The sequence below is a fragment of the Phaethon lepturus genome, unplaced genomic scaffold, assembly GCF_000687285.1.
Source record: "Phaethon lepturus isolate BGI_N335 unplaced genomic scaffold, ASM68728v1 scaffold16998, whole genome shotgun sequence".
Lineage (NCBI taxonomy): Eukaryota > Metazoa > Chordata > Aves > Phaethontiformes > Phaethontidae > Phaethon > Phaethon lepturus.
The window spans coordinates 860-72,948 of record NW_010555688.1 but is presented as its reverse complement, the minus strand read 5'-3'; the positions used below and the strand labels follow the sequence as shown (position 1 = coordinate 72,948).

At 40.2% G+C, this 72,089-nt stretch overlaps 1 protein-coding gene across 1 annotated transcript; it reads right to left on the bottom strand.

Moving 5' to 3' along the window:
- Nucleotides 1-32,419: 32,419 nt before the first annotated feature.
- FAM169B (family with sequence similarity 169, member B) lies at nucleotides 32,420-60,330 on the bottom strand (the record flags this gene model as incomplete). The annotated part of the gene is made up of 8 exons (XM_010292259.1): nucleotides 32,420-32,641; nucleotides 33,634-33,710; nucleotides 37,659-37,787; nucleotides 40,184-40,366; nucleotides 47,858-48,032; nucleotides 49,638-49,723; nucleotides 57,328-57,427; nucleotides 60,197-60,330. Coding segments are annotated over 8 exons (1,106 nt in total), but the record flags the coding sequence as incomplete, so codon positions are not given.
- Between the last annotated feature and the right edge of the window lie 11,759 nt (nucleotides 60,331-72,089).

The following is a 72,089-nucleotide window of genomic DNA, read 5'->3' as shown; positions in this document are numbered from 1 at the left end:
GTGTTGAGGAAACACTTCATGGCTACAAGAAATACCTATGGAGGTTTTATACTCCTTTTCAACACAGACTTTTATGAACAGGCTAGACATAGCCAGCATATATAAAAAAGCTTTTTTTTTTTGTTTTAATTTATGAGAACACATTAAAAAATGATCATTATTGGTAAAAATATTTCCTTATTTTATTTTTTTTCTACCTAAGGGCACAAAATTCTAATTTTCTGGAATAGTGATATCTCACCTGCTTCCAGACCTGCTCAGCAAAATACTGAAGTTACCCATTAGCCTTCAGCTTAGGTTTTCCTAACATTCAGCAGCTGCAAAACGCACCTTTCTCACATGCTACACACTTGATACTACAAACGCCCTCTCTTTTTGCCAGCATTGTGCACAAAGCAGACTAACATTCTGCTAGGAGACTTGCCAACCTTTTGCATGATACCATCTCTGTGATGCCGCAACAACAGATGACTATAGAAACAGCTTTCTCAGCCTCCTAACAATCTTACTGATTTGAAACCTCCTTTTTTTCCATAAGGTATGTTCAGCTGCATTTTTAAAGGAAGGAAGGAAGGAACAATGAAACTACTGTAATTCTTGCACTAGAGAGATTTCTACATCTCAAGTGGTTTTAGATGTACATTTCATGGTTGTTGGTATTGAGGATCATTCCTAATAAATTTATACAGGTGCCCACCACCTCCATTTCCACTGAGAAGGAAATCTAGCACTGAAGGTTATTTTTTTCTATTTCTAACACAATTGCACTACCAAGGCACTTAATTAAATGGGCACTCAAAGCCAACGTGTTCCCTCAGGGTAAGTCTAAATTGCAATGGGAAGGTATGACTGCCGCTTACGTAGGCATACCCAGCTGAGCTTCCACCTCATGAGTATCAGCAGCAACAGAGCTACACCTGAGCAGGCTTCGTTGCAGGCTGTATCACTGCACACATATTCAAACAACTGCATCACCTCTGTGTTTTTCACAGCAGCTAGATTAAAACTAGCTACAGCAGAATCAGGGCCAGCACTGGACTCATGAAATATTTGAGAAACAATGTATGGAGTCCCTTCCCCTTCCAATCACGCAGTGAATTTCTACCTAGCAATTTCAGAGCTGTTGTAGTTGTCCCTGTTGCTTGCCCCTAAAGCCAACAGTGTTTCCATGAGCTCATTTGCAGCTTTTAATAAGTATGCACTGTCATACCTTGCGTTTTTTTCTTGTCAGTTGTTTTCATGGGTGGTCACCTCTCCACAGCAGAGCCCAAGGGTTTATTCAATACCTTGCAAATTGATTCTTCATCATGAGCGGGTTCTGGCTGGATACTGCTGAAAGAGAAATAACCATATTTCCAGCGGCGAGATTGTGTTTATTCAATAAGCTGCATCTTCACAATATTCTGTTATTGGAAATCCAAGTATTTTAAGAAATTAACCTTTCGACAGAATTCTGACAAGGCAGGATGTTTTGCTGATAGATGAACAGTATCCTGACACACTTAAACAGATTAATATTTGTGAATTTTGACATAATTACTGATTTCCTCAACAGATTTAAAGTCTAAGTTTATCTTCATGTTAATCCAATTTCATGCCTAGAACAGAGCAAGCACAACAGAATGTCTTTCGTAACCTTCTGATATCATTAATTATTGCTACATTGGGAGTTACAGCATGGAACAAACAGGTTTTTAAATGGAAATCATTTGTCTCTCAGCAGGGAGACTCAACAGTTTTATTTCCTTCAACACCAAGCTGCATTCAAGTAATCTTGTTTCATGGTGATCCTCCCTCGACAACCTGCAAGTCAATGGTGAAATCCCATCTATTTTGTCCCTGGATTGGTCAAATATGCTGCCCATAAGGGGAAGTGTCTATTTCCTCTCGTAATTGTGGAGGAAGGGTTTTCTATATGTTAAGGCCACGCTTTCCCCAAGCTGTGGGCATTTGGTCAGGTTTCCTGGTGATTTTCCACAAAAGGAAATCCCCTAACTCATTAAAAAAAAAAATAGATTAATTGACCGGTTCAGTAACAAGCTGCCCCAGGACCCAATAAACTTTACAAAGGGTACATTCCAATTACAACTGGGCTCAGCATGAACCTGATAAGTAAGCCAGCATAATCTTTCTCCAGCATTAAGGATTTTTTTTCCTTTTTCCCCACTAATTTAACTCTTTCTCAGCAATTGTGAATTGACTAACAAGTTCTTTTCCTTTTCCCTGTGAATGTTAACCCTACTGAACAACTCCCGGCAACATGATCCAACAGGTTCAATAAAACCAACCACTGGTCTACAGTCACTTTCTTGGCAATGCTGTGGCCTTAGAAGAAGTGTTAGCTACAGCGCTGCCTTCTTCCACACTTTGCCTGGCATCATAAATTGAATCCGGATCTCAGACCAGGACAAGGAAGAGGGAAAGTGATCTCACAGCAGAAACATCTGGTGGAGCAACTGGAACCACTTGCCAGCAGAGTGCAACCACAAGCCTGTCTTCACTATGTGAGAGGGTTGGGAGCGATACACGGTCTTTTGGTAACAAGCGTTAAGTGCAACAGCAGGAGAAGGAAATAAAAGGCAGACAGCAAGTTAGGGAGACAAAACCAAAACTTACTGGCTACAAAACATTCGCTGTTTTATATTCTCATATGTTAGTCCACCATAGTTTTAGACAATATACACACATAAGAAAGAGCATCTGAGACTCAAGTACTCCTGACCCTTTTGCATCCATCCTTGTTCTAAAGCACTGTCTAGAAAAGCCTGGTGTTTGGTAACACACACGTCAGATGTGAGTAAACCTGGTTAGCCAAAAAGAAGAGCTCCTAGTTTTAGGTCTTTGCAGCAGTTCCCCACCTGAGGCACCAAGCTGCATGCAGATACAGAAGACCCTGTGCTTCAACTCTCTCTCCTCTTTGTCTATGAGGAATATTGTGGAAGCTCAGACTGAGCATGGAGTTGTCCTCAGGTACAACAGAAATCATTTGACCACTCTGGCAGCATCTGGATGTGGCTCAAACAATCATTAGGTGTCTTCTTCAGAGACAGGATACAAAGGTCAGGTGGAACTGTCCCGTGAACTGCATCTTCTCTGCAGAACCCCCAGCCTGACCCTGCTGCCTCACAGCCTGGCTTGGGTACCGAGCCCAAACTGTTCCCCAGACTGAACATTACTCATGCAAGACAACTTTTATTCACAGAAGCTTATTTAGAAAATGTTCAATGATCAGCTGACTAGTCACGTAAGGCAAATTTACACACCTGCCTGGTAACTACTGCTACTTTTAACACATAAAGATGCACAGAGATTTGTACAGAAGGCACTGAAACTGTTTGGACCTACCTCTACTTCTGCTGAGATTTAGAATATCATTTTCATACATTTATCATGTCTAGCCCGCACTGTATTTCTTATAGGAACAAGAATAGCTGTAATTATTGTTGTCAATCAAAGTTTCTCTGAAGCCCTCAGCTTTACTGTTTCAATAACTCATTTTTACCAGTGGCAAATGTCTTCAACAAACACTAGAGCCTAATTTGCAGATTGGTTCCCTTGTCATTTTCTGAGTCATCTCGGTGGAATGCTCTGAGGCAAGAGATTAGTTTTAGGACTGTTTTTCATCTTCCCTTTCTTTACATCTGAGGGCTGTTAAGAAGTTTGGTTTCAATAGCTCAGACATGTCCAAGGCGTGCTACAGGTATCGAAGGTGCAATGAAACACAAAGTTTATTCCAGTTCAGTACAGAAAGAATACCTGATAAGCTGTTCCAAAGTCAGCCTTAGCACATGCAGGTGCAGCTGTTATTGGTTTCACTGGAATTGCAGTTACTTAAAATGGGTGCTGGGTTTAGGCCCTTATGAGTAAACTCCTCAGCATCACATAGGGCTCAACTGTGATTGCACACCCACTGGTGTAAATCAGAAGTAATTCTACCACTGCTGCACAAACCTCAAGGTAAACATCAGCCTCCCAAAATAGCTAAGATGCCAAAAATAAACATGATACAATGCTGATGGATTTATAGGTAACTGACAGGTTTCCTCCTCAGATTATTAATCAGGTGTCACTGAGAAGCGCTAATATAATTAGAGATGAGATATGGATTAATAGGAAGAAAATATCATCACCTCACTCTTACAATAAAAAGGTCCGTACACTACACTTACTCGCAAACTGCACCATTCTTCTGGTAGCATGACATTTGCTAAAGCAAAAGCCTGTTGATAATTCTCTATAGTCCTATATAGCACTCTGCCGTGGCTGCTCTTCAAAAGGCCATATTTATCCCCTGGGAAATATAGCTGTATTAATATGACATTTTGTCACAAATTAATCTTAAACAGGGGTAATATTTTTGACACTGAGTTGAAACTGGAACTAAAAGGCAGTTCAGGTGGTTAAAGTGGCAATATCCTGTAGCAGACTTATATTCCCTGAGATAATAACTGTTATGGTGTAAGTACCAATGCACTGGGATGTACCAAGGGGGAGAACTGTGCAAGTCTGTCTTCATTTTAACAACAGACATACAGGATCATTGGCCTTCTAGTCTTTATTACAGCTGGTGGTATAGTAATGCCCACTGATCCCAAACATCAGAGCCTACGGTGCCAGGTGCGGTACAGAATAACAAACCTTGTGTTCAGAAAAAGCAGCCAAGACAGATAATTAGCACCTCATCTACTATCATGATGGGCTGCACTGTAGAAGAGCAGACAGACAGTTTAAAAAAGATTTTTTTTTTTTAAACTAATTTCTCAGTAAAGCGATTAAAAGTGGCCTGGTCTGGTTTTTAATTGAAGTCCCATGGCATGAGTCGGTTGTGACGAAAGGGATTCTCTGTGATGTGCTCTCTTTCCTGCTGTGGAAGTTCCCAGGCTTTGTACAGTTCATCAATGCCAGGCTAATTAACACAATGTAATCTCGCCACTTACACCCATTTCCCAATTCATTTGCACATAGCTTCCACTATTACAGAAATCAGGGTAAATTCGTAATACAGATTTCCACAGGAGCTGACCCTATTATACAAAGGATGTTGTTAACCTTTTCTATTCCATTCCTCCAAACTACATGTTGCTGATGATCACCAAAGATGGCTGGTGGTTTGGTGCACCCAAATATTACCATATGGGTACTTCAGTGTACATCTCAGCTGTTCTTCACCAATTGCATGTCATTCACCTTTAATGGGAGCATTTTCATTAAGACTAGTGTCTCCTCCCTAGATCTTTAACTCAGTTCCCACCTGAACCTAAAGGCTGCAGCCAGAGGCCATCCAGAAATATTTACGTTATACAAAAGACTGCAATACCTACACTTCTGATCCGTTTAATATCTATCTTTGAGATGTGATGTGAAGCCCCCTGACCACTAGCAGTCATTAAAGATGCTATGGCACTTTTTGCAAGAGCAGAGGGTATTATTAACTCCAGGATCCTGGCCATATTCCAGTTTGGATAATTACATTCCACGACACTAAATTTCCCCCTGCAGTTTCTGTTGGGGAACTTCTGTTCTTCACTTCCTCTTTTAACAACCAGAGCAGTGTCACTCGCACTGAATTGCCAACACGTTCCAGCCCCGAGCTCAGGTACGGCACTCAGCCCGTGGGTACACATTCTGCAAATGCTCTGGGACTTGTTAGTAAGGAGGTGCACCACATGTGACCTAGAAAACCATAAACACACAGCTCCAACCTCAGTGATAGTGCAGGTTGATCACAACACTCATGTGTTTCTAGATTTTATTTCTGGTAAATGCGATCAACAGGAAAGGTCTGGGTATCTATCAATGCGTGAAACTCCCCAGGCTGGACAAAGAGGTTTTGCTGGTGAGCATTTTATCAGCTGCTCAAGCAAGTGTAAGAATCAATCTGGCTGAGATCTAAAATTTAGGCCTTTCTACGCCTGACTAATTACTTGGCTGTATTGAGTGTCCATGACTTTTTAGGTAACAAATGGATCTTCTGGAAATAGATAGTAAGTACAAGCACCCTCAATTTCTGTATTGGGGAACACCAAAAAATACTGATGTGAGGGCAGGGTTTTTTCTTGAACAGGGAACCGTGTTTGTTTATCCAGCTTGCTCCTTCTGAGTACTATTAGCTAAGAATGAAATGCATCTGTAATGAAGCAATGAGGGGCCATAGGGGTACCATTTTCATGACCTAGAGAGAGAGGGGGGGAACAGAAAGAGACAATGTAAGAGTGGAAAGCACTTCTGTAACTTTGTTGAGAGAAGCAACCCACCACCTGTTGAGTTTTAAAGGTTTGTTTGACTGATTTTCATATGAAAAACATTCCCAGGAACTGCAAGTCTGAGATTCAGAAATTATGATGGCTGAATAGACCAATTCACTGAACTGTTAAAGAAACCTTGAAAATACTATTTCTGTGTTCATTTGAGAGCAAACAGACTAAATTCTCTTCTCTGAATTCCTCCAGCTTAGCATAAGAAAGATGATACGCTGGAGATTCTGTTGCTCCAGGCAACTGATGAGGAACCTCTTTGATGTGCTTTGATTAATGCTGGCTTCTTTAATTCAATGATATTTGGTTCCAGCTCCACTTTAAAAAAAAAAAAAAATTCCTTACTACCACAGGGAAAAACGTTAAGGACACTTGCTTGGAAAACACTTGGGCTTATGTTGAGAGTCCTTATTCAAGATCAGAAAGTTTTGTTGCCTGTATTGTTCTCGCTACTTTGGGCTGGTCACCTTGACTGCAAACCTGGACACCAGGTATACCCTCCTGGGGTAGCACTTCCCATCTTTTGGAATGACAGCAAAACAGGAGTGGAAGGGACTTCCAGAGATCATGTAGCTCCCTTTCCCTCCCAAACCACCTGAATGTTTCTAGCAGACATCTGTCTGTCTCTGTGATGGAGGTTTCATACTCCCCCGGAGTGATTTATTTTGGGATTTGACTATCCTACCCACTCACACCTTCAGACAAAGAGGTGCTCTCAGGAAACAGTAAGCCTCCAGAGAAATACAACCATTTCTCTAGTAAATTGTGGAAGTTGTATAAAATTATAGAAAGCAAATCACTTCATAAAATCATAGAAGCTTTGGGTTGGAAGGGACCTTTCAAGGTCAGTTAATCCAACCCCCCTGCAATGAGCAGGGACATCTTCAACTAGAGCAGGTTGCTCAGAGCCCCGTCCAACCTGACCTGGGATGTTTCCAGGGATGGGGCATCCACCACTTCAGTAATGTTTGATTAAAAAATGACAATGGATTATGTATCCAGCTCAGGTGGAAAGGGATTCAGTTAGAGTCGGAACAGCTGGAACCTACCAGGATACCCTGGCTATTGCACAGCTTTGGAATTTTATCATTGTTAATTTTGAGTCCAGCCGTTTTGGATTAATCAGACCAGATCACAATACCAAGCTGTCTTACTCTGATGTCCAGTTAACAGTAGAAGAAAGGGAGCCAGCAACCAGAAGGAAGAAAAGAGGACCACCTATCGTGTTTCATTCACAGGGCAGACATCCTCAAGCTCTCAGTCCAAGAAAACTCCCACTTGTTCCTGAACAAGCTGTTCAAAAGCAGCTTTTTCTGAATGGATCAGTACAGCTCATAGACTGTATTCTAGAATGAGCCAATGGCATTTTTATACTGCTCTAAGTTAATATTAGGCTACACTGCAACGTGTATATCGATAGTGGTTTAAGTTAAGATTTTTTTTATTTTTTTTTAAAGAAATGTGAATTCCCGTATGGTCTACTTCGGTAGCTTAAAGATTGTAGGAGGTCAAAAAAAAATAGGTCAGTGAAAATAACATTGCAACAAGAAATTAATTGCAAAGAACGTTTAATATGACAGGGGACTACATAAAATCCTATTATATTTCTTCACTACCCTACTCAGTAGTCTGTACTATTGCTATACTCAAAGGCCAGGGCAGTCTCCCAGGGTAAATTGCTACATTAGTTTGACATTTCTGGCTCCAATTAACCTTATATTTGAGCTATTTTCCGAGGGTTTTTAAAAAAAATCTGTGATAAGGTTATGTTTTTCTATTAGAGTTTCAATTGCTTAATGGCCTGTTCCTGATGCCAATCCCTCTTTAAACACAACCTAGGTAAGAAAATTAGGCCATAGTTTGACAATACATTGCCTTTGGCAGCAGAACCACCCTAGGGTATTCCAACGTCTCCCTCCTTGCCCCTGTCTTCACAGGACAACACACTATCCTCTCCTTTGCACCCACCTGACTAAGTAATGCTGCACTGCAATCCAGGAACTAATCGGGTTTCAAATGCTTGCCAAAAACTCTATCTTATCAAGTCTGGATTATGAAGGAATCAGAAGAACAGAGAGGATCTCTGATTTGAGGAGGAAAGCAGAATAACATCCCAGTCGTGAAGCTAAGGGCAATGCATCAAATCAGACCCTAGATGCCGCAGTTAGCCTGACCGTAAGTGTTACGTACGGACATCACGAGGGCAGGTGTGGAGAGGGTGCACAGCCAGGTGGAGGTCACTGAGCAGGACCCCACAGCACTGTTCCACTGAAGATAGGAAAGCCACCAAATTACAGCTGTGGTGGTTCTGGCCTGATTACCTTTTTGTTCATAGCAGCACAGAGACTTACAAAAATAAAACATGGTAGCTTCCACCACGAGACAGGTGGTGCCAGATCCTGCTCTCTTTTCTCGAGCTTTAAGGTGCAACTGCACTACGCTCCCGGTGTAGTACCATGCTACCGTGAGGAAGGAAGACTGTCATATTCCACTCATTCCTAGGCATGCCTTCACATTTGCATCCTAGGGGATCATGCAGGAATGGCATAAGTTGGATTAGAGAGGTCTTCCATGTGCAAAGTAACTTTGATCAAGAAGAAACAAGATTTATCTCCCAATTTATATATTAGAACAAAATAACAGAGAAACAAGCAATGCAAACAATTGTGTCAACAAGAGCAGGACTAAGGTCTTGCTTATACCTTAAGCATGGAGTATAAGTACATTCAGTCTGACACTACTTGCAGCTATTACTAGTGTTTTGAAAAGATACCTCCAATTTGGAAAATGCTGCCGAGAACATGAAAAATTTGTTGAGAATGAATGAACCCTTTCCACAGCTGCAGATCCAGCCAGATCAATATCTTCTGGGGAGAAATCAAAGAGAAACAAGAAGAAATTCAAAAAAGTTTTCTCTATGGCAACTTGTCCAAATAATGTTCAGTGAACAACACTACCAGTGAAATTAGCCTCCTCCCTCTCCACAGACAGAAACATATATTCATTATTTGAACTTCACCAGAAAGTAATTCCTGGGAATAAGTCTTGGTCTGTAATTTGCTGGCAAGCAGTTCGCTCCAAGTATGAAATTTTCAAAACATGAAATTCAAGCTATATGACCTACAGTTTGGCAGAAGAGTCAGTTTTAATGCTTTAATCATGATTCTGATATAAATGCTTACATTTATGAATGCAAATTCATTAGCTATGAGCATTTGCCAAAAAATATCTTTTTGAAACATTCACAATGTCAAGTCTGTTTATTTTAATGTTTCCGGAATAGAATTACTTAGGAAGTGAAATGTCTTAGATTTTATTTTTATTTTCATATTAATATATTTCAAATGGAAAGAATAATAGCTAGATTTTGCAGATCCACCCAGTTCCAGTATTCGGTGAGGGGTAATAATACTGCACAAAGCGTCATAGAGACAACTACAGAAGTGCGAGAGCTGAGATATGGTTGGCAAGGAAACCACAATTTACAATAGCCTGGATTTTCATATGCAGAACCTACCGCACTGTAATGTTAATTACGTACAGCAAGGCAACGCTCTGCTCCTGAGGTCCGGTCACTCCGTTGACTACCACATGAGCCAAACTAAGCAAATGTCATGTACTTCCCCACCACACAGAATTTCTCTGATAGACCCAATGGAAGCGAATGACGAAATTCTCCTTTATTTCAGTGGACGAAGTTCAGAACCTTGGGCCTTATTTTATTTATTTTAATCCATTCTTAATACCATTTACCATCCAAAACTAAATGGTATGGTAAAATACACATGATTCAATACAGTCCTCTACTTAAAACAAACAAAGAGATTTTGGAGATACGCAGTGAGAAAATAATCCCGGCTAAGATTTTCAAAAGACTGATATATAAATTAGGTAACTCGTTAAGTCATGGTATGGCCTTCAAAAGCACAGAAGCTTTGAAATCATGTAACAAAAATGAGGAGACTTACTTAGGTGCCTAAAGAAAGTTCAAGTTAGAAGTGAAGTTTTAGTAGCCATCAAAAAATCCCAACACTAAAATGATACTTCTGAACTACAAAAATCATTCACTTCAATCCTGAAATTCTGGTCAGTATCTTATTAAAATAAAGCATATATGGAAATCATTAAACCAGATTAATGCTACTATTGAAACCCAAAGCACACGTGTGACGCGCAGTCTATGTGGAGATGTACAGACTTCAGGCAAACTTCAGCTCCAGTTGCTCAGAGCAATTGGCTGTTGCTCCCTCCCTTCTTCTCAGGACCTGAGTATCAAAGACCTCAACCCCAAAATAAATACGATCCAATTTGGAGGAACCTTTCCAGAATTTAACTCTACACCACATACCGCTTGCTACAGATCCTGCTAGCAAACCTAAAGTCACGAGAGATCCAGCCCTCCGTGCGAACTTGCTGTGCTCCGTAGCCAACGTCCGACCGAGCGAGTCAATCCCGCGAGACGCGGGGAGTTTGCAGGGGTGCGAAGCCCGGCACTAGACCCCGAACGCCGCTCACCCCTCCCTGCTCCCGCTGCCCGAGATCAACGGAGGTGGCCATTAGGCAATCTTCTGCCAACTTGCATCGTAAATGCGATCTGAGCACCACTTCATCCATCTGGAGGTTACCGGCATATCATTTATTTATTGTGTTGTCTAAAAATTACCTTTAGAAATAGAAATGCTAATTTGACTTGTAAAAAGACTGCATCAATGCATAGATTCAGACTGGGGGATATTTTCTACATTCATTAATGCAAAATAAACTGTTCTGTTTTTCAGGAGCTAAGGATCAAGGACTGTCTTTTACATAATTAAAACTCTGAAATTTTAATATTATCTTCCCTGCACAAGATTCAGAATTCAGAAAACACCTCTGAGTATTAATTGTGCAGAATAATACGGCTGTCCATCTGTATGATCTCTCCATCCTTTGATGTTTAAATTGATCCTAGTATTCTGGAGACAGCTTCTGCAGAACTGATTTCCTTGTCTTTATTTCAGCTAGGCTCATTCAAAGGGCAAAATATCTAAGCATTCAGCTTTTGACCCTACTAGCAAATATTTAATGTATGAATTAAACTGGACAGGGCTTTGCCAGAAGCTCTCTTCATGTTTTATTTCTGAAGCTATTTTTACCAACATTTAATCGCTTAAATGTAAGGAGATAAAGACATCTCTGACAAACTGTGTTTATCGAGCTAAATGCCATCAAGGAAAGCCCTTTTATTTTTTTAAAATGGGTTCAGCACATTTTGCATCTCTGGCTGTATTCTGAAACGCATTCTTACAATCCTAGAGGATGATACGGTAGCTAACATTACCACTAAATAAATGCACAAGTGGATGGGCACAGGAGGCAACTTGACAAAGAGGTGGATGGATAAACTGGAAACTGCCTTTAATAAGGCACGCAGGAAATAAAAGAGTGGTTTACAATCTCCAGTTACTCTCCTGCCCCTTCTGTATATATTTACAAGGGACCATTCTGTAAAAACCATCAGCAAGCAAAGACCAGCCAGGCACCTGATTAAAGGTCAAACCAGCAGCAGAAAAGCACAAATTAAAAGGGAAAAATCTGGTTTTCTCTCCCCCTCCCCTGCTCCCAGAAACCAGCAGGCATTAGCGACCAGAATTCTGAGAGTCAGAAAAATCCAGAAAATTTTGGCTATCCAAATATTTCGGATATTAACGACTATCTTTGGAATGGCCAGCAGGAGGAGGAGGAGGAGAAGGTTTTAAGAACAAATAGCCAAAAGGTGGAGAGGGCAGGAGCAGAATGGGAGAATGACAAAACCAGGCACCGCCGGGTGGAAAGGGCATCGGGAGAGGACACGATCGAGTAATTAGCAGGTGGAAAGGGCTGCTAAGGGTCAAAAGCAATCTGTCGGGGCAGCAGGGAGGTGTTACCACCGCAACTGGCCCTCGACTGAGCGACGCAAGAGGAGGTCCGCAGGCTGCCGGGAGGAAACTGCTGCCGAACAGTTGCCGCAACCCTGCGGTGGCTGCAGCACGCTCCAGAATGGCCCAAAAGTTTACTGCACGCCCACCGTTGCTGTTTCTGCTGCACTTGCTCATTTTTGAGGGGAAAATGGGAGTTCCTAGGACTTCGCTTTGCCCCCAGTAGGTGGATGACAAACAGGCAGTCTGCTATGATAACCAGCTTTTTGTCTGCCTAAACAGGGGGACAGACATTCCCAAACTAATTCCAGTCCGCAAACTGTTTTAATGAAAGTAGTTAAACACAATGGTCCCTTCACTTTCCAGCCATCTTGGACCCCAACTTGTTTCTTTTAAGTTGTTTTTATCAGGATTTGTCATGGCAAAAGGAGCGACACAATACAAACAGCAAGTATAAGCTAGACACATGGGGAGGTTTTTTCCCCCCAGAGAGATGAGGGGAATTTATACACTCTTCCGCATTCAAGAACACAACTGTGTCTGTTTTTCTGAACTACCCATCCTCAGGTACTGGACAGAGAACTGTAGAACTGATTTCCTTGTCTTTCTTTGTGTGAGGTTCACTCGAAGGTCAAAAATCCAAGTATTCAGCTTTTGACCCTAACTAATCTGACGGGCAGTACCACAGCCAGGAAAACTCCGTCTGTAGTGACGAGACGGAACGGCAAGTGCTGAGCCAAACTTCCCCACCACACATCCTACGGGACAGACTGTTGACAAATTTCCATTTACCATCAGGGAGAGAGCAGCGTTGTGCCAGGTGAAGCCCTCCACCACTGCCCAGTCGCCCTTTGGTGCCCCTCTGGAGGCCAGTAATAGTGGTGATTTTGGTTACGGGGTAGTGATCTGTAATTTAAGTGGAGACATTCATCATTCAGAAGTCACAGCCAAACAAGCTGCAGAGTGATGACCCTAGAGCACTCCCAGCCACGAAGCCAGACTCAACCAGCAAGCTGGGGATATAAATGCTCATGTTTAGGGATGAGTGTTTACATCCTTTCTCTCACTACTTCTGTTTAATAAATAGGTTGAGACCTCATGTGATGTCCTTCAAGAGTCTACGGAGCTACACGAGCTCCAGCAATCAAAAGAAAAAGGCAAAAAAAAGGCAAAAAATCTGTTAGTAGTCCGCACCAATGATCCATACACATTCATCATAAGCAGGCGAAAAACCGGAGCATCCAAAAATCCAAAGACACTGCTGTATTGCACATAGGTGTATAGTTCCCAAATACTATTATTTCAGTAGTAATTGCAGAGCTATGTGCTGTCCCCAGGCAAAGGAAAAAAAGAAGAAGAAAAAAAGGGGGAAAGGGAGGAAGTGAAATATTTTCCCCAAGGGGCCTCTAAATCCATTTTCAGGTAGGATGCAGCAAGAAAGCTGAGATTTTTCCTGGGGAAGGGGTGGGAGTCAATAAAATTCTAAATTTCGTGGCCTGCACACCATACGAGGGACGTTTGTGAGTAGATGATCAGGCATCTTTATGACTGTCTCGTTACCGTGCCCATCTAATTATCTATCGGAAAAATTCTATCCATCATCTACTGTCTACCTTCAGTGAGAACAATGCTACTGTCCGCTCCAGTTTCCCAGTCAGAGCAGATTGCCAGGAACAGTAGCAATAATGACATCCCCTTCTGTCCTCACAGGAACCGAACACAGAAATATAGCTGCTGGGATTCTTCTGCACACTTCTGCCAGCTCTGTTGCCAGGATCTAGCTGTAAGACGGACTGGATCCAGAGATGGATTCATAAAGTGAAAAAAAAAAAAACAACGACCAGATGTGCCCAATAATTGAGAAAAGAGACCCTTTCTCTCATAAAGCTATATAAAACTTGCAGCATTATGCAAGAAACAGCTTTAGCTAAAATATAAAATAGGACATCAGAACTCTTAGGATTTTGCTCCTGCCAGTGATCCTTGTACAATTCACTTCACTCATCTATGCCTTGGTATCCCTTGTCTAAATGGAGATGACAGTACTTTCCCATGCCTTGGTGGTTTTGTGAGGTTTAACCCTTATTAACATTTGCAAAGCAGATTGAGACCATTGAATGGAAAGCTGAAAAGAATTTTCAAAGCTTTATTACTTGAGAGAAAAATATTGGGGCAAAAATATCCCAGTTAGGAGCAGAAGACTCTGTTCCCCTTCTTGATGTGGCATTATTCAACTCTTTGGGAGCAGTTTAACCCTGTTCTGTAAGGCTATTCCCTGGCTCAGCTGACTCTGAACAATCCTGCTCTGCAGCCACCTCTTTTCATACCCATTACAAAAGGTGAGCAATATTTATTGGTTCAAGCAGGGCCAAGGGCTGACATTAAGCAAATTTCAAGGGTTATTTGAAGTTAATTGAGTTTAATCATGTAATGATTTTATAATTAGTCATAGTTCCCAGTCTTGTACTGAAAAAGTCACACTTAAGAATTATTTAAAAGAAAATTACAGCCAATTTAGAATAAGCAGGAGGAAACTACATTAGTGATTGGTGGGACTGAGTGAGGGGCTCAGAAAGTGTGCTGGCTAAATGCACTAACCGCTTTAGTGCGCTGAACCTCTGCCTCTAAGTGCAGTGAGCTGAAGTCCCAGCTGGGGGATTGCACTAAGGGTAAGGACAGCAGTAGGTTCCCGAACGTTAGTCATGCTGACTTGGTGGTATTTCTCACTGGTAATGAGTTGGATGGATCCTGCCCCAGGGGAAAAGAAACTTCAGAGTTTTTCCACCTCACTGGAGCCAGGTCCACCTCGCTGATTCAAACACAAAGGCCAAGAAATTGTGTTTATACATTCTTAAGACACAGGACTTGTCAGTGGAAAACTCTACTCTTCAGTTATATAGGAGAAGGCAAGTCCTACAACACAGTTACTCTAGAACTTCAAGCAGGTGCTTGGAAGTTGAATCGGAAATGCAATTTTCTTTAAAAAAAAAAGAAAATATTCCTCTGAAAATGGCATGCACAGAAATAAATGAGGTGTAAACAACATCAACATCAATGAGCGCAGTGAAATTACGGCAATAATGCATGATCCACTCTATCCCCAAGTCTGCAAGGCATTCAGGACACAGGCAAATAACCACCTGTGGAACACAGCACTTCAGAAAGTAAAACTAAATCTGTGCTTAGGGATAAAGGACTCACCGATCACACAGCTAACTATCTGCTTGGTAACAAGTGCCACTGCTCCTCACTTCCTGCTACTCCAGGACACCCCTTGCAGCAGCGTTACGTGGTCTTGATGAGCTGGGCTTCACCATGTTATATTAAAACATTAAACATTATATTAAAACACAGCATGCGACAGCGGGAGTTTGCTGTGCGTTTAAACACCATGTGTTTCTCTCAAGGATGAAGGCAACAGGCAAGTCAGCCTCATATGTTTTCACTGTCTGTGTCTCTTGAGTCTGTGTATACCATGAAAATCCAGTCTCTGAAAGTTAGCACATTCCTAGGAAGAGAAAACCCATTGTTTCCAAAGAGGAACTTGTATGGTTCCCACCGACGCTGGCCTGTGGTGCAGAAAAAGTAGCCAGCATCATGGGAACCACCTGCAATTGTGACTTTTGGGGTTGAGGAGAAGGTCAAAATGTGAGGCTGTAACATCTTAGAGAAGGAAAGTGCAAGAGGAGCTGCGCTCTGTCCCACCTCACCCCACGGCGGCAAAAGCCTCCTCCTGCTGTACCTTCTGGTTCTGCTCCGCTTCTCCCTCAAACCCTCCAAAGCAACCAGCACCTGGCCCAGCTCCTTCGCCTGGTCTTGACTGTCAAGCCTAAAAGACACCCAAAGTTTTACCTGCGCAACCCAACAGCCTCGCAGGGGTGCCGTGTCCCTGTGTCTCGTCCTACGGCACACGACGCACTGCAAGGGTTCACTGCAGACTTCGCCTTCGGCGCGGCGTGGAACGGCACTGCCGCCAGGCACCGGTCTTCCCACGCGTGGCACGGCCGTGTCCAGGGCAGGCCCCAGGGACGTCGCGTCTGATCTGGACTTAAGTCCTCCTGAAAAACAGTTAAGCGCTTATAGGTGCCAGTTCAGTAAAGATACCTATCGCCCTGCACAGAAACATAAATATGGATAAAATTATACTTCTCCTCGTCACCCACTGATAATTCTTCTACAATTGTCTTACTTATTTTCACCAAATTACAGTCCCCAGCCACTTGGCAATGATGAGCCAGAAGCAAGACAAGCTGGGACAATTCTTTTCTTTCAAATACTCAAATTGTGTGGAAAATTCAGCCAAGGAAAAATAATCATACAAACAAAAATTCAGAGCAAAAGTAAAAATTAAGTAGAACGCTCTCTAACTACAATGTATTAAAATTAAATTAATTTTATTTTTCAATTCATAAATGGGATTTTGAAGTGACACCTCCTAACTTTATTTACAAATACATATTATAAATATATATATTCCAACTTGAAATGACTTGTTCTGCTTTTACTGAGGGAGAGAGGATTTCAATGATAAAGCTGTGAGACAAAACTACAGAGCAGCCCAGGAAAAATCAGGCCTTCATCCTCTTAAGCGAGGAATACCTTGCAGGCTGCCACAGGGCCGGGGCAGCTGTAAAGCCTGAGAACGCTGTAGTGTCTGCCCGGGACAGCACTGCCAGTCAAAACACCACAACACAAAAGGTGCAAAACCTTTGGTCCTTCTTGAGAGAAAAGTCAAGAACAAGAGAACAAGAGGAACAGGAGGAACAGGAGGAACAAGAGGAACAGGAGGAACAGGAGGAACAGGAGGAACAGGAGGAACAGGAGGTGTGTGAGACAGGACCGCGTTCAGCGGGGCCACGCCGTGGGAGGTGTGACGTGCCTGACGGAGAGCAGAATCAGAGACAGTCGACTTGGTGGCTAAATTTTTCAGAGCAAATCCACCTCCCAGGACAGTTTGCAAAAGCTAATGCCTTAACTCCAGAAGGCGGTGTTGAAAATGATGAGCCTAACAAAGGCTTCTTTTCATTTTAAACACAATCTTATCCACAGCATTCTTACCCTCTCCCTACAACCATAAACAATACCAGTGTATTACTTAACAATATGACTTATTTATTATTTATTTAAATGATTTATGTAGAGCCTATAGCCTTAACAACTATAATGATAACGATTCAAAAACCAGAAGCAACATGAAAAGGAGATACTTAAATAATTAAAAGCCTCCCTCCTTTCCCGAAAGAGAGCCGAGGAGCAGTGTGTTTTTCTTTCTTTAGGTTTTTAGTTCTCCTACAAGTGAAAGGGCAGAGTGCCATTGGCTAAATGCTGGTTTAGCAAAGGAAAAACAATAAATCAGAATAACCAGTATTACCGTAGCTCTTGTCTAGCCTTTCCCATCCCTGTATCTCAAAGGAGGGCAAGTAGCGCTGGACCTATTTTACAGAAGGTGAAACTGAGGACAAGGAGGTGATACAAATGGTCCACGGTCACCCAGAAGTTCACATGCAAAGCTGGGCATAAATCTTTTCTTCCATCTGCTAGACCAGACCTCATCCACCAAGCCACACTGCTTTCATATTTTCTCTTCTTCATTTTTTTTTCTTTCATGATTCTGTCTTTTCAGCATTTACCATATTTCTTCTTTATGCCCGTCTCTCTTCCAGTGCCTCTGTTCTGAACTTCAAGCATTCCTCCACACCTGGTGGCCTTTCCCTCCAGGTTTACCCCTTTTGGTGGTCACTTTTTACCCAATTTTTCCAAATAGGTTTTATCCTCTGCAACTAGGCAAATACTTGGCAATTCACAGCACAAGTGGGTAATTGAGCACAGTTGTAAGTGGATTATCATTGAAATGACTGATTTTTACACAATGCAGAAAGCTCAAGGCAGCAACAGGGTGCTTTGCAATTTAAACATTGTAAAGAGAGTGAAAATATTTTCAGGTTTCATTTTAAAACTTTCTAAATGCAAAATGGAAGCCGATTCCCCAATGGCAAGGCATAAATACACGTTGTAAACTCAAATCACCAAATGTTTGCCTAGTTCTATTAAGGGGAACAGATGAATTATCAGAATCAGGCTTTACAGAGCATCTGGAGCAGTAAAACATAATGTAAAATTTTAAAAGATGTTCTGGACTACACTTCAAACAAGAAAAACAGACAGAAGTTCCTTGACATCGGTCTTGGAGTGCAGTAAAAAAAAAATTACCAAAGTAGACAGACAAGTATCTCCAAGAGAAAACCCTAAAAACTTAAACTTTGATATCTCAAAGCTTACACCCATGTTGTGGAGCATTCACAAAAATAGCGTTGAGAATTCATGGTCTTGACTGGAAATTTCTAAAGCCAAACCCAAAAGCTCTCTAATCCAGGGATCCTCTCTGTCAATTTAACACAAAACTGAACGGATTTTTTTTTTTTTAATTTTTCACTGATTTAATTGGGAGTACAGAAAGAGAAATGCTTATGGATGTTTGAAAGTCTGGTTTGTTTGGGTTTTTTAACATATTCAGGACACTGGACTGAGATTTAGTAAACCAATTCAATATCCAGCTCTACCACAAACTTTCTGTGTGACCTTGAAAAAGTCATTTAGGTCTATGCATCTACATTAGGAAGCTAATCCACCTAGATAATGCAGAGACAGAGACAGGCACCAAAAGAGTGGGGATTCAGACCACCTAAATAATAGATAAAGATTTTATTTTCTCCTACTCTTCATCTCCTCTATTGAGTATTGCTCGTTCGATGCTGCATTATCTTTATGGTGTAGACTTTCCTCCCACTCCCAATAGGATCCAAATTTCATATACTAGTATTGCACAAATACAAATAAAAATAAGAATACAAATTCTAAATTGTTACATTTGTCTCATCAGAGCTGCTTACATTTAAAAGATGTAACTGTCACAGTGAATAGCTCACAAGCAATCTGCAAACTAAAAAGGCAAATAAATGTTTTGTGAGAAGTTATTTGAGGAATGATTCTAAAAACCACAATCAACACAAGAAAACCACAGTCTGCTCAGTGACCCATTGAGAACATAAAGAGATATGAAGTTTGAATGAAAAAATTCACAACTTAATCTCCCAAACTACCTTCTTTATTCTCAGAAATAACAAATAAAGGAAAGCATTTGTGAATAAGAACCATTCAAGACTGGAAGCAGGTACATGAGATATGGTGGACTGAGAAAGCAGACTCCGTCTGCTGGAGACAGACAGTCGCAACAATTTCCAGTGTCAAAGAAAAATCTGGCACCTTGTTAAATATTAATAAGTTGTCGGGGTCAAAATGTTTAGGTCCTCCCAACTCAATCACTTTCATTTCTACTTCTCAGAAGCCATTCAGTTGGAAATACCCTTTCCTGCCTTGCCCCTCCTCATCCTGCCTTCTCACCAGGAACCATGCAGAATCAGATGAAAATGGACAGTAAATAACTTGGCAGCCAAATGATGTTTTAGTCTCCCCTGCCTCTGCTGGTATGCATTCTGTTGTTTTTAGTGAGGCACAGAAAACCTAAATACAAGAAAAAGAACAATGAGAAGACTTGGTTTAGCAACTCTCTGCCGCGTTTTCTGCAGGTTAGTGTTATTGATTACTGACACCTAAGGGTCTGACACATAATCGATAGACCTCATGACCCACATATGTGACATGGCCTGTGGGGGCTTTAGAAACAAGAATGAACATGGCAGCTCCATCCAGAGCTTTTCATATAATATTTATTTATTTATTTGTAGGCAAAGCTGTTTCTACTCAAATTACTGTCATGGTGAAAACTGGTGTCGGAGGGGTTTGCTCATTTCTTCTCCTGGTACCTGAAGACTTGAGCAAAGAAAATAACTGTTAGTGAAACCAAAATCTAACTCTACATCAGCAATCTAGCAGCTGAAACTCTCCTTCCCTCCTAAATTTAGTTACTCGCAATGAGAACTAGTCATCTGAAGGAGAAAGAAATGCTTGAATAAGAGAAAGAGGACTTGAAGATCTTAGAGGTCTTTTCCAACCTTAAATGATTATGATTCTGATGATGTCTCACCAGCTTATGTTTCTCTTTCTGCAAGGTGCCAGAGTAGCACAGACTAGCGTGGGAAGCACCAGCTTGACTTCAGAAGATTGGAGGGGCTCTTTTCTGGTGCGCAGTCCTCAAAGGTGGGTGGTGAGAAAAGCTTTTGTAGTGCAGTTTGCAGACCACACTCTTCTCCAAAAATAATTCTTTGCTTCAGTGTTGTCTTCCCCCAGTACAAACCGGTCACTCAGGATTACTGCAGGGTCTCAAGGAGCTTACTTATTTCCTTGACTGAAGCATTGTTTTTTAGCTGGGCTTTTACACTCCCAGAGCTTTCCTTCATGTCGCAGGTCACTATCTTTGCTGTTTCTGAACAGGTATTGCCTTCTCTCAACATTGTTCACTTTTAGTTTGAGGACTCTCAGTGCTGAATTCTTACCTATGCAGTCCTCAAATGAAGGCAAACATCTGAAATTCTCCATCTGGATTTTCAGATATTACTACAGTTCTTCCTCCCATTTCTCCAACGAATTCTATGAATTGCCATTAACCTCAGCAATTTTTCTAGTTTGTTCGGTATTTTACTGTCTGAGGGGCAATTGCTGTAAGTTAGTCCTTACATTGTGGTTGCAATATTTTAAGGCCATATGCAGACTGTTTATGACGGCACCTAAGATAAATGCAGGTGTGTAACTTCATGAGCACAACGTAAAACTGAGAGCACTCACTATACAGTTAGTGGATCCTGGCTGGAAGAAGACAGGAAACCAAGGAAAGTTAAACATGATCAGGTGGTCTGAATATGGCTCTGGGGATGCATCTTTATCCACATAAACTGATACTGTGATATAGCAGGGCTGGCACCAAGGCTGAAGATCAGCAGGCATAAGTCTTAGGCTAGTCTCACGTTACTGGAATGCTCTGCTGCATAAGGGCCAGATTCTTCATTGCTTTGGAGACTTCAGTATATAGAGCAGATAATGTCCTACTACAACTAGGCACCTGTCCAATCACGGCAAGTTAATTCTTTCCTGGATGAGCAAATCCATGCTAGAATAGCCTAGACTTTTTCATAAATGAGCAATGGCTTTCATACAGTATCTGCCTTTTTACAGCAAGTGATACAGCTTGCTTTCAAGCCAGGCCCCAGGAATCACTTGGTGGGGCTGTCTGAGGCCACAGAAGGCATCCTGCTGTTCTCTTCCCTGTAGACTTTTTACCACACTTCTGTCACATTGACGCTTTCCTGGTATATTTTGAAGGAGAATACATTTCTGACCCAAAGCTACGTGGACTTTCAACGCTTCTTCCAAATCACAAAGAACCAAACTGCTGGAACCAAAGAGTTCCCACTGATAGCAGATAACCAGGACAGAAGCTAAGATCTCACAGCAATCCTTCCTTACATTAAATACCCTACAATAGCACCTAATCTTGAAATATCAGTCAGCAGAAGTCAATTGAGAAGCTGTTGACAAGTCCCTCCACAGTCCTCTGTTCTCTGTGCCAGCTTCTGTGTAATGCTGGAAAGATTTCAGTTCTAATAAATTCTTTGTTGACATGAGCAAAGTTTTTATTAGGCCAGTGAAGCATGCATTCTGCAATACATGAAGTGTACTGCACTGTGTCTTGTAGAGGGGCAAATGCAGCTTAAGACAGAGGCAGAAACAAAATGAGAACATGCATACACACTCCCCACACTCACCTGGTGGCCTTAAAGCCACTACGGTTCTACAGCAGTTTACTACAGCTCTCAGTTCTCAGGGTAGTAACTATTTCAAAAGCTCACTACCGAGCAAAGCTTGGCAATTCAATCCTTTCCACTCAGATCCTTTCCTGAACGTCTAACTCCAGTGTTTTTCTGCCCTCCCTTAATAAAAACATTGATTCCTGATGCTGGACAGCTTCACCTCAGTCTTGTGCTCCACCCCAAGCTGGCTGCATTTAAGGGAGGGTGGCACGTAGCATTCATCACTCTTGGTCTGTGACGTGTTCTGAATCCTTCAGGATAGATAGTGCTAGACATTTTACCCCCGTACATCTCACAAGCCAACTACCTACTTTTTTTTTCCGCTAGTTTTCAATTTCTTGCAAGACACTGTTATTTTATGAAGAGACGAAAAATACCCATAAGTAAGTCAGAGGAAAATAATAATAGCCATTCAGTGCACCACTGGAAACCCTATGGATATTTTCTCTTTCCACAAGACCCAGCAATATCCTCCATGAGAGATGGCCCGCTGCTATCATTTCAGAGGTGCAATCTCTTTTTTTTTTCATCCTTCCTGCCTCAGAAAATTCTTCATCAGTTCCTTGTAAACACTATTTCTGTTTTACTCTGTTGTGCTGCATGGGGAAACACACTGCTGGGTGCAGGATCTTCCCGGTATCTATTTTACGCCTCCGGGAGTTTTCCAGCAGCCAGCAATAATGTAAAAGATCACCATGGACTGTGATGTGACCAATTACAGCAGACAGCAGTTATTTATAGAAAAGTCAGCAGCAACGAAGCTTTAATACGAGCCAGCACACCCTTCTGCTTCCCATCACTTAGTGTGTGTGCTAGCATCCTGCAACGCCTTGTGTAGCAAGGAGTTTTAAGGCAATTACCTTGGTACCTCACAAAACTGTGGAGACACACGGCATATGCCCACAGGACAACGAAGGAATAGCACTTTACATCCACCGTATCTTTGAGCTGCCACAGCATATTTCATTTTCATAAATCGCTGACCCCAGATGTCACTTTCATTCCGAAATCCTTGTCCGCCTACTCAGCAGCATAGCACATTAGGGCATAGCACAGCCGATGTGTGTAAGACCCTGTAACACACACCTTCTTGATTCCTACCTCTTTGCAAAGTGTCTCTTCTCATTTTCTTCAGGACCTGCTTATAAGGCCTGTCCAAATATTACAATACAAAGGAAAACAACATGTTGGCCAGGTGCTTTTCTGAACTTCCCCAATCATGATACAAACTAAATTAGTCACTCTCTTGATGCAAAGGTGGGAAATCCACCAAAGAGCTAGAAAAATTGAGTAACCAAGCGGGAGATGTTACTTCCAGGGGTCATACACTGCCCCATTGAATCCCTGCGATCAGACAGACAATGCTGATGGTCCCTAACACGCAAATGCCCATTCTCGGAGCTGACAGGCAGGATCAGGACTGTTTGGGTGCTGCAGTTTGTAACTCAGGCACCTGGGACGAGCCACTGAAGAAATGTGAATTCGAAGTGGAATTTCGAATTATTTTGCTTCTGGAATATTTAATTCAAGAGCAAACCCGCTCTTGGAAGCTGATGGAAGGAGTTCACGGCCCCGTTCCGAGGTGAGCGTTTCTACAGCGGAGCACGCTGCAGAATGAAATGCAATATTGCCATCTACTGCCCACGCGTGAAAACATCCCCTCTCCGTCCGACACATTCCGCTGAAGATGAGATCAATGTTTCAGGACAAGGAATCTTTTAATCATAATGAAAATGTGATCTTGACTGATCCGAGGTCACATTACATTAATACATTCTTCAAAGCTTTTTTAATAATACAATTAACGATTTCTGCCATACCATTAGGAGAATTAAAGACCAAAAAGCTTAAGGGGTATTGACCTATTCAGTTTCCGTTTTTAAAATAACCTCAAAGCAACATGGACTTTTTTTCTTTTTTTGCACCCCCCTTTTAAACTCCCACATACATAATTCTTAGATGTGTTGTTCTATTTGTGTTCATGGATAATCACACTTTTAGTAAAGATTTGGATAAGGCAGTAGAGGGGATCTCCATTCTGATTAGCTAACCCCTTTTAGCTTGTGAACCAATAGGTCAGGCTAGGACAGCCTGCACTACAGTAAGAAGAAAAACAACAACATTAATTAGGAAAGTCAAAACTACAGTTTGATGCGGAAAGAGACTTACTTCCAAAAAGGCGCTTTAATTCATAACCCTGCTTTCTGCAAGCCAACAGTCTCATTCTCTTCCTTAACCTACAACTCACTAAAGCTCACCCGTGCTTTTTGCTTTTTGCAAAGCTTTAAAGGAATTTAATAAAGCCCAAAATATATCCTGGCTAATTTTTGCTCACAGTGAGTTCACCCCTCAGCACCAGAAGCCACAGATTCAAATGGCATCTCTCAACAAGTAGTGCTATTAGTCGGCTACTAACTTGAGCCTGAGCATCCCTGGGTTCACACTGCTCCCTCAGCAGCAGTGCGCAGTGTGGGATGCTGGCTCCCATCAATACCCACCATCAGGACACAGTGGGGCTCAAACTACCCAGAGGCTGTAGCCAGAAAGGCAGGACTGATGCGCACAGACATTGCTGCCGATGAGCAAGGTCGGCATCAGAAAGTGGCAATACAGTGAGTTTCACCCTGGATGAGTTCCAGTGTTCAGTAAAGATTTTAGCAATATTGGCATTGTACCATGTGCCTGTGTATCAATTGAGTTCTCTTCTGTGCTTGGTTGTTTTCTTTCATTTTTTTCTTGCTTTTTTTCAGGCATTATATATAAAACTCAGCAGTCTGTGTTTATTTTTAAGTAAAGACAAGTGAATCCAGGGTAAGTTGTTTGGAAGCCATTGCAGATACTGGCAAGGTTTTGTGAGGGAAAGCAGACTCATCTGAGGCTCCACTACTCCTGGGTGGGATACAAGAGGAGAGGAGCAGAACTGCGCCTGTGCATGAAAAATTGCAGATGAAACCAGGGGACTGTGAAAAACCTATAACAACAATGAAGAACACAACTCAGCCCATGTCATCACCGTATGAGCTTATTGTCCTGGGCAGGGGTTCAACCGTGGGATTTGGCAAAGATGATTCTTTCTGATCAGTTACACCAATCCAACTGCTACAAATCTACAGAATAACCTCGCATCAAAGCTGCCAGGATCGTATTTCCCAGCATTTATGGGTCCTGAGCAGCAGAATACTGGCTGCCTTCTGGATTTCTAATACCAGTGGCTTTTTCCGTTGGCTAGGGCAGGTGATATTGTTTGTCCTGACCCTGCAAAATTGAGAGGTGAATTATCAGAGTGCGTCTTGCCTCCCCTTCAGACCCCATTGCTAGAATAGAGAGGGACAGGGAAGCACCTCTGTCATTGTAATTATGCTGCATCAAAGAGACTGGCTGGTCTGAGACTGGGGCACTGCAAGGCTGTGACCAGGCAAAAATGCAGAGGCAAAAAACCAAGCCCTTCCATTGCTTGTAACTGCTGTCAGCTGTCTCTTTGGTAGAAACCTGCCTTCCCATTCCTCTGTAGGGCCACAGCATCACGCTGTAAGCTCAGGCCCGTAAGTCAAAAGCCAGGCAAGGACAGAGCACAGCATGGTACATCCATCTGTTGGAAGCCAAAGGCTCTCTCAAGCTCTCAGTCTCAATGAGTAGAAAGACATAAGGTCCCTCCCTCCCATCCCCAGCATGGCAGAGCAATGTGCTTTGCTATCTGTTTGACGACTGACAAGGATATTACCTATCGAAGTGCTAGTGTCTTTGATGCCTTAACTGTTCAGGCAGGACATGCTAAATATCATCTTGCAGAAACTTCTGATGTCTACAGGGAGCAAGACCCCTTCTTGACCTTTTCTCTTGCTATTTTGCTGGTTTTGTTCTGTGCTTCTCAGAGCTGCTCCTCTATTCCAGATGCACAAAAGAGGTCAAACTAGCAGAGGTGGCTTGTGCCAAAGGCTTTGGCTTCTACCAAGAGACACTTTGAAAGGAAGATATTTGTGCTTGTGACAGAGCAAAGAGGGACAATACGTCTTTCACTCCAACTGATCTACCCACAAACCTTCTACGCAAACAAGGATAAAAGCAACGTTTCAGGCTGTATTACAGCAGATGGGCTCAAAAAACATTGAGCCAGCCCCAAGATCTGGAGAGAGTGGAGGAATCAGAAGGTTCTTTTATATCATGCAGCTTGAAGACAGCATTTACCTAAAATGCATCTTAGTTAAGATACTTATCAAAGGCTTGGAAAAGAGAGGACATGTCGAGCCAGGAGGAACTTAGAAAATTAGTCAGTTAAACTAATCCTTTTAAGAAGGGTTTTTCTCTTCTCCCTCCCTGCTCCTCGCAGAAAGCTGGGACAAGATTACTGGTTCCAGGTAGGAGGACTGAAGGTATGCTGCACATCTGTATCTTTTAAAAGCAGCATGAAATTAATGCCATTAAGCCAAGGCCACTCCTGTTGACCAGAGGGCACGCATAGCTCTGAAGTGTTTCTCCTCTTATGGTCACTGACCTTTAATATACCACAGTCCAGAGAGGCTGAGCTATTAATTTACAAATCAGAAGTTGGTGAATGAATACTGACATCCCCAAATGTACTCATCATGGTGAATGCAACCTCCGATCTCCTCCCTGAGAATTTAAAAAAAAAAAAAGAAGTTCAACTTTATCTAAGTGTCAGGTGGCTGGGACAAAAAAAATTCTTACAGATGGAGTTTATTGATCTTCCAAAAACGGAGCCTTCAGTTTAAATTAAAACCAAAAAGACTTCTTCAAAAAAATACCACCAAAAAAACCCCAACAACCTTCAAGACAGAAAAATTCAATAAAGCAAGGATAAAGTCTAAGGCAAATAGAAACGATTAAACCGAGACTTTACCATCAAGTTGAATTGCAAGAGAAAACAAATTGAAAAGCAGGCTAATTACAAACTCCTAATTTTGCTTCCTGTGTACTTAAATTTTATTGCATGCTCATCTGTAACAAAAAATATATAAAGGAAGGCCCAAGTTAATACCAAACAACTAACTATAGCTGGATGCATTCTTTGTTTATGCAGCTGAGCAAAAAATTTGACAAAGCAGAAATTCTATTTGGACATGTTAATTTTGTCTGTTTCCGCAACATCCTTCATATGCAAATGTTAAGAAGCATCCAGCTAGGTACTGGAGTTTAAACTGTTTCCTCCCTTCTTAATCCATAGGAAAGGCCACTAAAATGTGGATTTGAACACCCCTAAATGACCCCAGATCAACTGCTGTGTTTTACTGACCTGCCAAGGTTTTTTTTAGGAACATGGGTGTCTCAGACAGAATCAATCCCAATTATGTCAGCTAGGCACTCAGCTCTAAGGATGTCACTGAGCCTTTGTTTGGACACAGTCAGTGCAAAGGTGCCAAGTTAGTCTGTTTGCAGACTAATCAGTTCAGAGACGTTAGCTGGTTTTTTCCTACTTTGGCATCTACTTATAAGGCAGTCTTTTGGATGGCTCACTTCTCATGATCAAGTAACAGAAGTGAAAAGTAGTTATTTAGAAGTGTTTAATTTGCATTTCTAAACCTCTAAAGATTTTCCACAAAAAACATAGCAGCAAGAAGGCATCAGAAGTTTCTGTAAAGTGAATTCTAGCAGATCCTTCAAGAGCAGTCCACAAGTGTCCAGACAGATCCCATAATACATTAATGTCATCACAGAGGTGGGAGGAAAGGATATTGGCCCAAGTTACAGATGTGATAAACTCTAAGAGTTGCACAGAGCTCCTACCATTTAGCAGACAGATGTATCAGGCCATTCTAATTATGGAGTGCAATATTGCAGGCCTGGAAGACTGGGAAATCACCCCAAAAACAGAATTAGCATTGGGCTTTCAAAGAGCAAGTGAAAGAACAGAGAATGACCTGCTTTGAAGTGTTTGCATTATAGTTTTTGATTAGGATGGAGAGCTGCCTTTAATGTACAACTTTATCTTTGCACTGAAGTTCTAGTATATCAATTAAACTAAATAGCAAACATTTCAAAAAAATTGAAAATAATAAGTAGATTAAATCATCTGGTTACTTAATTTGCGCTTCTCTCCTTTGGAATGGTCATGTATAAAACATAGTAGCAAAGGAAGAAACTTAGCCTTTAGGGCAAATACAGACCATCGTCACTTTTCTAATGCTGAGAATATTAACAGCATATGACATGGCAGCTGTTATTACATGAAAAAAGTCAAAGAAACTGCTCAGTAGTACTCTGATGCAAAGTATGTAGTAGACAGAGAAGAGATAGAAATAGAAAATTAGACACATTATCTGTCAAACAACAGAGACAGAATCGTCTTGTGCTGGGAAACCATGAAATACAACGTGAAAAAGTCCTGCCCAAGCTTCCTGATGAGCCAAGAGTATGAAAGGACACAAGCTGGGTGCAGTTTGCATTTTGTGCTACTCTATGACTTCACCTTGGCTTCACAAATACTTGAAAACATCAACTCAGGGCCCACTCAAGACACTCCACAGATACATTGAGACTGAATGGGAAGCACAAGACAAGCTTTACCACGCCCTCATCCTCCTTGCTCTGAACGGGTAACATTTCTCTGAAGAAGTCAAGCCAACCAGTGATGTATTTAAATTTTGCGCACCGTCTGAAGCACCCAAGAGATGACGACAACGTTAAGCTATGTAATGGTGCCATCTCGTGGTAATAATAAAGATGACGCTGGATCGACTACATTTTCAGTACTACGCTGCAGCCGTTCTGGGCATTAAAGACAGCACATTAAAACAGATACCTCTTAATTTCTCCATGTCGTTTAAGTTTTACAGTGCATATTCACCATAAAGGCACTCACAAGTACAAAAGAATCCCGTCACGATTTACAGCCCCAGGTCATAGCAGCCGGGAACTGCTAACCCGTAACAAGACAGCATGATTGTAACTGTAACAGGGTCTCTGATGATGTTCAGGCTTCTAAGGAGAATTTGAAAAATTGAAAATCTCTCTGAAAGGACAAGAAGAGTGAATCAAGGTCAGGAAAATCTGCCTCACAGAGGCACATCCAAAAAACAGTGCTATTCACTGATGTCATGATGGGACCACAAGCTATCATTGTGGTCATCAATCAATCCCCACATTGAAAGAATCTTGATAGTACCAGAGCCATAGCTCAGCATTAAAGAGGAAAGCAAAATCCATCATAGGAGACTAAAACAAAACTAATTCAGACTAAAAAAATTGAGTGCATTTGTAAACATGAAACTTTAGAACAACTTGCTAAGGAATATGGCAGATTTCCCACTGTCCAACATCTGAAAATCAAAACTGTCAAATCAAAACAATCTTTCTAAAAAATGGGTTGTTTCAGCCAAAACCAATGATTTCTGATACAGCAACCATGCATGAAATTGTCTGGCTTACATTATGTGAAACATCATGACAGACTAACGGAATGAAATTTCTAGCCTTAAAATCCATGTTTACTTTTCTTAACAGAGATTCAAATACTTTTAAGTTGGCACACGCATCCCCAGATCACTGCTAACATTAATGTTGATGTCTAACATCTTACTTGTAGGCCAGACTTTAAGTGCCTATGCTTATAAGAACAATAGGTACAAATTTCCTTTCAGCAGGTCTGCCATCTCTCTCATGCACACACACTTACCTCCTTGTCTCCTAAGCAAGACCACCACCGTGTCAAGCCGCCACCACCAGAGTGTAGGTTCAGGGAGAGATTAAATCCAAGGTTTTGAAAACTTAACTCCAAAAATTGGAATGCTCTTTCAAGCCTTTGCCCACTTCTCCAGCACTCTGAAACCTTCCTACCCTTGAATAAATGCAGATTTCTTTTAAATAAAATAACTTCCACTGTGAGAAAAAGATGTTTGTGGTGGTGGTTTTTTTTTTTCTATTATGTTCTCTTAAGACAGTAAAGATATTGGATATGTTACTGCTTCAGATCCTTTTAGGATTCTTGTGATCTCACCAAGAAGCACTTCAGACTGCCAAGAATGAGTTGCAGGTCCAAGCTTCTAAATTAATCAGATACCTTAAAGCACTAATATAACACACAAAAAAAAAAAAAGAAAGAAAGAAAATCAATACTCAGACTAATTGTTCTGTAAGTCAGCATTTCTGAAATAATATGGAGCTCAGCCTGCGTCTTCCTGCAACCTGTAGCCCAGGAATTCAGTACTGTTAGTAGGACCTCAGAACTCTTAGCTTTGGTTCTTTACTTTATATAATGGGCAAATGTCTGTATCCTCTTATTCTACTGTTTCTGTTCAGCGTGTTTCATTGTCAGGCAGGGCAGATGAACTGAATGGAGAACATCCCTAATTGTCACACGTTTTGATTAGAAGGATGATGTGATCACTTTCTTTGATTAGAAAGTACCAAGCCATCTGCCAACACCATCTCATCAAATGCACCTTTGCTTTCTTCTGTCATATGCCCAGTTGCCATCAGGAGCATTTTTGATGAAAAAGCGTGACTTAGAAAACGCAAAGATAAACTTAATCAAGGAAGACAATTCTTACACAGAGGACAGAAGCAACTTTTCTGTACGAACAGCCAGTAAAGTGGCTGTTTATTATCCAGTGATCCACTGGCTGCATTAAGACATGAAACAGAAATTTAGTTTTGGGATATTGAAAAATTGCTGGTTTTCCCTCTGACTCAAAGTGTCCCTAGATATAGAATGAATTTAATCAAATTAGGTGTCTGCGCATTTCACACACATCCACCTTCTTTACTCTCATACAAATATCATATAGTTTCCCGGGGACACCTTAGATAAAATTTTCTTGAAAGCCTTAAATAGATTAAACTTCTTAATAGTCCTCACTTGCTGGAAAAACTCCAGTTTACCCCACCTTGACCGTTACAATATAGGCTGTTATGTGCAAACTTGACACGAGCCCAGTTTGTGAGGCTAGTGCAACTCCAGAATCAGCTTTCATGAGGAGAGATATAATCATTTTCTATCATACTCGGAGCAACTGGTATTGCAACTGTTCATAAATACTGTATTTTAAAAAAAAAAAACAAAACAGGTATGTATTTGACTATACATTAAGAATGTAGGCTGCTGCACAGGAGGCCACACAGTTTCTAGCAGTCTTTACAGCACACCCTTTGCGACTTGATGAAGATCAACTGATTATAAAGTTAGTCCTAAATTCATTCTCTTTGAGACAAGAGAACCATAGCAACATGATTAAGGCTGGCACACAATTCCGTGTTTTAATTCTCTTGGCAAAAACTTGTTAAGTTCCAATTATAGCTTTTTTTTTTTTAAAAGAGATGCCTAGAAAGGTCTGATTTCGATGTGTTTCAGGCATATGGTTTACTGAGCAGCTCAACAGGGGAGGAGTTACTTGCATACATGAATAAATGCAATGTTAAATCACGACCTTAAACAAAAAGAGGGTGACAGGGCTATGTGTGAGCAATTATGCTGTACAGGGGGAAAAATATACATTCCTACAGTGTACCCACAATGCCTGCCTACAGAACTGTCTCCCTGGAAATGCTGGATTAGTTTCTGGAAAGAAATAGCTACCTCTCCTTGTTCCAAGGCACCCACTTAAGAATTACAGGCTGCTGGATCTATTCCGGTTCATCAAGACCCTACTGCTGTTCACCACCGAGCCTACCTCTTTGCAAAGCCTTCTCTGCCACTGGACTAAAAAGCTGATTCTTAGGAGTTTCACCTTGTAATCATTAATACAACATTCAAGTTTTAGAAATTCCCTTCTAAAAAAAAAAAAAAAAAAGAAATTATAATACAGAACCAGCTTGTGGTCAAAGAACAAAATTTCTTTACAAAGCAATAACATGAGTAATCTACTGAAATATGTTATACTTCCATGTTAATTATATGCAAAACATCAGGAAGGAGTCTACAGGAAATAAAATATGCAATATGTAATCTACACAAAGTTCTACACTCTGAACTTACACATGACATGATCACAGCACCTGAATTTAAAGGCAGTTTAAGACCTGTAGCATGCTGGCTCTTCTTCTCTCTACCAATATTAATGGAGTTTGTATGCCATCCTGTCCATCACAGGGTTTGAGGCAGATTTTTCTGCTAGAAAAACTCAAATTAAAGCAATTCAAGATCAATTTTCTCTTTGAAAGGAAGGTTACAGCTGCCATTCTGATACCAATGTGTGTTGCGGTATGTCTCTTCCATAATGCAGGATGTGGTTTCCATAGAAATAGCTTCTCTACATCAGTATCCACAAGCCCTCCAGTTATTCCCTTTTGGACATCTCATGCAATCCAGTAAAATCTTTTCAGAGCAGGGAAATACCTAAGCTCAACTACTACCTAATTACTCGGTGAGAAGAAAAAGAAAAGCAATTAGCAAAAAAAAGCTTTATTTAAAACAAAATACAAGATGGAGAACATATGTCTTGCAAAAAAATTTTATCTTACCTGAAGAAATCTCTCCAGTGTTACAAATTATGAACAGTCAATTACAATTTTTAAGATCACACTGAGATTTTACTAATTTTTGAAAGTGCAATTATGGCATAATTCTAAATTGTTTGGTTGCCTTGTCTCCAGCTAAGCCCCCAGGGCCTGCTCTTTTTCTGAGTCCTTTGCATTTCTGAGTATTGCCTGCACCTCGTTCTAAGTCCTCTTGTTCAGGATCCTGTGAGCTTAGAGTCCCTGCTGCTGCTGTGTCATCTTTTTTTTCTGTGGCATCTCCTGCCACTTTCCCAACACCAGGAACATATTCAGTGCCCTGAAATTAGAATCAAAACAGAGGGAACACCAAATTATACACAAACAAACATAAACAGTGACTTGATCCTAATATAAAATGCCTCTGTCAACGAAGGCCACCATAAACAGGCAAGGCAAGAAACTTGGCTGCATTGTTTGTACAGAACAGCGTCGTTCCCGCTGCTGTGCCTGAGTTCCCAGAAGTGTCAGCATAAAGAAAACTGGGAGTACACGGAGCCTTGATCTGGCTGGGTGGGCTCTGAAGCCATGACCACAGCACATAACACAAGAGCGTGCACCGCAGGGGCCAGTGCTGTCGTAGCTTCCCCAGGAGACCCGTGTCTGAAGAAAACAAACTGATTTAATTGTGTGGCAACCAAAACGTGCTGGGGAAACAACCCCTACGGCTCTTTGTTTTGCTTCCACTCATCTCTCCTTTTTCTTCATTACTTGAAAAAGCTTCATTACTGTGATTTGTTTTCTCAGATACATGTACACCTAACCAGGTTTTAGGCTTCATCCAACCTCTCAACCTGTTTTAGGTCTCCATCCTGCAAAAACCTAAGCAGTCAGATCTTCAGCTCAGTAGTGGGATAAAATAATTAGGACCATAAAGAGCTTGGCTTACTCGTTCTAAAGGTGTCACACTCAAGTCTCTGTACAGGGACAGGAAAATCACAGTTCAGTTCAGAAAGCCATTGCATACGCAAACCTTGGGATTTGCTGTATGCCAGCTTGGTTATAGTTCCCTTATCTCAGTAAGGATGAAACTAAAACATTTAGTGAAAACTATCCTATAGTCTTCAGCCTCTCAAACTACTACAGCTATATAAATTAGCGATATGAATCAATTATATGTGTATGTATATATATCATATAGCTATGATTATCTACTGTAGTAGTATAAAAACACCTATAGTTGTCTGTGGTGGTCTCTCATATTTAAACCTCACCACTTCACTAAAAAAGGAAAAGGCCACCAATGAAAAGTCACAAAATAGCAAATTGTACCTTATTCATGTGGTCCACATCTGATTGTCTGGGTTTACTGGTTTGAGCATTCTCCATACAAGAGCCTACTTCAGCCTCTGGAGAAATGGCGTGAATATTTTTGCCCCAGAAAGAGATTAAAAAGGAAAAAAACATTAGCAGACTTCCACGGCAATTTTCATTTAAAAAACACAGCAGAAAAAGCCACCTGAATGCTACCTTCAACCCCTCTTACCTTGCTTTTGTTAATTAACCAATCCAGGGTGCCCGATGACACTACCACAAAAGACGAAGTTGAACAACTATACTAGAAACAAAACGTCTCTGGGTCTTTCTTAGCTTGAAGGTTCTCCTAAATAGATAATCCAGTCATCTCTTACACCCAGAAAACCCATATCCTCCCTTTCAGAAAATGCAGATACTCTGACCAATTCAGATAAAGGATTATAAGCAATCATGTGAAATTGATTTTAATTCTTGCTCAGTCTGCTTATTTTTTGCATTAGCTTCACATTTACATGCTTTATGTATATTGCTAAACTACTTCAAAACAGCTCAGCTCACTGCCTGGTAGATTTAGCAACTAGGACCAAATCATGTTAAATGATTTCTGTTCCTCCAATGAGCCCTGGAAGAGAAATGTCACTGTGTTCCTGTTACTGAGACTATTTGCTGTAAATAAATCTCTCAATTTTTCAAACAATAAGATGTAATTCAGAATGAACATCTGCAGCTATGTGTGACAACATGCTAAAGAGCTTTGTTTTTATAGATATATGTATACATGCAGACAGAAATACACGTGTGCATATATGTCTACGTATCTGTGCACATCCAAACTGAAGTATCAGTTGCAGTGAAGAGAGTGCTGCAGTTTTTCTGTACTGCCACTAGATGCAGCCATATAACCTTGCAAAATTTAGAATTCTGACCTCAGGGTTATAGAAACCTTTTTTGGAATATCTGTGACTGCAGAATTCTTAAAAAAACATGAATACCATTCAATCTTGAGTACTGGAGAAAAAAATTGTAATATAATCAGAATTTTCAATTTTTCTTCTCAATAATTTTGTTCCAAAACATAGCATTGTAAATGTCAACGGGATCTAAGAAATCAGAGCAGAATAAGATTTGTCTGTTTTCACAGTTGTTGCCATAGATCCAGATTGGAGCTGACTATTGAATTACATTGTGTTTTGCTTTCTACATAACAGAGCAAGTAGGAATGAAGCACTGTGTTCCCAAGTGACCCCCTAAAGATAGAATCATAGTTTGATAGTTTGGGTGGGAAGGGACCTTTCAAGGTCATCTAATCCAACCCCTGCCATGAGCAGGGACATCTTCAACTAGAGCAGGTTGCTCAGAGCCCCGTCCAACCTGACCTGGGATGTTTCCAGGGATGGGGCATCGACCACCTCGTTGGGCAACCTGTGCCAGGGTTTCACCACCCTCATTGGGAAAAATTTCTTCCTTGTATCTAATCTAAACCTACCCTCTTTTAGTTTAAAACTGTCACCCCTTGTCCTATCAATACAGGCCCTGCTAAAAAGCCTGTCCCCATCTTTCTCCTCAGCCCCTCTCAGCCCTGGCAGCTGCAGGAAGGTCTCCCCGGAGCCTTCTCTGCTCCAGGCTGAGCCCCCCAGCTCTCCCAGCCTGGCCTCCCAGCAGAGCTGTTCCAGCCCTCGGAACGTTGCTGGGGCCTCCTCTGGACTCATTCCAACAGGTCCATGTCTGTCCTGTGCTGAGGGCTCCGGAGCTGGACGCAGCCCTGCAGGGGGGTCTCCCCGGAGCGGGGCAGAGGGGCAGAACCCCCTCCCTCGCCCTGCTGGCCACGCGGCTTTTCATGCAGCCCAGAATACTGTTGGCCTTCTGGGCTGTGAGCGCATGTTGCCGGCTCATGTCCAGCTCTTTGTCCACCAGGACCTCTAAGTCCCTTTCGGCAGGGCTGCTCTCCACCCCTTCATCCCCCAGCCTGTGCTGATACCGGGGGTTGCCCCGACGCAGGTGCAAGACCCTGCAGTTGGCCTTGTGGAACCTCATGAGGTTCACATGGGCCCATTCCTCGAGCTAGTCCAGATCCCTCTGGATGGCATCCCGTCCCTCAGGCGTGTCAGCTGCACCACTCAGCTTGGTGTCTTCTGCAAGTCTGCAGAAGACTTCTTCTGCAGACTTGCAGAAGATCTAAATGACCGTGCGCGTATGGAACACATAAGTGTACAACTCCAGTGGTCACGTAAGTGTACAACTCCAGTGGTTTCCATTCTATACCACATCATTTTCCTCCGTGTGTCCCTATACCACACCTCTGGGAACACAAGCTTCTCTCGATGTGTACGGTATGCAGCACACTAGGTCAGACGATAAAGGATTCCTGCACTGGGAAGATGTTTCCGCTTTATCTACTGTTAACAGATAGCATGAAGCCCCGGAAAATTCTCTTGTTCTTTCCTCACCAGCTATCAGACAGAGCTATGCAGCACTAATGCTGCCTCCACAGCAAAGCAAAACCAGGGAAACTCTCCCCTGGTTTCAGCAGGCGTTATTTGTCCTGTACTCTCCCTGGGCGCATAATATGCACAGCACTGGGATAGCCCAAGCACAAGAAGCACACAGGTAAATTCCACGTGTAAAACGGATATAATAAACGTATTGTACACTGTTTTAAATACTGTTTTTATAGTGGGTTGATTTTCCACTGAAAATGGATGAAATAAAGCTTGTTCAGCACATGCAGTGTAAAGGAAAGTGATGCCCAGGGAGCTGTGCACAGGAGTAGAGAATATAATTTAAAAAGCAGATTTTTATTCCCCCCCATTTCTGGTTTATACTTTCCCTCCTTCCCTTTTTGTAGATACGAGACATCTCATTTACATGTAGAACTAGCCAAGGCACTTCCCAGGCCTCACGTGTATTTTTTACTGACAGCCACTCTGGTGGAACTGTATTTACCCATATTTTGGGTCATTTCTCTTTGTTTGTTCGTTTCTGTAAATGGCAAAAAGAAGAAAGAAGAAGGAAAGTATAGTCTCCTCTGGGATCCACTTTCTGTTTGTGGATCTGATCATAGCTCTCTTCAATTGCCATTAATAAACAGAATTTAGCAAAATGGATTAAAGGAAAGAGCAACACCACTTTTTGTTGGTTTAAAGCATGAAGAACATAAATATAACGGCTTCAGAGGAACCCAGCCTAGGGCTAAATTCTGACTTAACTCTCCTGTGGGGTGCTGCAGACAAGATGAAACACAATGTCTCAACTGAAGGTCCCCAAGCCAATACAAAGCAGGATAGATGTGGGAAGGCATGGGAGCAATTTGCTCTGCAGCACTCCTTACTGCACTTCCAGAAAGAGACAATGTGTGCCCTTCTCTTGGAACCTGAGGCTTATCACAGCTTGTGTGCGTGCAGCAGAGGGGCCTGTCTGGATCCCTAAGCCAGCTGAACAGATTACATCAACAAGATCCCCATATGAACTGTCAAAAGGTTTTCCTACTCTTGTCGCTATCTTTTGTGAAGGAGGCAGAAAATGCTCCCAGCGAGAAGGATTTACCCTGTTGGAGAGTACTTTGAATCTTCCAAAAGCCATAATGAAAATGTTTGTGTTTCCATCCAAGAATGGTATTGGCAGCAAATTGAAGGTAATTAAACACATTGCCCATTGGCCATACAAATTTCTTCTCTGCAATAATTTCAGAGAAACAAACCCCTCTCTATAACCCAGACATTGTGTTGTGCAACAGGAATTTTTTGGGCTAACTTCTACCCTGCTGTAAGTGCACTGCAATGGGAGTTACAGCCACTTTATGCCAAGACTGTGCTTTGTTCAGTATCTCTCAGATGCTCTGTAGTTCAATTTCATTACCACATAATTTCTAAGAATTGTCCTGTTTACTGGGAAAAGACCAGTGAACCGGACTGCACACTGAGTAGTTTCTCCAAGCGCAAACAGAGAAAGCACCTAACTATTATCAGTACCTAATACTTGATTTTATTTCTTATCTTTATATAACTAACACAGGCAAGTTCACACTGTTTATTTTAACTCACTTCCTGAAGGGGATGACTCCATCTGAATTTTTAACCAGATATTCACTCGCTGGCTCCAGTCTCCTGGTGGTTCCACCTCCCACAGTCGCTTCTGCTCTGTGGGATAAGTCTGTAAAAATTTCTGGCAAACTGAATAGGAGAAACCAAGGGGTAAAAGCATGAATGAGTGTAAAGTACAGTGGAAGAGGAGGCTATTCTATCCCAGAAATTCTGTCAGACCTACTTTCATTAGCTCCTTTGGAAACCTTTTTACCTCTCTTCTCATCTTCCTTTTTTTAATTTTAGCTGGGGCTTTTAGAAAAGTCTGTGTGGAATGACCTAAACAGACACGAGTGAATCCTGTCCATCTGCTTCAGTCTAGGTTACTTCCTTGTGAGCACAGAAATACAAGACTTGAAATGACTTCCTGAGCCACCTTCTTCTGGCACTGCATCACAGAACTATTTTCAGACACAGGTTTTAGACCAACAGCAGTGTGGGTTTTTTTCACCCTCACTACTCTGAAATGAAAGGTGTTTCAGTATCTTCCAGCTTTAACCATTACAAATGATACTCTGATTTCTACTTACAAACAAAACCTTTGTATCGGTTCGTTCTTGGGCCAATACCAACCTCCATTTTACTATTGCCACTCTATACTCTCTTTTGCTGGGCTTCATTTACTTCTTTGGGTCTGGAAAACAGGAAATAGGAAGAACTACCAGAGGAATAATAGGGAGTACCTGTGTCAGATGTACGATCACCTTTAGAAACCATTTTCACACAGATTCCTGTCACTGTCAGTACACACTGAACATTAATATGATTTGGATAAACAACTAAACTTAGGTTTGTTTATGTTATCAAACTGAAACCTGTCTTATTTAGAGGTTTTCTTAGGATGTCTGCAGAGCCAAGAGAAGGCCTATGTTGTAGGACAAACAATTAAAAAAATGTAAAGGGGATTTTTTAAACTTTCCTTAACCACGATTCTATCAGTTCCATCAACTGTGCTAAGACAGCAATCTGTAAACAACAAAATTATTTTCATGCTCTCCTCTGTGCATTGTAGTTCATCATACTACAGAACAGGTCGTTTATCTTCACCATTCAGTTGAGTTTAATGATTGGATGTTGAAATAAAAACCCTAATTCTTGTATGTAAACATGTGCCTTATAGTAACGAGATCACTGTCATTAATTTTATCCAAGGATATCCAAACTAAATTAATCATTTCAATAAAAGCTACTGAAAGCAACATATATGCCAAAATAGAGATAGCTGCTAAATTTTTTTACTTCCTTTTAGGCATCTATAGCACATTAAATAACACGCTAGTGAAAACTGTGCACATTTAGTACAGAGATATAGAGTAAAACCATTACATTCTTTTGTCAAAGTATGAGATTGTGGTTCCAATGAAATTAAAAACAGGCAGTGACTTCAATATACTCAAAATTTAACTTGCAGTATTAGTATTTTTATAAAAGTAGGACCCATAAAACCTAATTAGAACATGATACAAGTCAAATTTATTCACTATTAGTTCTAAACTGAATGGAGATGAAAGCATAGACTTGCAATACATCACTAGCATTAACATATAAACAATGCAGCTTTCTAATCCATAGTGTCTAAACCACTGATGCCTGCCATAGGAAAAATGGGTATTACTGGGAGAAGAGAAAGAATGTTGTGAATACTATTCCTCCCTGAATCTAGAAGTAGCAGTACCTTAGAAATTCCTGGGGTACATTTGTATACATTGGAGTACATTTGTATACATTCAATGGCACGTACTGACCAAAAGAAAGAACAGATAGTGTCAAATTTTTGTTGATGCTTATTAGGAAATTATTGTAAAGTTCTAAGTCAATAGAAACATCAAAAATGATGGTAAAGACTGTATACCATAGAGAGAGCAACTTTAGGAAAAAATGTTTTTTTAAAGAAAACAGTTTTATAAATAATGTGAGCACAGATTTTTTCTGTAAGTTTTACTATCAAAACCAGAACTTCAATCTGAACACAGAGAAGATATATAACTACCTAGTGATCTTTTAAAAGTGCCAAATGTTCAAAGACAGTCAGTAAGAAACAAGTACTGATGTGACTGGATTAATGAGCAGAGCCTAGGTATATGGCTTATTAAATCTAATTTCTTACAAATGCAGTATCTACAAAAGCATTATGTGCATAGCGTAGGCTTGACAACATCTTATGATTCTTTTCGCTCTGGTGTCAAATAAAAATGGTAAGTCACTGTCTAGGGCAATGACATAGTTCTATTTCTAAGAGAGAGTGAGATAAGAATGCAAAACGTCAAACAGGCAGTACAAGTTTTATGCTTCTTATTGTCTTGCATAAATATCAGCCTACCTTTCTACAGGAAGTTCCAGATGCCTCAAGAAAAGTAAGCAGTTGCACACTAACAGTTCAGTTCAGACAAGTGCACTGAACAGTTAAGAAAATCCTACCAAGACCGTACTGAAATTTTTACATTATACATGACCCTTACCTAACGTTTTCACATCAAACGATTTACCTTGATACATGGCAGCAGAAATAGGGCAGCTGATCCCCAAGGCATCCTCAGCCATGAAAGACTGACAGAAATCATGCAGCATTTTCATCCCTAGGCCACCTCTTCTGTACTTTTTCCGGACGAATATAGTATCCAAAACAGGCAGCAAGTAACATTGACTGGTTGTACCATCACACAGGCTCCCTGAAAGCAGACAGTAAAAAATACGTGAATTTGCAAACAAAATTGGTATTGCTGCACTAACGGCTGTGTGATTCTAGCCACAAATACTGCCATGGTACCTTTCCACAGGCTATGAGGATGACCCCAACTGAAGTGCCTTTGCATAGACAGTAACAGGAGGAAGATTTATGCTATCAAACTGACAGAACCTGCTTAACACGGTTGACAGGTCTCACTATAGTATTTTCCAGACACTGATTCTTCATAATCAGACCATCTAGGTACCCAGGCAACATACACAGGAAAGTTCACTGAAAAGATATAACTGGGCTACAGCCAGAGAGGCATAAATACTCTGAATGTAATCTCAGTATATTCCTTTAGCTTTTGGCTAAAGGAATTCCTTTAGCTTTTCGGTAAATTGCCCCACAAACTCTTTTTATGAATTACACTGAACAACACAACGTAGTATGATCTTAGCACTCAGGTGGACCATATTGCCTGATGCAGCTGGACAGTGGAGAAGGCTTCCAGAGAAAACTCCCAATACTGTTTAAGCTAACAATTCCATAATGACTGCAGGGAGAGAAGAGAGGCTCTCTTGGCCTCTGCATACATTGCTGTTGTGCCTTCTCAAATGGTGTGATAATACTCTAAGTATGAAACTTTACTGGCCCCATCATTTATACCTCCATTCTGACTTTTACTGGGCAGAAAGTTACACAACCATTTTAATGCATATTCAATCTTCAATATCCTAATTCAGTAAATTCAGTAGAGAATTGTACAAAAGACTATTTCTCTCTTTCAGTTATCTGTCAACACATACCCAGGAGTCATCTTCAAACCTTTGTTGGTAAGAGAACCACACAAAAAGTCTTGGGGCTGCTCCACCTGACCGTGGAAACAGATCACTAACTGCTCATGCTCGCAGTGACTCCAGGCCAGAGGAAGAGAAGTCCATCACTCGCCTCCTTCAGAAAACAGCCCCAACAACCCAGCACGTAACAGGGAAGCAAATGACTTCCCAAAGAGGAAGAACCATGTCTGAGAAAGCACCGAGTAGAATCCAAGCGATAGCTAAACTCATGGCAGCAGCTTAGGTTCAGCCTTACGCTGCAGCAAACAAAACTCACACCTCTGTAAGAAGAGGAGTATAGACATTAATTAAGGTATTTGGGTATAAAGTCATAAACAACCGAGTGGTGCATTTTCAGAAAGTACTGTAAGTGCTCCTTTGTAAGGCACTCAGTTTCTACTGAGTGGTACTTTATCACACATGTACGTGCTTCTAGTCCATTGCTTGAACTACTACTATCAGTGTTAAACTAGGGTTTTCACTCAAGGACATCCTTGCTAATAAACACATTAAGTCAGTCACTTGAAATCATGACATAATGCTCTACATGTGGACAAAATACATACTTAAGTATAAGCCTCCAAACTACTAAAACACAGTTCTCAGTGAAAACTGACCCAAAAAAATTAGAACCAAGGGGTTTATTTTGCAATCATGTAAATTCAAACTGGAGTCAAGACAAAGTTAATTAAGAACAGGCATTCAAGGTCCAAAATTTTATTGTTCACCCTAAACAACTTAGGGTCCTATTGCAGGAGATACATCAGCAATTCTCTGTACAACTTCCATTCAGTGCAGAACCTCAAACTACTTGATAGCATAAGCATTCAACCCTGAAATGAACAACCAACATCAGTTCACCAACTACCTACATATAGGATAAGGTCACCATAGAAACTTCTGACCAATTTATTTTCATTTTTAGAAAATATTTGTAAAGATTTTATGCTGCTTTTATCTGAGCGGATGGCAGTTTACATAGAAATGGACATCCAGGCCTTTATAACAGAAAAAGATTAAATTTTCTTACTTTGTTGCTTAAATCTCATCAAGACCTGCTTGGATTTCTTTCTTACCACTTACTAGTGGTACCACACAGTCTAGTTTTCAGTGGCCTGAGACATGAAACTTTCATCACTTCATGAAGACCTATTTCAGAGTTTCACAGATCTCCTATTAAATGGCTGTTCCTAAATTCCAGTATAAGACTTTTACTTAATAGATCCATTTTTTCTTTATCACATCTCCATAGCTATCTTAAACTGAGGTCTACTTCTGTCCCTTGAGTTGGTATCTAGTACCTTTTGATGATAGTTGCCAGGCCTGACTTTGATTACTCTCTTTCCTAGGATGCCAATTCAGCAAAGCCTACATGACTATATTTAATTCTAGACCCTGATTTGTCAAGGCTGTGGCTCTCCATTTAGCAAGAATCCACATCACACATACTCAGCCATACAACAAGAGTATGTGGCTACATAACCAATCCATTCAAATCCAGGCTTGGTCCACCCCTGCTTAATCAAAGTGCACGCTTAACTTCAAACACATGTTCAAGCACATTGTTGGAAAAGGATGGTTTGTGGTAGTGTTTATAACCTTTCAATATTTGTAACACATGATGGGTAGTTACTCTTTTTTCATGAGCCAAAAAATTGAGTATATCCCCAGTCCCATTGTTAGCTGCCAGCCCAACAGAGATGTTGGATTCCAGCAGTGTTGCACCATACATTCTAAGAAAGGGACAAACTTTTCCTCATTAAGTCAATAGCTTTAAAAATTCCTGCATGTTGCAAGTGTCCTTATAAGTTTATTATTATCTCATATAGTCTGTCTCCTATAAATCCTGATGAGACTGCTGTGCAGCAATCCCAGGAGCTGAGTGATTTATGTCTACGCTCCTAATTTTGTGTTGAGAAGATGACAAAAACTTGTCATGTCTAAAGGCACTGTAAATAAAGCATCCATGAAGCCATTCTTCACCTTGTCGCTGGGAAACATATTAGAAGAGTCATAGCCCACAGCCAGTTGAAATAAAATAAACAAACCAACCAAACTTTGGAACAAAGGCACTTTGTCTCTAGTTCCCATCCAACAGCAAAGAGGTTACTGTAAGCTAATGGTGGCCCAGAGGTGACCACTAGGCTCTCACACAGAGGCTCAGAGGTTTGTTTGGCTGTTGAAACACACAAACAGCCTAAGTTTTGAGGTGAGGAAGGAGACAGGGAAAATAAGGGCGATGGAGATGGAAGTATTCATACAGTCTGCCCTTTGAAAGCCTTTGATCTGTTTGGTTAGGTCACAAGTGCCAAATGACCAACTTATGAACCAGCAAAATGGTAAACAGATATTACAAGGGCAGGAAAGCAGACAGCCATTAGCATTCCCAAAGAGCCACAAACCAGAAAAAAAAAAACAACCCAGTCCCCACATCCAACAGACCCAAACAAAACAAGGTTGTGCATACTGACTATTTCCCTGCTGAACAAGTTGGCTTGGCACACACATGTTTGGACAGGCCTTAAGCAGGCTGAGTGCTTGTGTAAAGGGTGGGGAATATTTCTGCTGAATAGAACCCAAGGTCAACTCATTGTGTGAGTTTGTATGTGAGAAGGGGAACAAAGGCTCTGGCTTCAATAAAATTAAATGAATTCATGTCTTGACTGGTATGTAGTCATTTAATTTTTATTACAGCCAGAACCTTCAGTTTGCCTCAGAAATGCACATTAAAAATATTATTACTAGAAAACAGAGGGAGAGAAAAACAATTATCCAACAAGATTTCAGCTGATTGTCTGTCAGGTTAACTTCAATTCTGATTTAATTTTTTTTTTCTAAAATAAAAGTATGTAATCAGTAAAAAATAAAATCCTTCTATCTTTTTAGGGATCTATTTCTAGAGAATACCACCTGGGCCACCAAAGTATTAAAAGAAATTTGTAAAGGCTTCTATGAAGAAAGGTGTGAAATAGATTTTAGCTTGGATAGCCACTTCCAAAGACCACTCTGGGGTAGCAAAAAGCAGAGACTGGGCCAGGGTTGCCTTGCTCCCTGTTTTATATCAGGTGTTCCCAAACTGTGATTTTTGGAGCATCTCTAAAGAATAAATGAGAAGCCAACAGTGCATTTACTCCTGGTTTAACAGCATGTTTTACAGCCTTCTCAGAGGACTCAATTTTGTTAAGGCTGGTTTGACTTACATCACAGAGGATACCATCTTTCTCCACACTTTTACTACTAAGGTTTGGCAAAAGGGACACAGTGAGCTTGGGAAGGGACAAGCTTTGACAATTTGAGTCCTTTGCTTTTTGTACCCCAGACAGCTTGGTCCGCAACTGGGCAGCTCCTATGTGTTATAGAAACAGTAATACATAACAATAGGGGAAAAAAAGCTGTATATAAAAAAGGGGGGTTGTTCTGTTTTATCCTTAAAGGGACTAAGACACTCCTGGCTCATAGATGCTCCAGTTTCCTTACTGATTTATTTGCATTATGGATCTTCTACATTCTCCTGACGTTTATGTGGAGGTAGTAAAAGTCCATTTTCAGTAACTACTAGTCCTCAGTAAATAAAAAAGAAAAACTTTCAGGGAATTACATGATCTCATTGCATGAAAAATAGTGTCAGTAACCATGGTCATTAATCTTACATCACTACACAAAATACATTCTTTTTGAGAGCATGCCAATAAAAAAATCTGAAAGAAATACTTAAAAGAGTATAAAACAGATCTCAAAAACAAAGTATCTATATGAAGGCTTTCTGCAAAATATTTCATTTTCAGGTTGCTGTCTGCAAAGAAAGGGACAGGGACAGGGAACTGTCATTTCCTATTGTAGCTTTAAGTAGCTACATTCAGTGAGGTCTAACTCCTCAGCTGTCTAGTATGGAAGTCGATGACACAGATAAAATTGGAGACATTTATCTTGGCACGTGACAAAGTGTCTTATCAGCCTCATTAGTGGTTTAGTACGTCTCATCAATCTTTAGTATACCCAGTGGTAAATGCTGCATGCCTGTCATTGGACAGGAATAGGCACATACCAGAGAAGCTAGGGTGATGATCTGTGTAGTCATGAATAAATTTTGTTTTAATAAAGGTGTCTAATGCTCATGAAAAGTGATAGCCTTGAAGAAGAGTCTTCTGTTTATCTACACAAACAGGTGCAGGATGGCCAGTGTCAGTAGTTGCCAAATTGTCTCAAAACCTTAACTTGTAGTTACTGCATCTCTCAGCAAGGTGGGTGCTCAAGACCATCTGTGCCTCTTTAGCTAGACTATCAAAAGAGATCCAGTTAAGGATGTTTATAAGATGGATGGATGTGTGGAACTGGACCAAAATTACCAAGTTCACTTTGTACAGGTCACCTAGGAACTGGCAAATGGAAATGACTTTACAATATTGCCAAGATAGTTAATTGGAATCACTGAAGTCCATTGAAAATTTAGTGTGCATAACGGCACACTAAATCTGTAGTGAAGATAGAACAGACTCTCTCTTCCTTGGTCACCATTTCCATGATTCACCCAGATGACTTATATTTGAAATACCCATGCTCCACAGATCTGTTCTGGCTTATCCGGCGCCACTGAAGCATGTCTTTCGTCATACTGTAGATAATGGAAAATTCACAGATGAGAAATACAGTTGAATACAACATCAGCATGAGAGTCTCAATCACCTAGTGAAGAAAATAAAACTATAAAGAATGGCCAGGTAATTGCAGAGCATGAAAATAAAGGGAAGCAGAATCACATGGTGGGCACAGAGGAAAATAATTTCTTCCTAGGAGCAGAAGTTGTAACAGACGTCCAGCACAATATAAAGTCCTGTACTTAAAGCTGCCTCTACTGAATGTTCTGGACAGTAACAGGAAAAAGAACTTACATTATGATTTTAAAAGATTACAGAAAATCTAAAACAACCATGTGAAATACAACTTCTAAAAGAAGGTATTTATCTTAGCCTGTTTGGGGCCTAATAAATCCACGGCTCTTCTAGAAAGTAGAAAGAATAGGATCAGCCAGAGTATGGCTGGTATGAAATGGAAATCGCAGAACTTCAGAAAAAGGAATTATTTTCTAAATACATACAGCATACAGCAAATAGCAAAAAGGGGCAAAACCAATCAGTTTCAAGCTTCCCGAAAAGGCTTTGGCAAAAGACTGCAGTAATTTCTGACACAGGCCAAAAACTAACAAATGTAGCTGCCCAGAGAAAAACCCCACTGGCAACAGAAGACAGATGCTGACAAAGCTGGACTTGAAGAATTTGTATTTTATGTGGACCTGGTTTAAAACCAAACTGTGACTCTCAACTTACTCAGAAACAGTTTCAACTTGGCTAATACTCCACCCATAACAGACTACTGTGCAAATTTATTTTACTGAAGCATGAATCATTACAGCCCATACAAGTGTTTCTTTCCAAAAGTTTTGCTCAGAAATATTTATGGACTTAAAGGAAAATGTACTATGGCAATTGAAGTGTTTGCCAATTACAAACCAGTTCACCAGCATATTCACAGATAGATTCCTCTACCATAGACTGAGACTCGATTCAACTGATAGTACAGTAGCACTGTACCAGCACAGTGGTGTAGAAGCTACACCTCAGCATGGGTAGGACTTCACACATCCCAAGGCAACAGAAGAGCAGAACATCTCTTATTGTTGCTTTGAGATTCTGTCAGAGAAGGCACCTTCAGCCTGTCCTCTGGAAGCCAAAGCAATCCGTATCTGTACGGCTCTCAAGCTGTTCTTATTCTCCCCTTTTGGACAGATGGCTACTGATTGCTGACTTGAACAACACATTTACCTCCAAAGATACCAACTTCTCTACCTTGAAGCTGCTGGTATCAAGATGACACCCATGAATCTTAAACACAGACTGGTAACCAGCTCCTACATGGGGGTACATACTCAGCTGCATACCTGGAGTTATTCTAATGAAGCCTTTTCCACTCTAGGCTGGTTAATAACAATGTACCTGCATTAATACAAACTCTCTATTTAATAAAAGACCTTCACTAAAACTTATACTGGTGCAAGTATTCCTAAAGAATCAAATACATTGTTTTTCTTCTACACTAGTTAATCAATTAATGATGAAATAAATTACTCATCATCCTTTAAACTGAGAGTACCACAAGTGGACAAAGCATTCCAGTACTGATCTAATGTAGTCACCTTCCTCTATACCACCCAGCCACGACATTGTCCAGCGACATTGCCACTTCTCGCCACCAGCCACTCCCGATATACTGGTTTTCCACTGTGAACTGTACTTCTTGGTTTAGATACCATTCTTTCCAGGATGCAGTCCTCCATTCTGCAGGGAGGCCCTGCATTCTTTGTTCCTAGATGTACGACTGTCTATTTGGCTGCATTAAAGCATATTTTGTTGGAATGATCCAGTACCTTAGATCACTCAGTATAACTGAGAATAGAGTTTGGAGCCATCATGTTTAAATGAAAGTAATATGGATGGCTTCCAAATTCTGAGAAGGTTTGTTCTCCAGATTCGTTCTCAGAGAGATTTAATATAAAAATGTAAATGAGAGCCAAGATTATTTATACTGAAAGATAAACAAAAGGATTACATTTCTAGCTATTAGGAACCAATGGAAAAGTGTCTCTAAAATGACCTTACCTTTCATTTTGACTGAGTAAAAGGCAACAGCTTCACCATTTCTCCAGAATATCTTGGCACACTCGGTGGCAGAGTGAGGTAGAAAGAATGCATCATTAGCTGAACTCCCTTCCAGCATTCCAAAAATAATGTAGTTCAGAACAAAGAGGACAATCCTTTCTCCAAATGTCTGGACCTTAGAGAACAAACAAAAACGGACCAAAGAAAAATGAAGTGGAGAATAGTATTTTGCATTTCATAAAAGGCTTCAAAATGAAAAGGGGCTGGGAAGGAGGAGGTCAGGAAACATGTACACTTAATTTGGGGGAAATATCTCATGAATTGGTTCAGATAGAATAAAAAAATCTGTTTTTCCCTGTGTTCCACGCTCTATCCAGAGGGCATAGAATAATTTAGTAACAATTTGTAAAGCCTGACATATCTCCTGTTGTCACAGAGAGGAATTCTAAAGCAGCAGGAAAAGAAGTATCTTGATTGTAGTGACAGCAAACCAGTCACAGATTCGGAAATAGGATCAAGGCTATCTAATCCTACCCAAAAGTGAAATAAAGACAGGATTCACTGTGTTATCTTGGTCTCTTCTCCCCTATTACCTGTCTTGCCACAGCATCAAAGACCTTTAGGGGGCCAAGACCTTATTGAGGTAGACACTATACAAAAGAGAGAATAAATACAGTATGTCCCAAACAGTTTATAATCTAGGTGTAACATGAACAATTAGTTTTTATGCCATGCTTCTTACTAGACAAACAACAGGACAGGGAGATGGAGGAATATAAAGGAACAAGATCATATGGGTCATCAAGGTAAAAAGTGAAGCCAACAAGCTTTATATGAATGCTGAAAAACAAAATTAGAGTTTACACAAATTAATGACAACTTCCCTCTCAGCAATAAGCTCGAAGGGTCAAGTTTTCTATTTTCAGATATTTTTTCATTCTCTGTTGATACAGCAGGTGCTTGAAAGCCTGAAAACCTGTGTTTCTGTTCCAAGTTCTATCTTGCAAGGATTTGTATCTCAAAATCCCTCCAGTTCAGTTACCCACAAAAAGCCCACTTAATTCAGTGAATAATTAAACTCTATGTATGGCAGATATTAGAGAAAGATGATAAAGGAACAGAATCATTAAGGACCAAAGCTGGACACAGAGGGTTGGGTAAGGAACAGAACTGATTTAATAGACTCATGGCAACACAAAGCTCATGTGCAGTAGGTATCTGATGACTTAGTTGAAAACAGACTACAGGCTACTCAAATCTCTCAAATTCCAAAAAAGTAGTTGTATCCTACTAAGATAAATAATTTTGGAAAAGAATTACAGATATAGGAACTATTGAATAACAACTTTTTCATAAAATGAACACAATATAAACAATACTCAAAGCAAAAAAAATCATTACTAACTAGGTAAGACATTATTCCAAAGGTTAGTAACACCTCCCATCAATCCATCAAGCAACATTGTAACGTGAAGGGTTATTGCTAATGTAGTAATTTGGTTTATCTGATTATTTCTTTAGTAGGCAGTAAGGGTAAACTAAAAACAAAAACTAATAAATCCCACAGATGAATCATAAATTACACACACAAAATTGCTTTGAGAGGGTTAACGTGCATGTCACTGTGCAATGGGAGACATGTGAAGTACTTGCTGAGCCACACAGCCCAGACTCCACAGGTTATAAAGCATGAGCTATAGGAGACCAGAGACAATTACACATGGTTGTTCTAGATGGAAACTTCCAGGGTAAAAGCAACTGTTTAAAACAGCATCCTTACCGAAATTAGCCCATCTCTATCAGGATCAGCCGTCTTTACTACATCTTCAACAGGCCACCAACACTGGTTCAAATAAACAGCCAAAACTACAAAAAGAAAAAGACAGGGGAACACATTACCTGCAAATAAATACAATTTTGGTTCTGAACCTTGCCACAAGCAGCCTCAGGTCCACTTCCCCCTCCAACTGACTCCAGTTTGATCTGCTGTGAGACACTACACCACCACCTGTATTTCAATTTCACCTCTGTGTCCCTTGATATCCAATTTTCAGTACCACACGAGGCATCAAGTGAAGGTAATTTTTCTCAGGAATTAATGTGACTTTGGTGCGACAACCTGTGTGCTATATGAATAAAGCTCTTCGTGCATAATATCTGTTCAGTAGCGCAGTAAGCTAGAGTGGCATTTGGGACAAAGAGTGCTACCTAGCTGAAGGTTACATTTTTGAAGTTTCTTTCAGACTTTTCCCTGTCCAGATGCATCCATGACCGTATTTGCACCCACGCCAAGTCAAACACAGAAGTTTTCCTATCTGCTTTATTAAATAGCTTTTCAGCTGCCTATGTGACTGAATTTCTATATATCTGTACCTTCAGAGTACAGGCTCCTACATCTCTTCATGGACAGATATTCATGGAAGTACAAATGCGTACAGAGAGGTTTCTATCAACAAAGAACAGATATATGCACACATAAGTAAGATACATTTTGCCCTGAAGCAAAATTGTATGACCAACCTACATGTAAGTCAGGTCCTTGTGTACATGCTATGCAAAATTTGCACCTCACTTCTTCCCATCCTTCCTGAATTTTTCATATATACAGAAACAAGTATTTAAACCCTACTCCTGCATATTCATCTACAGAATTCATAGCCTGCCATTTTACAAGAGAAAGACTGAAGCAGCAAGAGTGACACTGAAATTGCTCCCAAGCCCTGTTCAGAAAGAAAAGTTTTAACACAAAGTCATTTCAAAGGATGTGAAATAGATTTAAGGGTTTAGATTAGGTTTTAGAATGAACACAGAAATTTGATCATTTATGACCGCCAACACATCAAACAGCAAATATTTCAGCAAAAAGAACTTTTATTATCCATTCAGCAGTGAGATCCACCTAGAGAAAGTACATGGCCACAACTTCAGGAGCGCTCAAGAACACCAGTATCTCTACTATCTTCAAATAGGGCAGCTAGCATCCCCATTTTAGACAAAAAGATAAAAAATTATGTAGGAAGTATGTTGCAAAGAACAGCAAGGAGTTCACACCTCTTAAGTCCTAAGAGAGTGCACGATCTATTGGTTTTCTAAGCTACCCAACTAGGGACAAACATAAGAAAGTTAGAGACAAATTCACACACAAGGAGGTGAAATGGCTTTAACAGGATTCGTCATTTACGTGTTTTAGCCTCAGGTTATACAAATGTCAATGATGTGCACAGGTTAGCTTCCCTTTTTGCTTCAGCCTCTACCAGCTCCCACTGGCTTGAAGGTTGGAGATTCCACTTAGCTAATTTATATTTCAAATAAATTATTAAAGCGTGTGCCAAAAAGAGTTACACTTTTTGTACTGGGTTAACAATGAAGAAAGTATTGCACGCACGGGCAGATGCCTGTTTATAGCACCAGATTCAATTCATTAAATATTATGCGCTTACTTGCATGGGATTTTCATACTCTTTCTGTGATGGATTCAATCTGTTCCCTCAATCCCTTCACTCTGCTTTCAAATGCAAACAGCCACTGCTGCATTACACATCCATGAAACATGCGGCTACAAAGGAAGCTGAGTCAGACAAAGAGAACAGAATGGGCCAAATTCTGGCTTTAATGGGAGCTCCACAGAGGTTTGGCACATAGTTCAGACACATACAACACACATAGTAAAGGTCAGAAAAGTTTTTTAAATCTTTGAGGAAAATAGGAAGATGCATAACCATGTTCTAAGGAGCTACTTTTATAGAACATTTACTGTGCTATTCAATAATTTAACCGTGTGCAAGGGAACACTAGTTGACATAGCAACTGTCACATCACATTACTTGAGCAACCTTATCTATATGGATGCCTTCCTTGAAGGAAAAACATTTCTCCAGATTTCACACAAACATATGTACTTTGATTTTTGTTAGAATTTTTCAAGTCAACATCTGGTCCGCAGTTGAATCCATCCATCCTTCCCCATGTCTTCATTTTCATTTTATAATCAACTTTGAGGAACACTATTTCAAATGCAAACATGTCTTGTGAGACCACGTTTCCTTCACTCTCCTAGCCTTGTTGTTCTTTCCAAGACATTCAGTTATGTTCACCTGATCATAAGAGGTCAAGTTACTGCCAACAGTAAGTTACACACATCACCTGAACCCTGTGAATCATGATGGACATGACTGCAATAATCTTGCAATTGCAAGACTTGATGTGCTTGATCTTGCGATTGCAAGACTAGGTGAAATGGATTAAGTCCAATATATTTCAGTTCACCATTAATGGAGTGTATGCATGCTCAGTTGGGTGGTTTGCCCTGTAAGCACTAGCTCGCTAAACCTCAGTACTTTGATCACTTGTAGTCAGACAAACATATTCAGAGTGTTGCAAGAAGCTGAGAGCCTGTGAAGCACACGATTCCATACCACTATGGGTATTTGGAATACAGTACTGGAAAAACACTGAGCTGAATTAGGCACTAAGCATAATGCAATTGTGATTATGAAATGTCTCCTTTTGCTAGGCAAACATGGATCCCTTCCCAACCCAGGTCTGGATTATATTTTTACTTTCTAGGCTATGCTGGCCAAATATTCCCACACTGGGGTGCAACTTTTTCAATGAAATGTACACATCAGGACTCTTACACACAGAGTAAAGCAGAAAAATTAAAGCAACATCCAGCTTGGTACTTCTTTTTCCTCAGCCTTCACCTGAATTGCTGAAACACATCCCTCAGTTACGCACTAAATTAAAGGCAATGCTATATGTGAGAGATGTAATTTGAGTTTGTTTAATAAATATAGAATGTACCAGTTCTCTACCTTAAATAAAGTCATCTTTACCTTAATTTTGGCAGTTCTTCAGGTTGATGGCACACTTACAGAGGCTGCTTTTGCCAGATTTCCACCTTGGAAGGAGAATGGTAAATTACCCCAATAAGTAGTTCCATGCAACTGAGCCTAGGTCAGCTCTGATAATGGAGCAAGCTCAGTCCTACATTAAACCGTGTTCTGCAGTGTTGACATACCCTGAATAGCTGTTTCCCCCAGTTCCCCATCTTTAAAATGGAGTAAGAGCATTTCTCTCTCTCTCTCGTAAGAGTCTTATCAAAATAAATACATTAAATCTTGGGAGGCATGCAGATGCTGCGGTAATGGCAGCCATTCAAGTATCTACGATGGATATCTTTCCTGCAACCAATTACATTTTCTTCTACAATTCAAGTTTTACTCAGTGATTTGTTGCAAATGTCTTGTGATAAATGTTCCATGGCATCTAACAGTTACTGTAAATTATTATATACAGCATACAGAAAATGCCACAATAGGGTATGTTTATTTAGTGTTATAAAGATGTTAATCACCCATGCTATGCTCTGTAAGCCCTTACAACACAATTTACATTCTCATGAAAATATCTGTGCAGATATACTAACAGAACAGAACACTCAGCCCATCAAAATAAATTAAAAATGCTCCCAACCAAGACCAAGTCCTGTGGAAAAGCTACCATAGCCATTTTCTCTTTGAAATACGCAGGTCATTTCAGACCACAAGCTATGCATCACCTCTGGACAATCTGTCTGATCAAGATGATCAGATATAAATCTCAGTGTTGGAACCAACCCCCCTTTAACTTATGTTCAAGAATTAAATGCCATCAAACTTTAAAACTCTTCACAGGCAAACTTGTAGCTAGGCTGCTAAATTCAGTATTTTTCCAGAGTCTAAATTATTAGAATTTCAAACATAAATGATTAGATTAGTTCTTTGGGAACTGTGGGAAAATAAGTATATTACAGTGGATATTATTTGATAAGTATTATATACGTGATTTTATTTATGCAATACTTAACTATTATAGATGTAAACACAAATGAAGCTGAAAGAGGAAATCCCACCACATATGAACTTAAGACATACAAGGTATACAGCTTTCTCATTGAGATTAAGGTACTGCCCAGGTGTGGGGTTAACCCCAGCAATTGTCAAGGCTTTGTACAGAATTCATTTTAGGGGGTGAGGAATGTTGGGGAGCCACCAGGAGCAAAGGTGGAGATGTTGGAGTGAAGCAGAAGGCACTGATGGCATCAGGGATAGAGATGGAGAAGAGAACTAAATTGAAAAGGCTCTAGCCAGGGTTTTGGCAGTCACCAGTCAGTAGAACCCCCGCACAGAGGAAGGTTGTGGCTCTCAGGAGCAATATGATGTGGTCTCAGAGCATCATGTGAGCTGTGGCAGAACCAAGCAAGGAGGATTATAACGCTTCTTGCTGCTTCACTATCCACACCAGGACCTGAGAAGTACACAACTAAACATGCTCTACACACTTTTTAGCTGCACCTTCTAGTCTGTTTCCAGTTGCTTCTCAGTAAAGCACCACAACATATCCTGGGACACACTTGGCTGCCTTCCCCCACTGGACTTCAGAAATGTTCAAATGAATTGCAGGAGGAAAAAATCAGTGGCCCGTGTTTGCATTAGCAAGACTAACACTAACAAAACGGAATTCACAGAGCAAAACATTTGGTGCAGAGAACCTGATGCTCACAAATTCTAGCCTGGTGCTGAGAAGTAAAAGCCCATTACAGGTTGGGGCACATCTGTGTGCTTCTGGAGTGCATCCTCTAATTTCATTTCAGCTAAAACCAATCCAGTTCAAGCACTCCGAGGCTGCTCCTTGACATGAACTGAAGCACAGTACGTGGGGACAACCAGGAAATTTGCTTCTAAGAGCACTCCTGGTGTCAAGTAAAACTAAAATGCAGATGCACCAGACAGCACATGAGAAAGATTAGAGATCAGCTACAGCAAGATTGTTCGTCTCTCCCATCTGGATGAAACTCGAGTTCACAAGAAAATTGTAAAGCTCAAGGGAGGAAAAATCATGGAACCTGTTCAGTGTTTTACCTTTCTGCGCATGTCCTTAAGTAGCGATGACTAAGTTAATAAATATTGCTTTTCTCTGAAGGAATTGGTTTTGAAGCAGTTTGATCTGTTCACTGGTCAGAACAAAAGGTCATATAGGTAAGCAAATTCAGATGGACTTGCCTTATTAACACAGTCTTCTGCCTTACCAGTCAATTCCAAATCTATCGAACTGTGGGAAAAATATTTGGACAAAATACTTCAAATGTATATACCCATATGTATAGGTATGCATACACACATGCACACACCCCGGCAGACTTTAGAGAACTAATGAAAATTTAGTAAAACTAATCTAAAGGAAAAAATCATGTCAGTCAAATTTGATGCGTGTAGGAAGGCTGGCCACATGTTTATAGCATATAAAATCCAGAAACAAAGAACTTCCAGTAAAATCCTTTAAATAATACCTTTAAAAGGAAATATTAAAAGCCAGATCATGTAGGCCCTACTTAAATGACTAGACTTAATGGTGTCTGTGAGGCTGCTTCTGTGACTATGGGCTGGTGACTCAAGCTAAGGTTTTGCAAGGGGGTCACAGTAGTCAGTCAGTCTGTTTTTTATAATATAATAAGGTGTTTATTCTGGTAGGTTTAAGCTTTTAATGTAGATAGCTATCATATAATTTAGGCTCCAATGTGGACTTGTTTGACTTGTTCCTGTGGGAAATAATTTTTTTCCTTGTGTACATATATCTCATTAATCCTCGTTGCTCCTAATGCTATTAGATCATTTAACAGGATTTGTGCTAAGTGCACTGCTTTCACCTGCATTTATATAATAATTCTTTATTTTTGCATTGTAGTTGTTACAGATCCCCACTCCTCTCAGGCAGCATAAGCTAACTTAATGCTTAATGCTGTTTTCAACTATGTTCCTTTGAACATGAGTCAGTAGGCATGCACAACTGCACTCATAGAGCAAGTTTGGCCTCCAGTGTAGACACTCCTCTCTTTTATCACACCAGTGTCTATCTATCTTCAGAAAAATGTTAATGAAATATATAAATTAATGTCAGGAAAGTAATTCTGTATCAATAGTTTTAGAGGGACCAGAAAGTCATTTGTAACTTGTAACTTGGAAAGGTCTCCTACCTTCAACTACGTGAATCACAACCCATCAGCAAACATCCAGTTGAAATAGTATGTAAAAGGACCTGGAAAACATTGCAGAGTTCACCTCTAACCACAGATGATTTTAATCTGTTTTTTGTTCTTATGAAGAATTTCCTGTTTACAGGGTTTGCACTGAACAATGAACACTTCGTTACACTAATAGTACCTGTTCTAGGAGTGTAGGATTGTGACCCGACACACTTTAGAACTGAACACAAAGTGCTGAACTTCTTTGTCTTGCCTTTGTTGTATTATTAAGAATACTGGGTATTAAAGCCCTTCAGGCATAATTTATATCTTATCCTTTTAAAAAGTATGTTTTTAATGACAGATGTCATTAGTTTGCTCCCACATTTGGAAGCTGAAAGTTTAAGAGGTTTCATGTGTTCTGTATTCCACAACTGACACAATGGGTCACTGCATAGGTTCATGTCTTTGTTGTAGATCTTCCAAAAATTCTAAAGCCCATTGCTTCACAACAGTTCAAACACTCATATAATCTAGGTGGGTTACAACCTGGGCTTTTGGTACTATGCAACTTGGAGTCAAGTTTCCTGTTAACAACAGTGACATCAAGAGTTGTTACTTATTTTTACATTTGGATTTTTTCACATTCCATAGTCAAAGACACTTGCCTAAGAGAGTAAGTAGGAAAAAATCAGGCTGAAGATACTGAGACCCTGATAGCAGAAAGATAAAACTTAGATACAATTATTGATCAAATCTTAATAACCTGTTGATACTCTAAGCAGTGACTCATGAAACAGAAACACCAGTAAGCACATGCTGACTTCTACTGCCTGTAACACAATTGTAGTGTATCTGTTAGGCTGACACACGGTTGTACACCAGCGTTACTAGCAGTAAGCAAGGCAAAGCTGGTAGAGCTTAAAGAGTATCTTGGGAGAACTGCCAAATAAAATGGATTTAACTCAATTCCTGAGTATGGTCTCATCCCAAACTCACCCCTCACACACCAGCACTGGAAATAGGAGGCAAGTAAACCTAGGACTAATGAAGATATCATAAAGTAAAAATAATATGAATAAATCGGTAAGACCTAACACGATTTCACATATATATTTTTTCTTGTTTAAAGATTTCAGAATTCTAGCCAAACTACAATGTATTAAATTTCACATCATCCTGAATTAGAAAAATATGACCCCACTGAACAAACTCAGAAAGAATTAACAGATTTACCCAAGGTGATTTTTCAGCTACCAGCAGAGATGTGTGTGGAATTTAAAAGCCCCGATTGTCAATCCTCCCTTCTAACCAGTAGCCCACCGGCACAAAAACCTGACAGGTAAACTGAATCCACTTCATGTTCAAAACAAAACCCAAAATATTTAAATACATAAACAAGCGGACCATCTTAAAAGCAAAGAAAGTACAGCTACTCAAATTTCAAAATATTTTGACCAATTCTAACCTGTCTCTTTATCCTTTGGATCAGATAACAGCAACATTTTGCAAGTAGGATTATTTCGGTAGAGAGGGACAAAACACACACAGGAATCTTCAAGTTTAACCTAAAAAACAAACAAGCCCTGTAGCTGTTTGTGCTGCAAAACTCACAAGAAGTATTTCATGTATTAGACGCACTTATGATATGTTTTACTAACATGCGTGGTATAAGCTTAGCACAACACTCTCTCAGTGCTGAACTTCAAGGCACTGAAACATACATAATATTCTAATATTAGCAGTAAGTAGTGTTAATTTAAAAGAAATCAAGCTACCGAAGTTAGTGAAGACCTTAATGCTGACTTACTCCGATTAGTACGTAACCTGGCTTTGAACACTGTTACATGCAGACAAATGGTGTTATGAAAGACCAAACACATCAAATAAAAACAAATACGACTTGCACTTCTTACAGCATCGACCAGCTGAGTACTTGTGGTGTTTTGCAAACAATGAATTACGCCTCAGGGTACAGGGAGTATCAAAGCATTAGGGCAGTGCCTGGGCAGTTTATCTGTGAGGCACAGGGAGGGTAGATAATTGGCACAAGGTGGTTCTCTTGAAGGCAAAGCTAAAATCAAAATGCAGCTCTCAAGCTCTCAGTCTTAGACTAAACTTCTAAATGATGTGACACATAAACACAAAATTACTGTGCTCAAACAGCTCTATATGCATAGAGATGACGATTTCCATATGAATATTGCAAATGCTCTCATGTAAGTTTAGGTACAGGCAAAGAGCGTGCATAATTTAGCACAGTATGTACTGTACTTTCAAAAATCTGGTCCATTGTGTATGTGTGGGTGTGCCTCTCTAATTGCACCCATTTGTCAGTTTGCTATGAAACTCAAATCAGTCATGTGATACATTTAATATTTCTTGGTGCATGGAAGGAGTAGTATGAATATGGATTATTCAAGATAACACCTTTAAGTTGAAACCAGTGTTCACTAGTTTATGAGTGCCAGCATCCTGGAATCATCTATGCAAACACTGGACTCCAGGGAAAAAAACTGAAAACTGCCTGAAATCTGTATTCATGAGCTTCCCAAAATCTCAGTATGTTCCAGGGATTCAGTTGTTCTTTGCATGCTTCAAATGTAACAGCATTGTTGTCATTATGGCACCTGGAAGCATTACTGTAATGAAAAGGCCAGTACAATGTCCAATACTGCTATGATTTTTATTTTGTTTTATAAGGTAATGTGCCCTTTCACAGGTGCTGACAACATCAGCATGAGCCAAGCATAGATTTCTGTGTATGAACACTGTACTTCCATCCTGACTTGCAATAATCCTTGCTATTTGTGTACTGAATGCTTGACCAAAGACTGTGCCATATCAAAAAGAAGTTCTGTGACCCGAGCAAGTGGGCTGACAGCCACTTAACACTTGCTAAATAATTATTCGTGGTTGCCAATCCTGCCACTTGAAACCTGCTTTAATTCAGATGCACAGAGGAAAAAAAAAAGCCTGGTAACTGCAGGCTTTATTCAAACACCAAAATCCTCATCCTACTATAATAGAGACTGTTAGCTGACATGTTCACTGGGGATGGAAGCTTTACCTTATTACATTTAATTTAGTTTTAATTACAAAATATCAACATTCTATGAACTATTTATTACAGAGTATAAGGAAAAAACCAATACAGCAAGAGCATTACCATTACTTATGCCCTTGACTAGCTGTCTGACTGCAGATTAGATTAGACCTGAATTAAATGAATGCAAAGAGAAATGTGTTGCTATGAGACTCAAATCAGTCACATGATATGTTTAAGGTCTGATGACAAGCCACAAAATCAAGACAGTTCTGAATCAAAAGCCAGAAATATACCTTTAACTGATCTCACTCTATCTAGCTATTGCAGGAATACACACATCACTGCTTGGGATTTTAACTTACCCTCCCTTCTAACGGAACAGCAAATGAGCCTCTAAAAATACAACCAGGTATGAAACGATGAGGTAAGGACACAGAAGCCCTAAACCAGGGGACCTTTGCATTTTCAGGTTTGTTTGTATTTAACCCTACACGGTCCACTAGAGGGCATTAAAAGAGTATTTAAAGCTAGTTACAGTCACGGCTCAAAGATGAAGCTGCCCACCTGAAACTGTGGTTCTGGAAACTACTGCATATTATTCTCTTAAATTGTAGAAAAGCCACCGTATTCCAAACATTATTTCAACTAATCCACTTACTGGTTTGATAGCACAATTAACAGTTAGCCCAGCACACCTTTTATGATCTAAAAAATGCCCAGAATGAAAGGTTTCATCAGTTGACTGAAGTCAGAATTTTCAATTGGCCTGCTCAGACATCTCCAATGCATTCCCCTCTGGTGGCTCAGGGATGGACCCTAAAGCATTGGCACCCACAGTATTTATACCATCTATCAAACACATCTGATCAGAATTCCTTTGGGAGAACCTGTGTTCAAAATTATCTATGTAAGTATTGGAGAGAATTGAAACAAAAGATAGACTATATCACAGTACCTGTGTAAACTGCACAGTAGAGGCAGAATACAGAGTTGTGCCATGGTATAAACATCTATCATATTCACTTTTGATTCAGTCCTATAAGGAGGCAAAGTTCAGCTAAGTACTTCAAACCCTCATCCACACTCCGAGGGTTTTAGACTCATAGTTCAAGCTTATTGCTCATTCGCAGCATGCAAACTATTTGAAATAAAGCAGAATTTGCTGATTTTAAGAGATTTGTAGTCCAGCCACACTATTTTACCCCTATTCACAGACAGACTATGAGCACAACCAACAAACTAGTTTGCAAGTATCTAACTTGCAGTATGAAAAACATCAGCCTACTACCTCTTCTCCTCCAGGGATCGAAAAAACATCAGGAGTGGACGATGATTTCTTCAAGAGTTTTTCATAGTATGTTTCAGCATCTACTTGCAGAACTTCTGGATCTCCTGCTAACGTATCTACCAAGTAAAGGCAACCTGTAGTTAAAATAAAACACAAGATATTTTTACTTTTCAAATGAACTCAGAAACATGAGTTTTTTAAAACCACAGTTTCCCCGGCAGCTGCTTGGTGTAGCTGGGCCCTTATTGTTCCCATTAGAGCCTTTTGTATAATCCTACTCTAAAATAGTAAGGTAATAGGCTGGTAAAAGCCTATCTATATGTTATTTACCTCTTGACATGCAATTTTACAAAGTAGAACCATGACAGCATCGAATCACATTTGTCTCCTCTGAATTCAACAAGCATAGTCTCAAATTGCTCTAGGTGTACGTAAATTGCCTTCAAGCTGGAAGAGCAAAAAAACTTCTTCAAAACACAGCCTGAGTTTTAGCGCTGTCCAAAAATATAACAGGAAAAGAATTCCAAAGCTTCTATTCTTTCTTGGAAAACTGTCCCTTTATGGGTCAGTCCATGATCTGTTGCATATCGTTAGTTTTTTCTTTACTCTTTTGAATAACTTCAATCAGGCATTTTCACAACAATGAAATAATGTCAAAAAATATTAAAATATTTACCTACATAAGAGTTCCCAAAATAGTAACCATCATCTTTTATGCAACATAACTTTTAATCCATGCGACGCAATGCTGAAGGGTATTCATGCAAGGTATTTGTTAATTGCATGCACACAAACATTACATACATCTGATGCCTGTTACCTAAATGCAAAGTCTAACCTGGTGCTTGTGAGGAACCAAGCAACCTCCTTCTGATGTAACAAGCCAGACTGATTGGTGGCTCATCACCAGCTCAAGATAAAGACCATCAGAAGAAATGGGTTAGCAGCCCAAATAGTATTCTGCCAGTCTTCTACCATAGGAAGGAAATAGTTTCAATTTAAGGGGCTTTCAATCAACTAGCTACACTTGCAACTCTTGTAAGCCCCAAACTGAGGACAAAATCTTTTACCACACTGCTATAGCTGGAATCTTAGTTCTGAATCCTCCATTTTTAATCATGGTTTGCTCTCACATGGCAGCTCCTGTGACCCAAGTTTAATGTGAAATAACTGCGCTAATAGCAAGTGCAAAGTAAACAGCTGAGACAATGAACAGCCTTACAAGGACCACTGCAAGAACTGTCTACATTAAGATTCAGAAACTATGAATCATAAAAGTACCATATTGAAAACAATACCTTTCCATGTAAAAGTAGGAGCATCGGATTTGTGGTACCAGGTCAGACTATTCACCCTGGTCCCACCATCCTCCCTCTGGCAGTGATCAGTATCTGATTCCTCAGCAAAAGTGTAAGGAGCTACAGCTGATAACTCACCACCACCCAGCACTGCTTAAAATGCTTTAAACACTATTTCCCTGCCCTTTGCAGGCAATCAGCTTATATCCTGAGGCTTGACAGCAAAGCTATGTAGTCAGAATGCTGAACAGAAGCTGTACATGGCTTTCATAGTATGTTTGTATGTGACAAAATGGGAGAGGAAACAGCACTGCAGCACTGGCAAGTTGAGTCGTATTATAAAATCCCAGCCAGTACTTAGCAGTGGCAGTTTTCTTCTGCAGCAGCCTTCCCCAGTGTACTGTGTAACACCACCAAGCAAAGAAGCCATGTAAGGGAAAGAAATTGAAGATTATTATTAAAAACTTTAGCAATTTACTGAAGTAAATTTACTAGTAAATTAATTCTCTGCAAAAGATCAGCATGTAAGATTTAAGTTTAGCACAAAGAAAAATATTGGCCGTGCTAATAAACATTCTTCATGAGATGCTGCTTACAAGGCTACATCCTGCCATTGTTAAGCAGCTTAATAAAGCACAATCATGTTTTCTCCTCACTGAACAAAACAACTAGCACCTTCAAACTTACACTAACTTTTGGGTACATCATATGCTTGTATTCTAAGGTAATAATGACCATTTGAAGGATGAAACAATGTCACAGATTAAATAATGAGGCATTAGAGAAAACTTCCGATCAACTTTCCATTAATACAGCTTTCCACAGAAGTAACCTTTTTCTCTAAAAAACACTTCTAGACTTCCAGTTAACTTGTCTTTCCTGTGTAGTACTCTGGAAACGCCCAAGTGAGTTAGGAGCACATATTCCAATACAGGGGAAATCAAAACATTTTTCATGAAGAAAACAATTCTGTCTCGGCTTCTGTATATAAGGGAGCGGGAGGAGAGAGCAAGTGAGAGTGAGCTTCCTTTAGGGACAACACGGAGCAGAACTCTTAACTTTAGGTACATTGGAGTGTCCTCAGGAGGTCAGTTGTGCTAAGGCTGGCTTTTGTGAGCATCCCCCCCAAACCTGCACACACATGCACATACCACTAATACCGTTCAGCTGTCACAGGCAGGAGAAAAATCACTAGTTCGAATTTTTTTTTTATATTAACTAATATGTTTCCCAGTTCTCCCCAGTACAAGATGAAGAAATTGTATTTGCCCCCCTGCGCATGTCCCTTTTATATTTTTTTTGTATACAGAAACAACAGAAGACCTCGACAAAGTCGAACCGTAACTATTGTTGTTCGGCGTTTGACTACAACAGTAATTATCGCTGGCTAACAGGACGTTATAAAGGTTCCAAAATCAAACGCAAAATAATTCATTAACTTCGCTTTAAAAGAAAAGCGGCACGACTCTCCTGCGAGTGCTGCAGTCTCAGGCCCCGTCAGCATCTTGGGATACCAACGCTGCAAAGTTCCTCGGGCAGCTTTTAACCCAACTTGAATTACAGGCTTTCATCCGCATTCGATCTTACCTAGGCGGCAACGAACGAGCGCGCTGTGGCAGCCAACCCGCGAGACACCCCGCCAGCCGGTCCTTCGACGAGGCGATGCGCACAAAGGGCTACCCCGCGGGAGGGAGCGAGGGAGGAGGGGAGCGAAGGGGGGCAGGAGGGGTGGGTCATAAAAAGGGGGCCCCTTGCTGCAGCCACAGAGGAGGGACCATAAACCATAAGGAGAGTAAATTTAGAACGGGAGGCCTACTGCATCAGAGGGATTCCTGACACTCGCGCTGAAGTGGCTGCCATCTTAAACAGCCAAAGCTGCTACACAAGGTCAAGACTTCGTGTAGGCGGATTCTTCGGCAGCAGTGACAATGAAGGGTTACGGACAGGTACCAGACTTTGTGGCGTTCAGGGTGAAGGAAGAGGAAGTGTATGCAGTTCCACTGAAAAAAAACTTACCTAGAGATAAAGAAATGAGAAATCTGAATGGCCATATTTCCATTTCAAGCATACAGAATAGATTTTGAAGCAAAAACTAACGCTGCTGCTGCTTCTCCTCTCTTTTGTTTCCATGGAGCAGCCTGGGCCACATTCTCAAGCGAGGATGTGTAAGTGCATCTCCTCTCACTCTAGTGATCGTCATCAATTTGCACTAAGAATCTGATTTTCGAAGTGAGAAGCTACAGCTAAAACCAGCTATACAAACAAGCTGGCACTGCCCGTACCACTCAGTCACCTTGTTGAGATACTACCCTCCAGCACCTATAGTTACCTCAGCCTAAAACATCACACAACTCTGGCAATAAGGCATAAACCGAGGCCCCTGTTTCAGTCCTGATCCCTAAACTCAGCTTTTTCTAAACCCACTGCTATTCCACCTCTGTTTTCTCCAGAATTGAGAGTTGAATTTTATGGTGGTTTCATAAAGTGGACAAATACCCTTGAGAGGTAAAAGTCAGACAAAGTTCGCTTCACTTATGATCCAATATGTGGGAATCCAGATAGATCTGATTAACATGCTTATTTTCTGCATCAGGTAGATAAATAACAAATGCAATCACAAAGGAGAAGACAATATTCTACCTTAAACTAGAAATTAATTTTTGTAGATTAGAGACAGACCCCCATCATTACAGATTCAGCAAGAATTTCATTCTATCAGTTAAAGTAAGCAGGAAATATTTTTCCATGGGTAAAAGAATTTATTCTCAATACAACAGAAAGCACATGGTGCACACACTTCTATGTGAAATTCTGCAAGTGAAACTACAGACTGCTGTAATGCCCGAAGGTAAATGACATGCTTCAATCTAATCAGATGTTCTGAAGGTTCTTTTAGATGATCCTTCTATATCCTCTGCAACTAAACCCTGTGCCATAATAGAAACAATTTAAATAGAATATAGATAACCACAGATTTATCCCATGAATATAATGCTACAGCAATTCAAATCACCATTACATCCCTCAAGCTCTCTTTTACTAGACTAGTCATTTTAGTACCTATGTATTAGTTTTACTATTTTGCCATTATCTAACAAATCAGTTACAACTTGGGACAATCAATTCTCTCTCTTTGTAAAGAGGTTTTAAATACTCATTTAAGTTTCAAATTAGTATGTATTGCCAATATACTTAAGTCCTTTTTGATCATGAACCAAATACACGATTTATTAAACAAGAGATTTTTGCTTTCATTGTTAAGAATTTTCTACTCGTGCATTCATATGCAGCTTATTAATACCGTTTCCTTAAGCCAACAAGTTGGTGATGCAGTTATTTCAGACTAGACACACTGTTGGGTTGATTAAGATGCATTAAGGTATTGCTGGTGCTCCCAGGCAAGAGTTAGTTGTTGAAAAGCCCATTTCAGAAATTTGTAAGAGCATTTAGGATGCAGACAGATTGTAAAGCAAAATACATCAACCTCACTGTAGATGAAGCATGAAAAGCATTATGTCTGAAGTGAATTAATCATTTATTCTACAGCTACTTTTTCATGTTTTACAAACACAGAGAATGATACTACATGCATCCATTAAGAACGGTATGTTTACAGAAGAGCCATCAGTCACCACAGGATTTATATCTGGACTCTGCATCTTTGTACATTTGTGCAAATTTGTGCGTACTTTTACATGTAACAGTATGGAAAATACTTTCAGAAAGATAGATAGAAAGATAGATAGATACGATAGATAAAAAGAAAACAAGATAGATAAAAAGAACCTAACAATTCTAACTTTCAAGTGTAATTTTTTATTCAGTTTTGCCATCTAACGCTTGCAATAGCAGTACTGGTTTTATTTATGGGCTTTATTTTCATGCCAATATATTTCACAATAAAAAAACAACTTCAGCAGATTCTAAGCGTTCCTGACAGTATTGTGAGTTTTTTTGTCCAAGACGTATTTTCCCCTCTTTTTTTTTTTAAATCAGAAAACACTTTGCAATATGAGACAAATATACGTGCAGCAACACAAAAAGACTGTCTATCGTGTCAATATTTAGGAGGGAATGTTCTTGTAATTAAGCCAGGCAACTGAGACCAGAACTTCTAAGATTTATTCTTAGCACAGGTGTGTTTTTGTGGCCCCCAACAAATCACTTCATCTTCTGTCTTGTTTCTTATCAGTTAAGTCTATGTCTTATCTACCACTTCAAAAGGGTGTGACGTTTTCCTTATCAGTGCCTCTGAAGTCACAACATAAAAAGACAAAGAAGTCATATAACAGAAATCGTTCTCTGTTTTCCTGTGAACTGTCACTGCCATGCTATGGCAGCACAACCATGACAGTATCTAGGACCTAAAGATAACTTTTTTTGCCCTTCTAAATCGTGCACATATAACAAAAGTGCTTTCCATTACCATCTCATAGGAGTGGAAGCTCTGTGTTAAACAGCAGTGCTTAACACCAACTCTTCCCCGTTCCTTCCAATGAGCTTGAATAGCTCTATGCATGTGGTTATCATTAGACAACCATATTTGTTTAACCTTTCAAAGGAAGGAAGAGGTCTTTGGCACATTCCAGGGAGTACACGCAGAACCTGACTCTCACATCCTGAATTTAATTGAGCAAGTACATGTCAAAAACCCAAGTTCTAACGTAAGTGAAACTACAGTACCATAACAATGTGTGGTAGCAACGGAGCTAGTGGGCAAACGCTGTGGTGTGATATCTGTCCAACGTGGCAAGGCAGCTCTTAGCCACAGGCTGTACATCATTAATGAAAACAATGTTCTTCCCCACTGCATTGCTTTTCACCATTACTAATAGAGCAATCACTCTTGGAACATAAAGGATGAAAAAAAAAAAAATACATTTGCATTAACAGGTTTCTGTGTTTCAATCCAAAAATGCCATTTATATATTACTTGCTATTCTAGCACAATTCAAATGTTGAGAATGGCTTCAGAAGACAAACTAAATATAAGTTTCCATCTGTAAATAATTTTCTGCCGTGGAATCAATAAATGAAGGCAGAAGGGAAACAAATAATCCTAATCCCATTCCCAATTAAAGAAACAAACCGTAAACAGATCAGTTTAGCTGTAGCTATATATGTCATTACCACAAATTCTGTCACTCAAATGGAGGGCAGACCAAACATTAGGCATCCCAAATGCAGGATGCTATCATATTAGCCATCCCATTCCTGCTAACACATTTTTACCACTGATTTCAGAAAAGGGAAGAAAAAAGCTTAAGTATACACATCTCAGCAGGACGTAGATGAGCAAAGACAGAGACTAAAGAAACCGAACTCTGAAAAATGTCAAACACCTTCAATTTCTACTCACTTCAATGAGCTCTGAAGGCCCTCCGAACTGTGTATGACCAGGGCCTATAAGCCACATGTCTTATTTATTTTCCAAAACTTAAACTAATCTGCAATTTATGACATGCAAAAAAAATTAGACAAAGGAATTAAGGAATTGATTTAATGATTTAGCTCTTTTTTGAAAAATACCTAGAGGAAACCACATTTTTTAAATTTTTCAAATCTAGAAAAGCAAGTGCGTATTCAAGGGATCACATAATGGCATTAACAACTCTAACCTGCAGTACTTCCGTACTGAAAGTTCCAGCGGACAGGTTCCACCTATATCTATTTTCCCTCAGATGGATCTTTAGCAGTGTCACACTTACAAAAATAAAGCCACACCCAACTCACAGTACAGATAAATTAAAACACATCTGTGTAAACAGGCTACCCCCATCCGATTATACACAGAATGCACATCTGGACTGGCATGTTTTGCACAAAGCTCTAACCTAATGTAATTGAAAAAAGCTGAGGTATTATGGCCCAGAAACAGACTTTATAACTAAAAACTGTAGCATACTGTTAAACCATGGAAGTGCTACCAGCTGTAACTATGACATATCAGGAATTCATCCTTCTGCACACTTAACTCTCCTTTTCACAGAGCTTAGATGTAAAAAAGAAGGAGGGAGCTTACAGAATAACTCAGAGAAGATGTAGTCCTGAAGAAAAGTGACGTTCAAGATTGTAATAATTAAGGCTTTGAGGTTCATGTTTGTATCAGGTTTTCCTCAAGGAAATTCCATTGATTCAGTGGGAATGCTGCTAATGCCTCTGAACCTGTGAGCATCAGAATTGAGTTCTTAATATTTACTGGTTTGCATACAACCAAGAAATGGGCAGAAATGTTCCTGGAAATTTTTCCTGGAAAAGTGTAACTTCAACTACTGAAGGCAGTAGTATGAATTTTCTTGCATATGTAAGAAAAAAATTTGAATTTGTCAACTTAATTATTTGTCTACCCCCTAAACAAAATAAAATATACAAGAAAAATACACAAGTTTTCCAGAACAACTGTGTCCATATCAGGGGCTTTTTCCAGCACACCTACATCAGTGCTACATCTTACTTCATCATACCCATAGCCAAAATAGCTATGCCAGCAGAAGTTCGTAGTCCAGGCATGACCTCAGATTATAGTCTGACTCTTAAAATCTAAGCAAAGAAGAAACCGGAGGCCCTGAATGACACTGAAATATATCACTGAAGTATTTTCTTTATTCAAGGAGGCTGACTTGAAAGGAAAACGCAGAAAAGATTCCATGAATAGCAGTAGAGCTTTTATGAATCAGAAGTTCAAATGTAGAGAGTGGTAATTCAATCCTTTGCAAAGATGGAAGATAGAAAGGAAGATGCATTGGTCAAAAGTCATTCTATAACTTAAGGGAAAAGAGGAAGACAATGTCTCCCATACTGATGAACAAGGAATAGTGAAACGGCAGGAAGTGACAACTGAGTTTGGCAAATGGTCTGGCATGAACATGGTTTCATCCCACGGGGTGTAGCCAGACAGACTGCCAGTTAGGAGTTTCAGAAAACAGATGGATTTTAAGACCAAGGAGCATTTAAAATTATTACTGAAACACAGTCAACCACCTGGCACCAGGGATAGCATTTAAGTATGGCATTAAATACATTTCCCTGTCACCACCATCATTCAAAGCAGGAACCTAAGGCCACGCTACACACCGCCCTTATCTTCATTTCATGCAAACTATGGCAGTATGTCTGGCATACCAAAAGTACCTCAAAGCCCTGGTTTGCTATCAGAGAGGACAATATTCCCCAAACAAACGATGTAGCAATGAAAATATAAGACAACTGTCTATATTTTCAAGGATACCAGTTTCAGATACATCATGATTTGAGTTGCAAATGCTTTACATATCTGACAAATCTTCTGCTCCCACCAGTAGAGTGCATAAGTCTGCCTAAAAAAGTCCAGCAGCCTTTCTCCAAATTACTTGCAAGGAGCAATTTGTACAGCCAGACTAATCTCAAAATAAAGCAATTAATTTGAGAAAAAAAAGGAAAGAAACAAAAAAATCCCTTCCCCCAGTAATTTTCACTTTGCTAAATTTATTATGCGGCTGCAAATTAATACATCACCTGCACTAGCAATCACAAGCCTCTTAGCCTGTCTCAGAACTTGCTTTAATAAACAGCTGCAAGTAGTGGAGGAAATATGTAAACATCTCACTCGTTTCTCTGTGCCATTGTGTCAGCTATTTTACATGTCTTTGAAGGTGCTCCAAAATCAGCACGGCTCCGCTTTTCCCTTTTTCTCCTTTTGGGAGGAGGAAGAAGCAGAGAAGGAAGGACAGGCTGGCAACAGAGGGCTAAGTCTGTGCTTGCTGTGCTCCTGACAGTAAGGCTGAGATTGTTTAAATTCAGTTTACACAGGCTCTTCTGTAAGGACAAAAGAAACCACTGCTGGTGGTTAAAAATGCAAAAGGTTTTGATTGTAATGGCTTGACAATCAGCCAAAGATATGACTAGGGGGAAAAACACAGCAAGGCAGTAATGACCAGAATGGAAGAAACAAGGAAAAACACATGGCTTGACTTCAGAGCAGAAAATTGACTTAGGCTTTGCATAAACGACAGCATACCTCCAAGCTTGCCTGATCCACAGTCTGCCTGGAATGAGAACATGTAGTCTAAAAGCAGAGCCTATTAAAAGGCATAATGTTTCTAAATGGCATCTGTTACGTACTAATAAGCATTACTTAAAGGACACAGGCCTTAAATTGCTACCAAACGTGCACTTATCTGAAACTGCTGCAAGGCAATCGTTACGAAAATGTCACATGACACCATGGGAATTTGAATAATATAAAATGTTTTTATTTAGTTTGGCTTGAAATCATTACGCAGAAAAAATACGGAGGCACTTTCTGAGATTTTGAAACTGTGCAACTTCACAGGAATGAAACACTAGCAAGAATTACATCAGCGGAGCCATTTGCCATCTGTTGTCAGTAATACTATAAAGACCAGCCACCAGACAGCAGTTTCAAAGGTTAGAAACACAACATTTTTAGGCATCCACAGACCTCTCAGTAACTGAGCAGGACACAGTTTACTTCAGGTATGTGTGACCTGAGGGTCTGCCAATGGTTTTGCAAAGACAACACACCAGAACTATGAATTGCCATGCGAAGTGTTTGGGGGTCTCTCAGCACAAAACCATTATACAATGTGGAAAATACATACTAGCCTGTTCTACGTACGTTCTTATAACATACTCACAACCATAATGTCTGCACACCTCCCACTTGCAAATTTAAACTGGCTACACTTTCCCTTGTGTTGTTTGTTTTCTCATACTTTCCCCCAAGGGAAGGAGTGTATTCACTGCAATGCTATCATGGAAAGGGACTCAGGTTTATTTGCTGCGTTTTGGACCGTTGGTTGGTTTTTTTTGAGGGAAGCAGTTAGGATTTTGTTTCCCATTTTCTTTCCTTCTAAACTGTAACTACATATTTATGTTAAAGAAAGCAAGGTTTCAGTAACTTGCCTTACCTGTGGCATGGAAAGCAAAGAGGTCATGACAGCCCTTACCTCTTAGATACACACACTCTTCACATTGAGTAAAATTCCACCCGTTCCATACATGACATTTTAGTTATACTGAAGGAGTATGGTTGTTCATCAGTCTCACCTTAAAGCTCTGAGCAGCTTTTCTAGATGTGGGGGCCACATTCATGATTATATAGTGCCTATACATTACCTGAAGTTTGTGGTTCCACCTTTCAGGCTGCTGACCTCCTGCCATAAAGTGATTAACATGGATTGCATGGAGGGCAGGGAGATTTCCATCTTCTCAGAGAGACAGATGGAAATTTAAGGCTTCATTAATGCAATTGTTAAACTAGATGTACAGATCTCTCATCCAGTACCTAACTATTTCTCAGGCTCCACAGTCATATATACCTTGTTACTGGGTGTCCTTCCTAGCCTTGCTGTTAGATGGCTAACATATACAAATCTGACTTTCAAAGTGTTCTAAAATCAAAAAGAACTTGTGACAAGGCTGAATTCAAAACAAGAACCTCAAGTTCTAGGTCAACAGCTGGCCTGCTTCTCAAAGGTAATGTTTGTCTAGGACCTATAAAGGGGCTTAGAATCCTGCAAGTGTAAACAATCTTGCCCTGTGAAAAACAGCTACAGAAACAGACCTCAAGACCTATTTGTAGCATCTCAGTTACAGCAGGACATAAACTGAAAAGCACCATTTGCACAAGAAGAGCTAATGGATTACTACAATATGCTCTTAAAGTGTGCTGTATACTCGACCTATTGCAAATTGTTCCCTAATTTTTTTAAACATAGGTATATCCAATTATATAACTAAGCCAAAACCTGGACGATACCTAAAAAATAGTAGCTGTCCCAAAAGAGGAAGGGGATTGAAGAAGAACTATTCTAAACATTCAATTTGAGAGTAATGAAAAAGTCAGGGGGAAAATGTAGACATTAACTGAAGTGCCCAACAGTACAATGTTTGCTTGGACATGAAAAACCAAGTCCCATTCATCTAGACATATTTTATTAAGAAACATCAGCAGAATTGAGAGTCTTCCAAAAAAAACCAATAGCATTATTACAAATGTTTGACTTTCGTAAGTGGCTGATAGGAGGGAAAAAATAGAGCAATCTGACTACAGTGCGTTTAGCCATGAGCAGCTAGAGGAACTAATGAACAACATCATTATTTTACTGAAGGGGATGAAGTAGGTGCTTTAGATAAATGGCAGCAACTTAAAATGTGTTTCAGAAGATAAATTCACTTTCTCTCCATTTACCTGCTAGCGTGACAAATTAAGAAAGAAGAGTATAAAAACAGAGCAGGAGGGAAAGCAGTGCAAAAGCTAACTGAGGTGATGCAATGGGCCCTTATCCAGACAAGTGCATGAACAGAGATTCTTGGATGTGTTCCTAGTAAAATATAAACCAGAACACTACACATGCCAGACTCCCTTGGAAATCCACGGTGGAGCATGTGCAGAAGATCCACCTGTCCTAAAATCAGCTCCCTTACCAAAAACTAGGAGCATTGCCATTTGGGAACGAACATAATGCCTGTTCATTTCAAAGCAGCGTAAGTCCACCACGTACCGAGTGGCTGAGTTCTCTCTATTTGCCTCTTCTGGGCAGAGCAGCTCTTTGCCTAATGTCAGAAACACCAGAAGTAAATTAACTTCTGCT